A 72,089-nucleotide genomic window follows, 5' to 3' on the forward strand; every position below is an offset into this window, starting at 1 on the left:
CCCTTAATGTGCTAAAATAAAAATAAAATCTTCATTGAAAAGCCTGGGGTGATAACACTGCTTCACTTGGCATGGAAAAGCAAAATGTGCACCTGGTAAGTCTCTCTGGGGAGGACCTTCTACAACAGAGGAGCCACCACTGAAAAGGTCCTCTCTCCTGTGAACCCCACTCAAAGAAAAAGGGTGATCAAAGAAGGATGAATAGCGTCAGTAGCGTTAGGGGAGGACAGTTTAGTCTCCAGTCAGAGGTCCAAAGGCATAAAGCGTGTTCTCCCTGAAATGAGAGCACGTGTTGCAATGGGGTCTGCCAAGCCAACCCTCTGTTGCCAGGCAGGTAAAAGTGAGTTGGCCTGAGGCAACGATTGGATGGCCGGGTTGCTGGGGGCAAATTGCCTGTTGCAATGTGGTGGGTGGGACCAAAGGCTTTAAATATTGGGGCACTCAGCTTTTGCTTTCTCTTTCGCTGAGTGCATCGGATCACCCGCCCGCCCGCCCTGAGTTCCAGTTGACCTTGCTATGCCTGTCATGGGGTCGTCTGCCATTGGAGCAGGGGCCTAGTAGGAATTTTGTCCATTTGGCTGATTGGCTGGTGCCATTTGGTTTTAGCAATTCGTCACAACTTGTAAGGTTGCGGTTAGGCATTGGTTATAAAAAATTGGTGGAGGAGGGGTAAGGATAGGCTGGGCCTGCCCCTCCAATGGTGGAGTGGAAGGGAATTCCGCTAAAGGAATCCAGGGGCTTGCCACGATTTCGTCCAATCCCTGAAATGGGACCAGGGCCGGCAAGTCCTGGGGAGCAGGTTGGGTGAGTGGTGAGGGCCTGTGACTCAGCTCCATTGCTCCCCAATATTGCTTTCCCTTCACTGGCTTCCGAGGGAGTTTGGAAAGTCAGTTCTGTCCCAGGCAGAGGGACAGATAGTCTTAACCAATGCCTAAGCAACCACTCACAGATTATGTATTTTAATAAAGTTGTGGCCAAAATTATGCCAAAAACTTTAAACAAAATTATGTGTGAATTGTGAATTTATTTTGAGGGGTGGCTTGGGGACCTCGACACACAAAGTCTATATTGCTATCCAATCCATCTCTGCGGCTGGCCAAAAAATTATATACAAGACTGAAATGGCAGTTCACAGCTTCTACCTGTCATGAATTTAGAAAACTTCCCCCCTGCTCTTGAGAGTGAAACTGTGGGCACATTTCCACACCTTGATTACAATTTAGGAGGGCAACAAGGGGGGTGGGTAGATAAACTGCTTCAGGAACCACACATCTGAGGCAGCAAAAAGTTGGTGTTAACTCTGGGGTTCTGTACACTTCACATACGAGACTACATACTCTGTTTCCATTTTCACTTCCTTTGCCATTTTAACAGCTATTGGCCATAAATAGTTTCACTCGTCTGCAGCTATCTCACCCCTTCAATTCTTTTGCCACCTGTTAGACAGCTCATCTATATTTGATTTATGACTATCATAACCTTAAAAATGGGCGGAAAGAAGTGCAAATCTACCTGAAGAAAACAGATACTGAGTGTGTGTGTGAGAGAGAGAATCTAGGAGGGAAATACAAGAGTTGAGTGAACACAGAGAGAGAACGACAGGCAGGATTACAGCAGGAAAGGTCATGTGATCCAAGTACTTATTAACAAAATGGCCTCCTGACAAAAGCTGTGAACTTCTCTCCCAAAAGAAATTATCTCTGTCTGCCAAAGAAATTCCACTTGTCCTTCGACACTCTCTTAACTCCTGGCAGATTTCAAATGGGGGGGGGGGGGGGGTGTTCAACTGAACAAATTTTCAGAGAGGTCCCCTCTCTACTGAATACTTATTTTATTCCAGCAGCTGTTTTAACTGATATTAGATTTTATAGTTTTAACTGATTTGGGGGGGGGGGTATCTTTGTAATCTGCTTAGAGACTATTGTAGTCAAGCAGTATATAAATTGCTTAAATAAATAAACAACCGATTTTCATTGGCTTTCTTTTTTTTTTTTGCAATTTTAATCGGCAGCTTTTTATTCTGCCAATTGTATTTCGTGCTTTTATTGCATCTTAAAATGTTTGTAATGTCATCCACCTCGGGGATCTTTTATGAAAGGCAGGGGGGGAAACTTTGTCTCTGGCCCCACTCAGCACTGGCAGGTGGGAATGTAGTGCTTGCCTTGAAAAATTTCCCCACCCCATAACATTTATTTGCAAAATGAAAAAAAATGAAAAAATAAATAAAAAATGAGGGAAGCAATCAGCGTCAGCATGCAGTGGTTAAAGACACACAATGTCCCAAGGAAAATGCATTGCATGTTGCTGTTGTGTTAAACTCATCTTGGAAGGTTCCTGAAATTATATCTGCATCGAGCTATCCAAATGAGTAATATGGAGAACGGCTGGTTTGATTAAACACCATGGTGTCTTATGGCTGTAAAGTTCCAACTTGGAGTACAGCACAGAGGAGCTAGACTGGAATTAATCTCTCATATTTCTTCCCCCAAGATATTCTGGGGGCTGGGAGGGGGAAAAAGTATAAATCATCAATGCTGCTTGAAATTTCTGGCATTTGGAGCTCCCCCCCAAAAAAAAACAGTGAGAGGAAAAGTGTCTTACCTGGAAGTGGGAGAAAGAAGAGCATGAGGCTGAAATCCTGCACTCTGAAGACTGAAATTAGAGGAGACAAAGATACCCTTTAGATATCATAGGAGTGGAGTGGAAATCCTGTTTCTCATCTCAGAGTGCTACTCTTTTAGGGTTTAGCAGCAAGAATGGCGGGACTAGTTGCACAGCCACCTCCTGGGCAATTGGTGCTTCACTGGGTTTGGGGGCAATGATTTGGTTGGAAGTACCCACACACAAAGGCATGCACAGCACATTTTTTTAGCATGCACACCCAGGAAATGTGACCTTTGTAGAAGAGGGGGCAGGAGCGGTCAGAGGGAAATGACCTACGTTGTGCCCTTGAGGCCAAACTTGACTTTAACCTTAAGGAACCACCTCTTGGAGGGGCCTGTGGTGAGCTGACAGCGCAGGACCCCCACATGCACGTGCCATATAAGCAGCCCTTTAACCCCAATGATCTTTCTCCACAAAAGGTGGCATGTGCTAAGCTCCTTCCAACCCTTTTTTGGATGTATGCACCCAAGACGCTCATGGCTTGGGCAGAGGTGGGCACCTTTTGTGTCTGGAACGTGGGCCAAAATGGTGTCCGGCACGTTTCCTTGCTGCGTCACTGGCTGTCCGTGCCGGTCAAATACTTCTTCCAGCCTCCTTAGCTCTCTTAGCAGAGTTTACGCAGTGGGGAAAGCTGTTGCTTTGTGTGGGAATAAATCAGACTGCAAAGCAGGCTTTTCTCTTATCTCCAATAGTCTTAAATGAGTAGCATAACAACATAAATCAGCCCGGAGAGTTTGCGGCCATCCCTCCGCTTTCCCGTCAAAAGCGAAAGAAGAAAGACACACAGAGAAACACTCCCCTATGTGAATATAGCCACGCCTCAGAATGTGAGACGTCACTCAGAACCGCTTAACCCTGTAAGTTCTGATTCTCCTCACACCCCCTCTCAGCTCGCATCCTGAGGGAAACTGTGAGGACACATCTACAGACCTCTTTGAGTTCAACTCCTTTCCCATTGCCCTTGCCCCTTCCCGGCTTTTGTCTCAGGCAACTGTTGAACCTCCTCAAAACTTTCAGGTTCGCACTGTGCGAAACCAACCCACGCGCTGGTGACCTGAAACCTCTCAGGTGGTACCTCCTACCTCAATATTCTATATCAAGGGTTGCTAACCTTTTTGGACCAGTGGGCACATTTAGAATTTTGAGAAGGGTGCTGGTGGCACCCATCATAAAATAACTGTTATGGGAACGTGGCTAACACAAAATGAGAGAAAGCCAGCCAGTCCCAACAACCTTGTGTTCTGACGGTCCTGAGTGTGGAGATCACACATTCACGGTAGGCCTAAATCATTGGTTGGCTTCTGTACAAGACTTGCAGCCTCTTGCTCTGCAGTGTTCATTTAGCTTGCTTCATAGCCTGAAGCTTCCCAGAAGACCACTTGAGCTCCACAGTGCCAGACAGGACACTTGGCAGTGATGGTGTGAACTGCCATCTTCATCTTGCCATTCCATAATGAGACCAGGACTTCGAAAGGATCATCAGCTTTCTGAGCATTCAGGAACACATCAGTTCCCATCAGTCTGTGCAAGGACCATCTAAATGGGTTCACCACCTTCAAGGTGTGAATTGCTAATACCAAGCCAAATTCCATCAGGTAATGGTGTGACCATTACAAAACAATACATTTCACCTCCCCTACCTTTGGTCAATCCCTCCTATCAAGCCCTCACCCAGCCTTGTTCTTGTAGTGCAGCACATCTGTGTGGTAAAAGCTAAACTAGAGTTCAACTTTATGTTGAAACTGGAACTTAATATAACAAAGCAGAATGACTTTATACCACTATATTTTAAGTTGGGGAAATAACATATTGGTGAAATAACATAACACATACTGACTTGAGTGTAATCAAGTTTAAACACTATATGCTTCACTTTTAATTATCGGCACTCTAATTAAACAATTCTCTGAGGCCATCTACAGATGTTACTTTACATTTCTGTGGTTCCTGTTGGGTAAGAAATTACTTAGTTTTAATCAACTCCTTATCTACTGGTCCATTCACAACCATGGGGGTTATTCAATATGCAGTCCCATTTAAATCAATGGACCTAAGCAGGGAATTTATGATGTCACTGGGTATCACCCTACAAGAGGCAGTAGCACAAGACAGAACAACATTATGCTGACCAATGGCCTTCAAGGTGTTGTTGAACTTCAGCTCCCATCAGCTCCAACAAACATGGTCCATGGTCAGGGATGATTGGAGCAGTAGTCCAGCAACATCTGAAGGCCCACAGAATTCCTATCCTTGATATAGAGGAGTGTTGGAAAAGAGCTGTAGTGCAGCAATAGAACATAGCCTCCCAGGTATAGCTGGGAGCGACTCCAGTCTGCACTCTGCAGAGACACTGCCAGCCACCATAGACAATATTGAGGTAGATGAGCCCATGGTCTGACTCAATATGAAGCCACTGTCTGTGTTTCTTATATCTTTAGGATACTGAGAGTGTGACATGGAGCTGTGCTTGCTGGCTAATTATCTGGAGGTAGCTGCTCTGCAGCTACTTTTCCTGAGATAGGGATGCATGATTCCCATTTTGCTCCCTTCCAAAATTAATTGGACTTTTCGAGTGCTCCTGTCAAATGCAAGGTCTTTTATTTTTAAGCTTTAAAAAACCCCCACCATGCTTGAAAACCCAATTACTATTTTTTTCCTGTTGCTTTTTCCTTCCCTGCCAGACTTTCCCAAACCAACCAACTCCATTGCTTTTATTTTTGTGCACAGTACCATTTACTTCCAAGGAATTGTGGGGGTTGTGGTTTGCTAACTACAAGCGCATGATCTCTCGGGAAAGAAATTTTGTTCTGAACATCATTTGTGGCTTAGGATATGTATGCCAGGAAAGATATCTCCACCACATAATATCCTTTCAAACTAGCTGAATTTAAGAGTGGGTTTTTTTGGGGGGGGGGGGGTGTAGTGAAAATAATTAGGCTATCCACCCACATTCTGTTCCAGGATTCTCCATCCTGTTCATTTATATGCTGCTTCCCCAATAATGCTCCAAGTGGCTGATGAGAAGAGTAAGCAGATTAGTACATAGGTATACAAGGGAGTGTGTGGTGCTGTGGTCTAAGTCACTGAGCCTCTTGGGCTTGCTGATAGGAAGGTCGGCAGATCGAATCCATGTGACAGTGGTGAACTCTCGTTGCTCTGTCCCAGCTTCTGCCAACCTAGCAGTTCGAAAGCATACCAGTGCAAGTAGATAAATAGGTACCACTGAGTCAGGAAGGTAAATGGCATTTCTGAGCTCTCTGGCACTCATCATGGTGTCCCATTGCACCAGAGTCCTGCTGGCCACATGACGCGGAAAGCTGTCTGTGGACAAATCCCTTGGCCTGAAAAGCGAGATCAGCGCCACAACGCCGTAGTCACCTTTGACTGGACTTAACCATCCAAGGGTCCTTTACATTACCTTTTGCACAGGTACAACAAAAGCACAGTCAAATACAAAAGCAGGTCTCTGAGTGGGGTGGAACAACCATGCTAGCTTCAGAGCAGCTGGGTCACTCTTGCTTACCAGTAGGGAGACAGAAAGGAGCAGAAGATAATGGAAATGTAGCTGAAATTAAGAAGGTTATGAAACACAGTGACATAAGATCGGAAATGCATCTAATACATCATGCGGGGGGAAATAATTTATTAATTAACAATTAATGAATTAATACTAAAATGTATTAACTGGAAGGTGGCTGGCATTTGAATAACTGTACTAAATGGGGACTAATTGGTATTGTTATAATCTGGTTATTATTGGGGGAATATTGGAAAACTAATAAAGTTATTTACCAAAAAGAAAGAGGAGCAGCCGAGTCATTGCAGTGGTAAAAAACACAGCAATAGGAATGCATCTCTGCTGCCTCATCCATCTCCCTCTTGATAAACAGCAGCAACTCACTTGCCCAGCAGGCAAAGCTAACAAAGTGATTCTATTCCACCTGGTGAGCAGCTTCTGTTCAAACATATCAAACACATTTCATAATGTAACATTGAAATCCACATTAGCAAGCTAACAAAAAAGGAGTGCTTTTTATTTATTTTGTTTATTAAATTTCTATACCTCCCCTAATCCAAGGATACAGAGCAGTTTGCAATATATATTTTAAAAAAAACATCAAATAGTAAAAAAATAGTGGATTATTATTTTTTTTTTTAGCCAGAGTGAGATGGAGAGCAGTTCCAGCACCTCTAAGATGGGTGTCATTGCAGGCCAACGCTCCTCCTTTTTGCTTCTTGCTTTTATGTACACCTGGGAAGCCCCAAATGAACATTTCAAGTCAAAATGGAAACTGGCCAGTGTGTGCAAGCCTACACTTTTTTAGAACCATGATTCTACTTAGCTCCCAGCCACTCCTGGCTGCGATCGGTCAAGCTATGGGGCAGGGCCAATTTGTACTTCCTTTTCTTCAATCCATCTCCCATGTAGCAGCAACAGGCTTTAAGCTTTCCAGTCAGGCATCTACTATTTCAAACACACATGTTTGCGTGAGGGCCCTTCCAAGCTGCCCTAGCCATCTGCCTGAATCTCAGAGCAATGATTTGGAGCTGGGTTGTGAAAGCCATATATCTGCTTTCCCACATCATTTGCCCGGACCTGTGATGCCTGTGTGGGGAAGGTGGAAATAACTGGAGAAATGAAGAGACGGATTTCACATCTCTCTTCTGTGTAGCCATCTCATGAGACGGTGTGGCGACTGTATCTCCTCCATCCTTGGTTTCTTTAGCAACTGAAAGGGGCCTTTGATCCCGCAGCCATGCCTTTGTTTCTGCATTTTGATGATTTTATCATGAGTTAATGTTTAATTCATGTCAAATTGATGTGCTAAATGGCAACACTCAAAGATAGATACACTTTCCCCCCTGCAAAATCAAACCACATTCATTTTGAACTCCATATGAACCACTTCATCCCTTTGTAGCTGAAAAATATTAATGAGAATATTAATACTAAGAAAATGACACTCTTAGTCACATTCATTATCTCATGTGAAGCTTTAATAGGGGTAGGCAACCCTAATGAAACACTGACTGTGTTGTCAGGAAATGTTGCCTTGATATCAGACCTTGCCTAATTGTTTTGGTGTTTTCGATAGGGAAGCAAATGACTAATTGTTGTCTTGGGTTCAGATTTTCAATATTTGGTCTTTGCCTCCATCCTTTATTCACATTTTTCCTCTCTGGAAACAGACAGCTTTGATGCAGACTAATGCATGCATAACTAATTTTGTAATTAGACCAACATAGGCATAGAGAAGGGAAAAGAATCAGTAAATATGTTGGCTATTAGCCATGATAACTAAATGGAAGCCTTTGTGACTTGAGGCTGCATCCAGATGTGGGGTTTATAGAGCAGGGGTTGATGGTAAGCAACCCAGTAAGGTAAAAGGTAAAGGACCCCTGGACAGTTACGTCCCGTCAAAGGCGACTATGGGGTTGTGGCGCTCATCTCACTTTCAGGCCAAGGGAGCCAGTGTTTGTCCACAGACAGCTTTCCGGGTCATGTGGCTAGCATGGCTAAACTGCTTTTGGTGCAATGGGACACTGCGACAGAAACCAGAGTGCATGGAAATGCTGTTTACCTAGCTGCCACAGTGGTACCTATTTATCTACTTGCACTGGCGTGCTTTCGAACTTCTAGGTTGGCAGGAGCTGGGACAGAGCAACGGGAGCTCACCCCGTAGTGGGGATTCGAACCACCGACCTTCCGATCGGCAAGCCCAAGAGGATTCGAACCACTGACCTTCTGATCGGCAAGCCCAAGAGGCTCAGTGGTTTAGACCACAGCGCCACCTGTGTCCCTGCATCCCAATGCATTGGAATGATGAAGGGAGGCTGACCCAAGCCTAGTTCTCACAGCATATTGGTCCAAGTGAACCCAGGTATTGATGACCTCATTGACAATGAGGTTCACCCACTGGTGGGTGACCATACTGTCAAGAGCCTCGTTGGAACAGCTTTTAATGTGCATTTTATTTTATTTTATTATAATCTTTTTTTATTCAGTTTCACACTACACTACACTACAAATTTAAATGCAAACATTAAATGCAAATCATCAACATTTAGGATTCCCTGAACCCCAAGACTTCCCTCCACCCTTTCCATGGTTTCCATTTTCAAACTTTTTCAACTGTATCATATATTTTCTCTATTTTTCTTCAAATAATCCATTTTCACCTTAGCTTTTAGAACATTACAAGCATTACTCAAATCCTGCCAAAGTTTTTAGCTGTTTACAGTGTTCTCTTAGGTCAATTGTAAAAAAAACAAAAAAAAAACCCATTCCTTATTAAAGTCTCTCTTTTCCTGGTTTCTGATTTTCGCCATAGTTCATCATCTTCATCAGCCATTCGTCTCTGGTTGGGATTTTATCTTCTTTCCATCTTTGGGCCAGTAGTATCCTTGCTGCTGCCATCGCATACATAAATAATAGTTTCTGTCCCTTTGGTATCTCTGCACCTAGTAAAAAAGCTTCTGGTTTTTCCACAAATGTTATTTTAAACATTTTTTCCAACTCATTATATATCATTTCCCAGAATATTTTTGTTATCTTGCACATCCACCACAGCTTTTAAAGTGCATTTGATACAAGAATCAAGTAGAAACTTTTTTTTTTAAAAAAAGAAAGTTAACAATCCACCCCTCTTGCTGGCCTTGTTGTTGTTGTTTAGTCGTTTAGTTGTGTCCGACTCTTCGTGACCCCATGGACCAGAGCACGCCAGGCACTCCTGTCTTCCACTGCCTCCCGCAGTTTGGTCAGACTCATGTTTGTAGCTTCGAGAACACTGTCCAACCATCTTGTCCTCTGTCGTCCCCTTCTCCTTGTGCCCTCCATCTTTCCCAACATCAGGGTCTTTTCCAGGGAGTCTTCTCTTCTCATGAGGTGGCCAAAGTATTGAAGCCTCAGCTTCACGATCTGTCCTTCCAGTGAGCACTCAGGGCTGATTTCCTTAAGAATGGATACGTTTGATCTTCTTGCGGTCCATGGGACTCTCAAGAGTCTCCTCCAGCACCATAATTCAAAAGCATCAATTCTTCGGCGATCAGCCTTCTTTATGGTCCAGCTCTCACTTCCATACATCACTACTGGGAAAACCATGGCTTTAACTATACGGACCTTTGTTGGCAAGGTGATGTCTCTGCTTTTTAAGACGCTGTCTAGGTTTGCCATCGCCTTTCTCCCAAGGAGCAGGCGTCTTTTAATTTCGTGACTGCTGTCACCATCTGCAGTGATCATGGAGCCCAAGAAAGTAAAATCTCTCACTGCCTCCATTTCTTCCCCTTCTATTTGCCAGGAGGTGATGGGACCAGTGGCCATGATCTTCGTTTTTTTGATGTTGAGCTTCAGACCATATTTTGCGCTCTCCTCTTTCACCCTCATTAAAAGGTTCTTTAATTCCTCCTCACTTTCTGCCATCAAGGTTGTGTCATCTGCATATCTGAGGTTGTTGATATTTCTTCCGGCAATCTTAATTCCGGCTTGGGATTCATCCAGCCCTGCCTTTCGCATGATGAATTCTGCATATAAGTTAAATAAGCAGGGAGACAATATGCAGCCTTGCCGTACTCCTTTCCCAATTTTGAACCAATCAGTTGTTCCATATCCAGTTCTAACTGTAGCTTCTTGTCCCACATAGAGATTTCTCAGGAGACAGATGAGGTGATCAGGCACTCCCATTTCTTTAAGAACTTGCCATAGTTTGCTGTGGTCGACACAGTCAAAGGCTTTTGCATAGTCAATGAAGCAGAAGTAGATGTGTTTCTGGAACTCTCTAGCTTTCTCCATAATCCAGCGCATGTTTGCAATTTGGTCTCTGGTTCCTCTGCCCCTTCGAAATCCAGCTTGCACTTCTGGGAGTTCTCGGTCCACATACTGCTTAAGCCTGCCTTGTAGAATTTTAAGCATAACCTTGCTAGCGTGTGAAATGAGTGCAATTGTGCGGTAGTTGGAGCATTCTTTGGCACTGCCCTTCTTTGGGATTGGGATGTAGACTGACAGTGCCAAAATCCAATCCCTTCTACCTGGTGCCCATTGGCAGGCCTACCAATGGGCACCAGCTACTACTGGGTGGGGAACCTGTGGCTTTTGGGATGTTTTTGAACTACTTCTCCCATCATCCCTGACCATTGGGCATAGTGATTGAGACTATGGGAGTTGTAGTCCAACAGCACTGAAAGATAACAGGAAGCCCCTTCTTCTTCTTTGGCGATCATTCATAGCCGAGTAAGATTGTCTTCCATAAACATGGTTTTAACAATGAGTCTGTAAGTGACTGTGGAGGCCAATTCTGGATCCACACGTCCTTCCACAGTGGGGACATTGGTTTCTGGGCAGGAGTTGATCACAGCATGGATTTGCCAAGCGTGCCTTCCTCTTAGCACGTTTCTCCCTTGCGTCCTGACTTTGAGTGTCTTCAAAGCACATGACACCTTTGGTAAAGGCTGTTCTCCAATTTGAGTGCTCATAATCAAGTGTTTCCCAGTTGTTGGTGTTTATACTACATTTTTTTTAGATTTGCCTTGAGAGAGTCTTTAAACCTCTTTTGTTGACCACCAGCTTTACGCTTTCCATTTTTAAGTTCAGAATAGGGTGTTGCTTTGGAAGACGATAATCAGGCATTCTCACAACATGGCCAGTCCAACAAAGTTGATGTTGAAGAATCATTGCTTCAACACTGGTGATCTTTGCTTCTTCCAGTACACTGGTATTAGTTTGCCTGTCTTCCCACCAATGTCTAGACTGTCTGCCTTATTTTGTAGGAAGTCAGTAGATAATAGAGGATCCTTAAGTATTCCCAATCGAAAAGTAGTTGTTTCTTGTAGACTGCTGCAATCTCCTCCTTCTCATTGAGAGGTCAGAGCTGGGTAAATGCCGCATGGCAGGTTTCCAATGACAAAGAAGGATGGTGTTAAATGCCTCACAATAAAGCTATTTTTAAAAGCAAATTAAAAGGGGGTCCATCACACAGCAATTACAACTTAAAGAGAAGAAAATAATTGCGAGTATATAAGAGCTAAATTGGATTATATTTAAATATATGTAAATTTGATTGAACTTGAAATTTAATCTCCAGGACTGCATTTTAATTTAGTCACATACAGCCAATTCTCCTTTTCAGTCAAAAACAAATTAGTTATTTGGAGATTGCAGGTGATTGATCTTGTTTGAAATTTCAGGAGTGGGCTATAGAGTTTCGGGGTTTCTTTTTTTTAGCTCTCAAGAAAGAAAAAGGGCTGTGAGGAAGCTTTAGGCTGATCTTGTTGGCATAAATGCACAATTATTGCCTAGGAATAGCCTGGGCTGAAAACCACATTCCAGTTTCAAGAACCATGTTGTCAGAAAAGCCGTATTTAATGTCTGGTTGAAATATAAAGACTTATTGGAAAACAAGACCCCAAGGTGGTTATCACCAATGGAGGCTAAGGCCTTGAAAAAACTCAATATGGAGGCCAAATGGCCGAAATATTGGGAAATAATAGAAAAAGATGGAGATAACTGGAGGTTGCAGAGTATGGAGAAAATAAAAGATAAAGTGCGAGATTGGCTACATTATGCTCAGATTAAAGAAGTTTTTAAGTTGGACAAAAAGATAGGATTCCAGGTGGAAAAATCAAAGTTAGAAACAGAACTGTTAGAACCCAGCTCTAAGATACTTTCAAGAATGTATAATTTGCTGTTAAAATGGAATACACAGGATGAAACGGTCAAATCAGCCATGATAAAATGGGCACAGGACATAGGGTACAACATCATGTTTGCTGACTGGGAAAAGTTATGGACCACAGGTTTGAGATTTACGGCATGTAATGCCTTGAAAGAAAATATTATGAAAATGATATACAGGTGGTACATGACCCCAGTCAAGCTTGCAAAGATATACCATGTGTCTGATAATAAATGTTGGAAGTGTAAAGAAGCTGAAGGAACATTCTTTCACCTCTGGTGGACTTGCCCTAGAGTGAAGGTTTTCTGGGAAATGATTTATAATGAACTGAAAAAGGTATTTAAGTATACCTTCCTTAAGAAACCAGAGGCCTTTCTCTTGGGCATTGTTGGTCAGAGTGTGCAAAAGAAGGATCGAACCTTTTTTATGTACGCTACAACAGCAGCAAGGATACTCATCGCTAAAAGCTGGAAAACTCAAGAATTACCCACACTGGAAGAATGGCAGATGCAACTGATAGACTATATGGAATTGGCGGAGATGACGGGCAGAATCCGAGACCTGGGAGAAGAACTGGTGGAGGAAGATTGGAAGAAATTCAAGGACTATCTACAAAAATATTGTAAATTGTATGATTGTTAAGAAAGATGTAAGATTAGCAAAAACATGGCTTCAACAAACTAGTTATAAAGAATATAAATTTAAATTTAATTGGAAGATGAAAAGATAAATTTTGGATAAGTAATATTTTATAATTAAGTTTCAATAAGAGTATGTTAAATCTTAAAATTTGAGATATTAATATTGAAAAATTATATTATATGAATTAAACCAAGTTAATAATTTGCTGGTAAAATTTATGAGTTTAGAAAGCAGGAACAAGGGTTGTGAGGAAGTCCAAAGATGAATATGAAATGTGGATTTTGGAAAAGATTGTGTTATTATCTATGTATTTTATTGTTAAACTAAAATTTAATAAATATTATATATATAAAAAAAGAAAACCACATTCCAGGCGGGTCATTTGGGACCGGGTTCAAGCTTCTCCTGTTCCAGCTCCATGCATTTCATTTGGTGGGGATATCTACACAAATCATTTTTGTATGTGTGTGTGTGTGTGTGTATTAATGCAATGATTTTTTTAAAATATAAAAATAATCTAGATGATAATGATGATGATAATGATGGTGATGGTGATAATAATAATAATAATAATAATAATAATAATAATAATAATAATAATTGCCTTTATTCATTCATTCATTCATTCATTCTCTGCCCATCTGGCTGGGTTTCCCCAGCCACTCTGGGCAGCTCCCAACAGAATATTAAAAACACAATGAAACATCAGACTTTAAAAAAACCTCCCAGTACAGGGCTGCCTTCAGATGTCTTCTAAAAGTCAGATAGTTGCTTATTTCCTTGACATCTGATGGGAGGGCGTTCCACAGTGCGGGGCGGCACTACCGCTAATCTAACTGAAGCACTAAACCAGACCACCCCACCAAGCTCCTTGCGAAAAGTATCATCTCAGGTTGGGCACATTTTCTTGTTAGCATTGTGTAAGCCTTTTAATACGGTGGTTCTCCCCCATCATCATACGTATACTAGCCATGGACCAATATCTAACCACATGCAGCAGTCACACCATCCATATAAAACGCTGTGGTACCACTCTAAGCAGTCCTGGCTTCCCCCAAATAATTCTGGGAGCTGCAGTTTTTTAAGGGTGCTGGGAGTTGCTTGGAGAACCCTATTCCCCTCACAGAACTACCATTTGCAGAATTACCCAGGAAGTGATTGGCAACCCACTCTGGAAATGGTAGCCAACAACAGCAGCAACAACATGTTTTGGGACTTAGTTTTTATGAATGGTCTGCAATGTGGAAATTCTCATAGCTAAACTGCAAGTTTAGAGGAGTGCAAAACAAACCAGAGCAAACCAGAAGGACAATAAAGAGGCAGAATGGGAGAAACCATTGAATACCTTCCTTAATAAACAGTCTACATATCTAGGCTTCCAGTTCCCCCCACTAAATCAGTGCAACTTGTATCTATGTAGATGTGTTTGGGACTGGAGTGCAAGATGTAACCTGTTGGATCTGGAGCCTTTCATCTTAACTGGTATGCAGATTGTTAATCTATGCAAAATTGACTTTAAAAGATATTCCAGTTATTTTTCTGCATGCAAAGGCATGTTTCCGTAGTCCAAAGTACATTACTAATTGGCTGCCTGAGCTTGTTAAAATATAGGGTTTCTTTTTAAAAAATAACTTAAAAAATAAAATATTCTAGTTGCAGTTCCAGCCAAGCCCTCCCAATTAGATCAAACTGAACTGTTGATTGCTTGACCTAAGAATTACATCCGCTATCCTAGTTTAGGGCTTTTCAGTGCAACAGGCTGATCAGTGAATCATCCTCTAAACAGTTTTGAATCCCTCTTCCTTGCCCTCTGACCTCCTTTTCCTTGTAATATCTATGTGGGGCTCTGATCTCTCAATGCTTCTGGGTATCAGATGTCATTGGTCCTCTTCTCTTCTCAGCTTTAATACACACATATTGCAAATATGCAAGCATACAAACATACATTTTATACAATCCTTAAAAATGTTCAAACATACCTACACTCAATCCCACAGATAATTCCTTTTCCCATCACCATCCACCACTCCTCACCCTTTGTGTTAGACTTCCAATCTACTCAATTGCAATTTCTTTCCACTTCTATTACTTTCTTTCACACACCTTTAACCTACTTTCATGCTTCTTTTTCTATTATACATTGTTATCCATCTTATTTAGTATTTCAGTATTTAAAACGGAACTTGTTTCTGCTAATAGGAGTTCTAATAGTTCTGATTTTTCGATATGGTTTTGCAAGTATCCTTTAAACACCTTCCAGTCCCTGTCTATCTTCTCTTTTGAGATCCTTCCAATTTCTCCCATTGTTTTGGATATATTATAGTACTCCAATAATTTGGCAAGCCACTCTATTTTTCTTGGTATAATACCACTTTTCTAATTTTTCGCAATCAATAGCTTTGCGGCTACTGTTGCATATAAATATAATGTCTTGTCTTCTTCCTTTAGACTTCCTTTAGAATAGTACCAGGAAGTTCTCTTGTTGCCTTGTTTGTGATGCAACTTGACATGCCATACTGCCTTTTGCTTCCTTGGACTCAACAGCCATGATGTCACAGACAGGCTTGCTAGTCTAAAGGCAAGCACAACTGACCACATAGGGAAAACTGGGAAGCATCAAGATGTTCTTTTGCTAAAGCAAACAGCATCCCTTGGTATGTCTACGCTTTCACCTTAAATGGTGGGTGGGGGCAGGAGTGCACCTCTGCCATCAAGAATCTGAGGCATGTGGACTCCTATTTGCACCTTTGTGCACCAGTGCCAAGGTCTGAAGGTGGTTTCTGTTGAATGCTTACTGTAGCTATCTTTCCATGATAAGGGACCTTGATAAGGCTCCTGATTCCAGAGAGGATTCAGCATGTGGAAGTAAACGGCCTAAACGGCCTCGGTCCAATATACCTGAAGGAGCGTCTCCACCCCCATCATTGTGCCCGGACACTGAGGTCTAGTGCCGAGGGCCTTCTGGCGGTTCCCTCATTGCGAGAAGCAAAGCTACAGGGAACCAGGCAGAGGGCCTTCTCGGTGGTGGCGCCCGCCCTGTGGAACGCCCTCCCATTAGATGTCAAAGAGATAAACAACTACCTGACATTCAGAAGACATCTTAAGACAGCCCTGTTCAGGGAAGTTTTTAATGTATGACATATTAGTGTATTTTTGGTCTTTGTGGAAGCCGCCCAGAGTGGCTGGGGAAACCCAGCCAGATGGGCGGAGTACAAATAATAAATTATTATTATATATTATATAAACACACTAAAAAAACCCTTCATGCTTAGGACTCATCCCTGTGGATATTGCAGGTGACAATTGCATGGGAATTCCTGCCCTGTCCATGACCTGAACGTTCCTGCTATTGTATATACATCATGGGCTGTATGTATGTACGGTTCTGATAGTCTTGTAATCACTGAGTAAACTTGTGCATCAAATTAAGGTCTTGGAATCCTTGTTCATATGAAAGACTCATAAGATCAGAACTTTTAAACAAGAACTGGGGAGCCTTATGGGGGACGACAATGACCAAACAGTGAAGTACAGGAGTTATGGAAGAGGACACCTAATAGGAGGAAGAGCCCATTGGAAATGAGAAAGAGGACTTTGAGCCAGAGCCCATCCATCTGTGGATTCACCAGTTGTGTTTCCACATTGTGCCTTGGCCATTTCCAAACCCATGGCTGCCATTTTGTGATCCCCACTCCTTTTAAATGAGTGAGGTGGCTTACAGATAAAACAGAAACAGCTAAAAAAAACAACAACAGGGGAAAACCCATCATTAAAATTAATTAAACATTAATAGAATTTAAACTCTCTCTCTCCCCTCTACCCCCAGTCTAATTTTCTAGGAAGGGAATTCCAAAGTCTGGGAGCAGCCACCAAGAAGACCCTCTTCCATGTCCTTACAAAGCATGTCTGTGAGGGTGGCAAGATCAAGAGATGGGGCTCCTCCAAAAATATTATACCCCAGGCAGGTTCATATGAATCGTATTTTAGATATCCTGCATCTAAGCTGTAAAGGGCATTCTAGGTCATAACCAGCACTTTGAACAATGCCCAGAAACAAACTGGTAGCCAGTGCAGTTTTTGTTATCAAGGGAATTGTATGCTCCATATAACCAGCCCCAGTCAACAATCTGCAGCTCCCTGAGTCAGCTGAAGTTTCTGAGTACTTTTCAAAGGCAGCCCCATATAGAGCATGTTACAATAATCCAAATGGGAATGTAGATAAGGCATGTGCCACTGTGGTCACACAAAATAAGGAGTACATTGTGGAAATTTAAGAAAGTGATGCTTTATGTGTGTTAGGATATTAACAATACCTTTTAGAGTATGAGTATACACACACACACACACACACACACGAAGAAATAAGCTGCATTCCTTATTAGCTTGGAGGAATAAAGAAACACCTTCGTTGAAGTAAGGAACAGGTAGAAACTCAAATCATCTGCCTCCTCCAGATCAAGTGCTTTACCCAAAGGCCCCCAAATTCTGGAGCTGTCACTGATCCCCAGTTTTATCACCCTATCTGCACATAGGCAGACCAAGCCTTGATTAAAATCATTGAAATGTTCCAGTGATGCCCTAAGGTGGCTTCATACAGAACAGATCTATTTCTGGGTGGTTGTCACCCAATTCTCCTCTAGTTCTGTAAGCTACACATATATCACTGGTGAGGTGCCCTAATCCCCTCTCTGTCTGGAGGTAACCTATTTGATTTTCTGTCTCAATCCCATGCCTTATTTTTCTCCCATTTCCCATTTCCCCTTGCATTATGTTTTTCAAAGCCATGAAAGAAATGCAGTTCAATGACAGCCTCTGGTGATTTTGCTGATATACAAAATCCACATCTTTCTAAAACAGGTGTGTGTTTGTGTGTGTGTGCACAGATTTATGCATCTAGCTATCTTGTTTGTTTGTTTGGCCCCACATTGATTCAGAGAAATAATTATCAAGGTGACCAAGGATCAATTTAATTTTTTCCCCACTGCTTCCTGACATTTGATTCATTTTCTCCCAACTTCATGATGTCAACAATGTGCTAGTTTAATAGGATAACTGAGAAGGAAAACCTGCTCATTGTTGACATCATTATCCTGCCTGGATAATCGAGATGTGGTTTGTAGCCCTAGTACAGCTAAGGGCAAAAGCCTGGAGAGCATCTCTTGTTGCTCTTGATGGTTCTGCCTTGCTGGTGAATATGAGATCTGGTGTCTAGAGGAAACACTCAAACCATAAACATGATCAGGTTTTGCAGATGCAATAGTTAACTTCAGCCCTAACTGTTGCCTACGTTGATCATAGCACTTCAGCTCCAACTATTCTGAGTGAAGGCCTCTGAAGCAGTGGGGCTAACCAGGTACCTTGGACAGCTCCACGAATGACAGGCTGGAAACTCCATCAAACAGAAGTACCCAAACCTTTTGGACCTGGGACATATTTGGAAATCCAGAGAGCTGTCAGACACAGCAAAATATTTATTTCACAAGAGGAAACTGACAATGTTCAACCACTCCTCTAAATAGCCTATTTATCTACTTGCACTTTGAAGTGCTTTCGAACTGCTAGGTTGGCAGGAGCTGGGACCAAGCAATGTTGAACTGTAAAATAACAGACCAGGAGGTAGAAGGAGCCATTCAGAACATGCAATTAGGCAAATCCCCAGGGCCGGATGGTTTGACTTCAAGATATTATAGACCCTTGAAAGAATGGTTAGTACAGCCTTTAAAGGAAGTTTGTAATGAAATATTGGAAGGGAAAAAGGCACCAGAGTCATGGAAGGAAGCTTATATTACACTTATACTGAAAATAGAGTCTGAGAAGACACAGCTTAAGAACTAGCGCCCCATATCTTTGCTCAATGTGGATTACAATTTTTTTGCTGATATCATGTCTAAAAGATTAAAAAAGGTTTTAGTAGAAGAAATACATAAAGATCAAGCAGGCTTTCTCCCGGGTAGGCATTTGTCTGATAATACGAGGAATATAATTAACATTTTAGAAAAATTACAAGTGAATATTAACACTAAAGCAGTTTTGATATTTGTGGACGCGGAGAAGGCCTTTGACAATATTTCCTGGAGTTTCATGAAGAAAAATTTACAGGGCATGGGGGTAGGCCAAGGTTTTGAAAATGGTATAGGTGCAATTTATTCAGAACAAAAAGCAAAATTAATTGTGAACAATGTAGTTACAGAAGAGTTTAAGATTGAGAAAGGAACACGACAAGGTTGCCCAATCTCTCCATTGCTTTTTATATCGGTCCTGGAGGTTTTGCTAAAGATGATTAGAAAGGACCAATTGGTTAAAGGTATATAAGTCGGAGCTAAACAGTACAAATTGAAAGCATTTGCCGATGATCTGTTATTGACATTACAGGAGCCAGAATCTATTTTATTTTTTTTATAAAGATTTTTATTAATTTCCAATTTTTTAACAGAAACAAAAAACAACAAAAGAAACAGACAAACAAAAAACTCATATTTTCATAACCTTATTTTCATAACCCTCTTTTCCCGGACTTCCCCATACCTTTCCCTTTTTGCATCCTTGGTTTAGTACCATTATTCAGCAACCTATCTTGCCCAATTAAATATAAATTTATCCTCTTTCTCTATTCCACCCTTGATTTTAAACCCAATTATCGCTGCAATTCTACGTCTTCTTTTCCCTCAGCATTTTAACACTCCTCAGTTTTATAATAATTCTTAAGATACATCTTAAATTTCTTCCAATCTTCTTCCACAGTCTCTTTCTCTTGATCGCGGATTCTGCCGGTCATTTCTGCCAGTCCCATAAAGTCAATCACTTTCGCCTGCCATTCCTCCAGCGTGGGTAGCTCTTGTGTCTTCCAATACTTTGCTAGAAGAATCCTTGCTGCCGTAGTAGCGTACAAAAAGAAGTTTTTATCCTTCCTCGGCACCAGCTGGCCGACCATACCCAAGAGAAATGCCTCTGGTTTCTTGTTAAAGGTGCACTTAAGCACTTTCTTAATTTCATTATAAATCATTTCCCAGAAGGCCTTAATCTTTGGGCAGGTCCACCAGAGGTGGAAAAAGGTACCCTCCGTCTCTTTACATTTCCAGCATTTATTATTGGGCAAATGATAAATCTTCGCAAGCTTGACTGGGGTCATGTACCACCTATGAATCATTTTCATAATGTTTTCTCGTAAGGCATTGCATGCCGTGAATTTAATACCTGTGGTCCATAACTGCTCCCAGTCAGCAAACATAATGTCATGACCTATGTCCTGTGCCCATTTAACCATAGCAGACTTCACTGTCTCATCTATTGTATTCCACTTCAACAGCAAGTTGTACATTCTTGATAAATTCTTAGTATTGGGTTCTAACAATTCTGTTTCCAATTTTGATTTCTCCACCTGGAAGCCAATTTTCCTGTCTTGTTTGAAAGCCTCCATTATTTGAAAATAATGGAGCCAATCTCGTACCTTGGACTTTATTTTCTCATAACTTTGTAATTTAAATTCACCACCTTCTTGTTCTAAAATCTCAGAGTATTTCGGCCAATTGGTTGTCATATTGAGTTTCTTTACTTCCTTAGCCTCCATAGGTGAAAGCCACCTGGGAGTTCTGTTTTCCAGTAAATCTTTATACCGTATCCATACATTATATAGTGCTTTCCTGACAATATGATTTTTGAAACCCTTATACACTTTAACCTTGTCATACCAGATATATGCATGCCAACCAAAATTATTGTCAAATCCTTCCAAATCTAGAATGTCTGCATTTTCAAGAAGTAGCCAATCTTTTAACCAGCAGAAAGCTGCCGATTCATAGTAAAGTCTTAAGTCCGGCAGGGCAAACCCCCCTCTTTCTTTAGAGTCGGTAAGTATCTTAAACTTAATTCTGGGCTTTTTGCCCTGCCAGACAAATTTAGATATGTCTTTCTGCCACTTCTTGAAACAGTCCAGTTTATCAACAATTTGTAATGTCTGAAACAAAAATAACATTCTAGGCAATACATTCATTTTGATCACAGCAATTCGACCTAACAAGGAGAGCTTCAGGTTTGACCATATTTCTAAATCTTTCTTTATCTCAGTCCAGCACTTGTCATAATTGTCCTTAAATAAGTTCACATTCTTAGATGTCATGTTAATCCCCAGGTATTTTACACTCTTTGCCACCACTAACCCAGTTTCCTCTTGGAATCTTTCCCTTTCAACATTTGTTAAGTTCTTTTCCAATACCTTAGTTTTTTGTTTATTCAACTTAAATCCTGCGACCTGGCCAAATACTTGAATTAATTCCAAAGCTCTTTTGGTACTAGTGTCTGGCTCTTGCAAGGTCAGTACTAAGTCATCTGCAAAAGCCTTTAATTTGTAATGTCTGGCTCCGACCTGAATCCCTTTTACCAGCTGATCTCCCCTAATCATATTTAACAGGACCTCCAGGACCGATATAAAAAGTAATGGGGATATTGGGCACCCCTGACGTGTCCCTTTTTCTATAGGTAGTTCATCCATAACCACATTATTTACAATTAACTTCGCCTTTTGCTCAGAATAAATTGCACTTATACCATTTTCAAACCTTTGGCCTACCCCCATCCCATGGAGATTCTTTTTCATAAATTTCCAAGATATATTGTCAAAGGCTTTCTCCGCGTCCACAAAAATTAGAACTGCCTTCGTATTGATGTTCACTGTCAGCATTTCTATAATGTCAATTATATTCCTTACATTAGTAGATATATGCCTACCCGGGAGAAAGCCTGCCTGGTCTTTATGAATCTCCTCCACCAGCACATCCTTTAGTCTTTTTGCCAAAATGTCTGCAAAAATTTTGTAATCCACATTAAGTAGTGATATAGGGCGGTAGTTCTTGATCTGTTTTTTATCAACCTCAGTCTTTGGTATAAGTGTGATGAAGGCTTCTTTCCACGTCTCAGGTGCCCTTTTCCCCTCTAATATCTCGTTGCAAACCTCCTTAAGTGGCTGAATTATCCAGTCTTTCAAGGCTTTGTAATATCTGGAGGTTAGTCCATCTGGCCCTGGAGATTTCCCCAGTTGCATGTTTTGAATGGCACCCTCAATTTCTTGTTCAGTTATTTTCTCATTTAAAAACGCTATACTTTGTTGCGAAATTTTTTGTAATCCATATTTCTTAAGAAATTCTTCAATGTCTCTTTCGTTTTCCGGCCCTTGTGCATACAATCTTCTGAAATAGCTCTGAAAGCAGTTACTGATCTCATTTGGTTTCGAAATATTCTTTCCATCTACCTCCAAACTTGTAACTGTGTTCAATTTCAGTCTCTTCCTCAATTGCCATGACAGGAGTTTCCCACATTTATCTGCCGATTCAAATGTCTTTTGTCTCATTCGTTTAATTTTCCATTCAATCTCCTGGTTCATCAGTTCCATATATTGCTTCTGATACAATTTGATTTGTCTCAAGATCTCATGTGACTTTGGGTTGGATCTCAATTTCTTTTCACTGTCTTTTATCTTTTCCAAAATTTTATCTTTCTTCTCCTGTTGTTTCCTCCTTTTCAAGGAATTCTGCTGTATCAAGAAACCCCTCATCACGGCCTTGCTTGCGTCCCAGATCACTCGTTTCTCCACTTCTGTCCTTAGATTTATCTCAAAATAGTCCTTCAAAGTCTTTTGGGCCTTTTGGTACACCTCTGGATCTTTAAATAGGGTGTCATTCATTCTCCATCTAAAAGAGCCAGCTGTTGTTATTTTCATTTCCATCTTTACTGCATTGTGGTCGGAGCATGTCTTTGGGCAGATTTCCACTTTCTTTATCTTAGGAGCCATCCCACTAGTAATCCATATTTGATCTATTCTTGTCCAGGTCATCTGTGATTCTGAAAAGAATGTTCCCTCCCTCTCGAGGGGGTTTCTTATTCTCCAAATGTCGATCAGGTCCAAGTTGTCAGTCATTTCAAAAAAAGTCTTAGGTAGTCTCCCGTCCTTGGAGATCACCTGTCTTTGTGCTTTGTCCATATTTGTAGAGACAACCCCGTTCATATCGCCTAATAAAATCACCTTGTAATCCAGATAATTTGTTAATGTCTCATGTAATTTCTTATAAAATTCTGCCTTCCCTTCATTTGGTGCATAAATTCCAAATATCAAAATTTTTTCTCCTTGAATCTGTATCTCAATTGCCAAGATTCTGCCCTGTTCATCTTTGAAAATCTGTCTTGGAGCCAATTTTTCTTTTGCGTATATCACCACTCCTCTTTTCTTAACCTTATCTGATGAGATAAATTCTTGTCCCAATCTTTTATTTATAAGTAATCTTCTGTGTGCTCTTGTCACGTGGGTTTCTTGTAGACAAATCAGATCCAATTGTTCTTTCTTCAAAATGTGAAAAACCTCACGCCTTTTTCTGGGAAGGTTCAGTCCATTACAGTTCCAAGTTAAAATTCTCAGAGACATTGTTAGTTAGTTACCTCCAACTGCGCCCTGCAGCTGTTCTTCGTCCGTTGGTGATTGGAGTCCAAATGTCAAATTCCCCAAGTCTGTGTCTGCAGTTGAGTTGAGGACCCCTTTCACCAGGTCTTCTCCGTGTTTATGTAGGAACTGTTCTTTATCTTGTGCAGTTTTTATCTTGACTTTCTTTCCTCTAAAGTTGAAAGACAAACCCTGTGGAAACTCCCACCTGAAAGGTATGTTGTTCTTCTTCAGCAGGTCCACCAAAGTCTTAAACTGAGTTCTCACCTCCAAAATATATTTTGGGATATCCCTGTAGATTTGCACAGAGACGTTTTGAATCTGGAGCGTTTTCTGGTAATGCAAACTAAGTATCTTGTCTCTCTCCTCTTTCGACCTCAATGTAATCAGGCAGTCCCTTAGAATCTTCCTGCCTTGCCTTCTACCCAATCTGAAGGCGGTTGTAATCTCAAATTCTGTTCCCTCTAGGTTTTCCTGCCAGAAGTCTGAAATTTCTTTTGTGAGAAAGTCCACTAGGTTGTCCCCCTCACTCTCAGGAACCAACCTAAGTCTTAAATTCTTCTCCTTACGCTGCATGTCCCATAAAGAAAGGGTCGCCTCATGCTGGTCAAGCCTCCTACAAACAGGAACTAAATTTTCCTGTGTGGATTCCGCAGTAGATTTAGCCTCTTCTGCAATTTTCCTTATTGTGGCGTTCTCTACAGGAGCCAGAATCTAGCACTAAAAGAGTTTTGGAATTGATTCAAGAATTTGGTCAGGTAGCGGGATTTAAGTTGAATAAGATGAAAACTAAGGTTTTAGAGAAAAATCTAACAGTGATTGAGAGAGAGAGGTTTCAGAAGGAGACAGGATTAACATTGGTTAAGAAAGTGAAATACCTAGGGGTTAATATGACTGCTAAGAATGTGAATTTATTTAAAGATAATTATGAAAAATGTTGGACGGAAGTGAAAAAGGATTTAGAAACATGGTCAAATTTGAAGTTATCATTGCTAGGCCGAATTGCTGTGATAAAAATGAATGTATTGCCAAGGATGTTGTTTTTGTTTCAAACACTGCAAATTCTGGACAAAATGGGGAACCGGGTTCGTGTCTCCGCTCCTCCACATGCAGCTGCTGGGTGACCTTGGGGTAGTCACACTTCTTTGAAGTCTCTCAGTCCCACTCACTCCACAGAGTGTTTGTTGTGGGGGAGGAAGGGAAAGGAGAATGTTAGCCACTTTGGGACTCCTTCGGGTAGTGATAAAGCAGGATATCAAATCCAAACTCCTCCTCCTCCTCCTCCTCCTCCTCCTCCTCCTCCTCCTCCTCCTCTTCTTCTTCTTCTAGCTAAACTATAGCTAAACTATGGAATTTGCTTCCATAAGAGGTAAAGATAAAGATAAGGGACCCCCAGTTGTGGACGACTCTGGGGTTGCGGCACTCATCTCGCTCTACTGGCCAAGGGAGCTGGCATTTGTCCGCAGACAGTTTTTCCGGGTCATGTGGCCAGCATGACTAAGCCACTTCTGGTGAAACCAGAGCAGTGCACGGAAACGGCGTTTACCTTCCTGCCAGGTTTACCTTCCCGCCAGGTTTACCTTGCCCTTTGACGTGCTTTCGAACTGCTAGGTTGGCAGGAGCTGGGACCAAGCAATGGGAGCTCACCTCATCTCAGGGATTCAAACCGCGACCTTCCAAACAGCAAGCCCAAGGCTCAGTGGTTTAGACCACAGCGCCACCCGTGTCCCTGTCCTTAAGAGGTAGTGATGGTGATTAACTTGGATGGCTTGAAAAGAGGATTGCACAAATTTGTGGAGGGGAGAAGGCTACCCAAGGCTACTAGCCACAATGGCTGTGTTCCACCTCTGCCTTCTGAGGCTATATTCCTCTGGATATCAGTTGATGGGAATCATAAGTGGGGAGGGTGCTGGTCACCTGTGTCTCTACCTGTGCTTCCCAGCAGGTCGTATTCAGAAGCATCCTAATCTGGTTATGCTGAGATTAGCTTGCTATTTGGAACATTGGCAGTGATGGGGAATTGAGACTCTCTCTATCATTTCCTGCCACAGATGCATTCCGTGAAAGAGTTTTCAGGGTGGCCGGGAATGAGTTTAATGATCCCTGACATGGGAGTCATTTTCTCATAAGTAGATGTCATCAGCAATATACAGGTTCTCCAGTGTTACATTTCTTTCTTTATTTTTGTTTAAGAAATGTTTCTATCCTTCCTTATAATCCCAACAGAAATCCACAAGGCATCTATCAATAAGAGAAAACTATCAGTAGGAAATCAGCAAATGGAAGCAGTTGGTGAATCCAGTTCCACGGCACGCATCATATCCAGCAAAATGGCTAAATTTTGCATACTGTCTCTTAAAGGTAAAGGTACCCCTGCCCGTACGGGCCAGTCTTGACAGACTCTGGGGTTGTGAGCCCATCTCACTTAAGAGGCCAGGGGCCAGCGCTGTCCGGAGACACTTCCGGGTCACGTGGCCAGCGTGACATCGCTGCTCTGGCGAGCCAGAGCCGCACACGGAAATGCCGTTTACCTTCCCGCTGGTAAGCGGTCCCTATTTATCTACTTGCACCCGGAGGTGCTTTCGAACTGCTAGGTTGGCAGGCGCTGGGACCGAGCAGCGGGAGCGCACCCCGCCGCAGGGATTCGAACCGCCGACCTTTCGATCGGCAAGTCCTAGGCGCTGAGGCTTTATCTCTTAGCCCTTCCCCAATATTCTCTGACCTTTGATTCAAATTTCCATTGTAAGTAGTTCCCATTCCCATGTCATGTATGGCATATCCAATAAAGAATATAGATATATATTTAATTTGGTAAGGAAATTATATGAAAATCCACATTATTCCTCTGTTTTTCACAGAAGTCCTGGACAGTCAGGACAGCTCAAAAAAGAGCTGGGCAAAACCTCACAAAGGCTGTTTTTTAAGGGCTCAGTGAAGTATGAAATCCTTGAGCACTTGGGTGCACAAAGCATGGCGAGGAGCTCTGTGATTCTTGAGTTTTTCTGACCACGCTTAGGGAGTTCCTCTACGCAGATGAGCAAAGGCAGAGGCAGAGTGATAAACAAATGAATGGAAATAAACACATCAGTCTGTACTTCATTTGCAACGATGGTTTTTCGTAAACATGAGGGATATGAAAGGGGGAGGGGGGAGCCAAACAGGAAAGCTTTGTTCCAAAGTAAGTGTTCAGATAAAGTATTTTGGGGAGAATAAATTTTAAGGAAGCACGTTGAGGCCTGAAGCCTTATTTCCAATTTCTGTTACAGTTCTACTTTGAATTTTGAAAGTGTCTGCCCCCTCCCCCAGGAATCATGTGTGCTCAGCGATGTGAGAGTCATGATCTTTAATAAAATGGTAGAGTATCTCCTTTACATGCAGAAGGTGGTAGGTTCAATCTGTGGTCTCTCTAGAATCATAGAATCATAGAGTTGGAAGAGACCACAAGGGCCATTGAGTCCAACCCCCTGCCAATCAGGAAACACCATCAGAGCACTCCTGACATATGGTTGTCAAGCCTCTGCTTAAAGACCTCCAAAGAAGGAGACTCCACCACACTCCTCGGCAGCAAATTCCACTGTCGAACAGCTCTTACTGTCAGGAAGTTCTTCCTAATGTTTAGGTGGAATCTTCTTTCTTGTAGTTTGGATCCATTGCTCCGTGTCCGCTTCTGTGCTGTGCTCCTGTGGACAGGGAGATGCTTGCCAATGAAGAGGTTGATTGCAACCAACTATTCATATCTAGAAGGATTAGCCAAAAAGGATGCAGAAAAAGTTATAAGATATGGCACAAAAAAGGGATGAAAAGGAAAAAGGAAATTATCAACCTCAGATGCCCATTTTTAAAGTTGCAGTCACTATGGAACAGTTCTGGGAGATGACAAGTAGAGCTTGCCTGCTAGCAAAGACAATAAAATGACTGTTTCTCATCTCTCCCTCTACTGTGGCCGCATGCCAGTTAATGGGAGGAGGAGCCTGATGGAACTGATCTTCCAGCAGAGCTGATAGAAAGGCCCTGATCTCTCCCATGGCTTCAGCCTGATGGATATGTAATTCGTTCAAATGAGTATTCACAGAGTATTCACCCATTCACAGAAGTGTCAGGGGACCCAGTCAACTGACCTTACTCATGGTAGGTGCAGAACTATGTGAAGGTTATATCTATATATCTATATATACATTTCCCAAAGCAGACCCATTGGAATCAACAGACTTAGCTCACAGGTACCAAAACATGGTCTGAAGAAACACTCAGCCACCAGCTTAAACTCCACCAGTGGAGTTAAACAGATCTGGGTCTGGTCCACGTTTGGATGGGTAACTACCGGCAACTACATACACTATAACCTGCCTTGGGTTCCATGATGGATGGGAGGTTACATAGAAATGTAGTCGGATTAAATAAAGATATAATTTCAGTTGATCTGGGACCTAGTCCTGCACAGACATGGCCCAATTCTCCCAAGTGAGAGATAACATCTGGGAAAGATTTTCCAGTGGCAAAGCATCCTAAAAAATTCCTAGAAGTCTGACAATGTGCTATTTAACCCTGAACTGGAAACAGAGGCTGATTGGGCTGTAATTACCTTCAAGAAGTGAATTATATATTCCTGCATTTCGCCCGGTGTTTATCAAGATTTGGAGCTGGCTGTTTCCACCGATTGCCTCTATGATTGCGCTATCTCCCCAACCCCCAAGCCAGCCACCCCAATGAAAGACTCTCCAGTTCTCCTAGGAATATTCTCAGCTGTCTCCCCTTCACAAAGGCTGTGATTTGGGATCTATAAAATGAATTATTTCTTTTGTTAGCTATAGCACAGGCAATGGGGTTGGGGGTTGGGAGTTTGCCTTCCTTGGAAACCAGAGAAGTCTCCAAATAAGGTCAAGCACAGCTGTAGTGCCTCTAAGAAATGAAAGCAATCCAAGTACTTTACTAGCCCTACTGAGTATGATATATGAAAGCATAACCCTCTGTAGCATGGCAATCAATTGAGCCACTGGTATAATAGATGATTGCCCCAGCCAACATAATTGGCATCTATATAATAAAATAGCGAACACCGAGGGAACTGTTTCTTATTGTTATGAATCATTGCTATGCTTATTATAAAAGATTGGCATATGCTGGTAGAAAGGCAATTAGACGACTGAGTCCCCTGAGCTACTCTTACAGTGGCTTTGTTTAATCACCTCTTAAGTTATGTTAACCATTAACTAACACAAAAGAACTCCAGCTATCCACACCCCAATTATCCGAATCGCTCCGTTCACTCGGTGCTGAATTCCTATGCAGCATCCTCACATCTTTGTAACGAAATGAAGATTAGCACATTCTAGTGAGTTGGGAAGCAGCAATAATCATCCGCATGTAGAAAATGGCTGTATGAATAGCATTTTGTAGTTTTGTGTCTTCTCTTATACAGTGGTACCTCTGGATACGAACGGGATCCGTTCTGGAGCAAACGTATCTAGTGATGGCACATCTACGCACGCACGTGTCGCTTTTTGCGCTTCTGCGCATGCGCGTGATATCATTTTGAGCGTCTGCACATGTGCAAGCAGTGAAACCCGGAAGTAACACACTCCATTACTTCCGGGTTGCCACGGAGTGCAACTCGAATGCGCTCATCCTGAAGCGCATTCAACCCAAGGTATGACTGTATAATCTTTCCATGATTTAGTAGGTTCTGTGTGGTGACCAAAAGGCAAGGCAAATTTGGGGTGATTCGGGGCCTGGGCACCCCTCCCAAGTTGTAGCATAATGTTAATAACCATCCCTTGAGTCAGAACACAGCCCCCAAAGGCAAACAGAGGGTTCTGTCACTCTGTTCTTCTGTACAGAATAGCTGGATGTTTGTGTACAGCCTGGTGTTTCTCTAGGTCCACGGGCTTTGCCCAAAGTGAGGCTGTCTAAAATGTTGCCCGTGGAGAACTGACGGGATCTGGATTGGTTGCTGCTGCTGCTGCTGTAGTTGTAAAACACAGCAGCGGGTGATTTTTTAAAAAATAAATAAATAAGGAAGCTGAAAGCTTCATTTAAGCTGAAGAAGTAAAACCACAATCCTCCATTAACAAAAACAAATAAAGACAGAGTGTAGCACCCTGCTTGTGGTTAACGCTTAGCTGGAATGAAATATTCAACGCAGCAATAGAGAAATTAAAATAGTAATTTATTTGTCAGACAAATAAATATGAGGCACAGTGGTATATGGTTACCAAGCTCTGGCCTGGCCTCTTGCCATTCTGGCCAGCACTTATATTTCCTTAATCCAGCCCCCTTGCTCCTCCTGTGGCTGCCTCTGTCCAATCAGCCTGGTTGAAATTCCTATTGGCTATTTGCTAGAACCAATCACAAAAGATACACCCATTTCCTCTTGCCCTTTTATGGGAATCAAAAAGCTATATATTCTTCTATCTATAAATGACAAATAAGTAGTAATATATCTTACATGTGTCTCAACAAGGAATCTTAATTACCAGCTCACCTCTTGCCCTCCTTGCCCTATTGCCTTCCAAAACAGATGGTTAATCTTGAATTTTTATCTTAAACATATGTCAAGGATTTTGAGTTCACATCAACATTGAGAGATCTCCTTCATTTGAAGGTTTCTAAACAAAAGGCCTGACAACCATATATCAGGAGTGCTCGATGGCGTCTCCTGTCTGGCAGGTGGTTTGGCTGGTGGCTGACTTAATTTCAGGATAGTTACAACTCTTACAACTATATGAAATAAGAATCTAGCATTTCTTAAATCCTTTACATAATTATATTTAAACTAATATATTTAATACATAAATAACCTTTTAAAAGGAAAAGAAATCTTAAAAGGATCTTAGTTTAAGAAAGAAACAGCTTTAGAAAAGACTTCCCAAAAATGTTCTCTTTCTGCCAGCCAGACCAGTTGCTTTTTCACTGCTCTTGACCTTTTTAACCTTAGGAAGAAGATATGGCTCATTTTACTATTTATCCACCCTTAATTTGTAGGGTCAGTGTAACCTTGGCTCTCAGCCTGTAATTCCCTTTTTACGACTTTGAGAATTGTTTTCTGCTATAAATCAGGGGCCCCCCTTGTCTAGGAGAAAAACATTTTGCCAAGGTTCTTAGGCAGCTGGTCTTCTGCCTGGCATAAAACATTTGAAAATCTTTAAGCTCATTTTAAGATACAAGCCCTGATTAAACATATAAGCTTTAATAAAAATGCAGGCTTATGATTAGATGCCTCAAGAGCTCTTCAGAATGCCACAGGCGGTGTTCTAGAATTATTTATCGAAGGCTTGTGTGGTCTATCAGAGGGCACTGGAAATTAAGGCCAGGGTGAAGCGGCAAAGTTTGTAAACATATACAAGCTAGGTTGCATGCTAGCTCAGTAAGAAAGAGCAAGAGGCAAACCCCACTTCACCCCCCCCCAAAATGAAAGAGGCAACCACACCCCACACTTCCTGCCCAATAGGGGATTATGGAGGAAAGTGAACCCTGTTTACTTCCCCCATAAAAAGATCCCTGGCCTTCTTTTCCTTTCATTTGCAGGCTTAATCTTCTCTAGAGGGGCTCCCATTCCTGTTCATTTCAACCTCTTGGGGCAAAATGGGGAAAAAGTTTTAGCCATTTTAAGATTCCCCATTATGGAGACACTTTCATTTTATATAAAGCAGGTCAGGTGCTAAATTATATATTTTTAATAGTGGTGGTGATGATGATGATGAGGAGGAGGGTAGTGTTTCGTCCACTATGTCCCATTTTCTAATGAGTGTACATTAAAAATGCTTTGCAAAAATAGCATTTAAATATGTATTTCAAGGTACGCGGGTGGTGCTGTGGGTTAAACCAGAGAGCTAGGACTTGCCGATCAGAAGGTCAGCGGTTCAAATCCCTGCGACGGGATGAGCTCCTGTTGCTCGGTCCCTGCTCCTGCCAACCTAGCAGTTTGAAAGCACGTCAAAGTGCAAGTAGATAAATACCAGCGGGTATTTCACCTTCCAGCGGGAAGGTAAACGGCATTTCCATGCCCTGCTCTGGTTCGCCAGAAGTGGCTTAGTCATGCTGGCCACATGACCCGGAAGCTGTACGCTGGCTCCCTCGGCCAATAAAGCTAGATGAGTGCCGGTCATGACTGGACCTAATGGTCAGGGGTCCCTTTACCTTTATCTTTTATGTATTTCAAGAAGTATTATATATCTAGATGAACCTTGGGGTCCTAGCTGTATGATTCTATGTTCAAAATGCACATTTCTTGGGGGTACTTTTCATTTCTTGAGGGGGCACACCTCAACTCTTGCCACCTGACCCACTAATTGCAAAGACTGGTTCCATCTTTAACTGTGGGACATAAATGAAGGATATGATCGTTTACATATGTTCCAAAGTCAGAGTAGATCTCATGGTCCCCTCCAGAGCTTGAGATCTACAAACACCCATCATCTCTGACCATTAGTCATGCTGGCTGGGGTTTATACGTTTTGTAGTCTGCAACATCTGAAGGGGCCTATGCTCACCACCTCTGTTCTAAGCATGGTCAAAGACACATCTAAGAGATACCTGTACAATATGTGTGACTTAGCAGAATTGTTCTCGCTGTCTTATCTTAACCATGCATGATTATTGCCTTTCCATTGCTGAGTCTATACTAAGCTTAAAATGCCCTGTGGCTTGTGTTCCCCATCCCTGGGGACAGTCCAAATATAACTCCCAGTTTTATTACTGTTTCATCTTTATCTTCAATTTCTCTTACTTTTTTTCATGTGAAGGGTCAGCCTATGTCAAAGTTTTATGAGGTATCTATTTCACTATAAAAATTACCCCTCTGTGACTGACACCTGCTATCAATCACATTCATTTCCATTATGTTGTAGCTCTGCCTAGCAATTCAGGATTATGGGATAGTGCTTTGGTACGGATATAAGATTTCTTCCTCGCTTCCTGCTTGGGAGAATTCGAATCCTACAAGTTTGGCTTCGTTTACCATCTCTTCCTTCCCACCCCGCCCCACCTCCCGGATGTTAGTGATGTCAGATGAGTTCTCTACATTGAAAATTGAGATATAAAGGGATAGTTCAGTTATGTCAAGAACGGTGCTAAACAAAATGACAAGTGCATATGCATATATTGTGTGTGTCAATGTGCATATATATCTCAATTAGAGATGCTGGCGGACTGCCAGGTTTGAGTAGGGAAATGGTCCATGGGGGCTGGTTTGCCTCAAAGAAGAGATGGACATCATCCCTAATGTTTTTCCCCAACTGGGACAAAAATCTGAGTCAGAGGGGCATGCCTGCCCCCCAACTGCTCATTCCCAGCATCATCACCAGTGATTTCTACAAGCCCACCCTCCCCCCAAACAGCATTCTCCTCCTTTTCATTTATTTTCCAAGTACAGTGGTACCTCGGATTAAGTACTTAATTCATTCCGGAGGTCCATTCTTAACCTGAAACTGTTCTTAACCTGAAGCACCACTTTAGCTAATGGGGCCTCCTGCTGCTGCTGCGCCACTGGAGCACGATTTCTGTTCTCATCCTGAAGCAAAGTTCTCTCCCCCCCCTTTACTGTTTTATTAAATTTGCTTAGTAACATAACATTATTATATGTATTCTATAAAACAAAGAATACAAAACAAAATTCATTCATACTACAATGCATAACTGCATAACATTAGCTTCTGAAACTACATAACATATGGTTTCTGAAAAAAGGCTTACATAACAAAATCAATTCAAAATACCATCCGGTTTACTTTTTTTCTTTTCTTCCCCCTCCCTCCCCACTCCAGCCCTCCCCCCCCATCAGGCCTTCCTTATTCTGATCTTTATCCATATACACAGTCTGTTCATTCGAGCTTGTATGTTATGGTTGGCTTCCCCTCTTTCTATCCAGTTCCTGTAAAATGCCCATTTATTTGTGATTCTTTGGCATTTATTTTCCCATCTATCCTCTGCCACTATCTGTGTGAGTATTTCTGATTGTACGTATTCAAAAACATAATCATTCCATTTTTCCATATTCCATTCGGCCTTTTCTTTCCATCCCAAAGCAATAACTGCCATTCCAGCTAAAATCATAATCTTGTACAACTCTTAAGCATAGTTCTTAACCTGAAGCACTATTTCTGGGTTAGCGGAGTCTGTAACCTGAAGCGTATGTAACCTGAGGTACCACTGTATGGAAGCAATAGGAGCATCACTGCTTCCCACAACCTGGTGCGTTTTTAAAATACTACTCACATCATTACATGACCATTGATCATGTTGGCTGGGTGTTCTGCCAAAGGTTCTGGCAACCTAAAGCGATACTTCTTAGAATTCAGGTAGACTATGGAAACCACCAAAGTTTTAACAGATTTTATTTAAAGGATGAGGGAAATAAAGGGAGAAGAAATGGACGATGTCTTATAGTCCCATATGTTGCCAGAGAATCGCCTTCCTTCCTGGGCAGGCAATGGGTCAAACTTCTGACAGGTGAGAGGTACAGCACAGGTGGCAACAGCAAGGTCTGCACTGAGATTCCTGCTTGGTGGGCTTGATCTTTGATCTGGGAGTGCTGGCGACACTTGACCACTTGGGCTTAGGGTCACCTTCCCATGACCTTGTCTATATGTGGCAAGGTCAGGGGAGCAGTCATAGCAAGTGGTGGATTGCAAAGGGTGTGGTGGCTGAGATCTTCCCGTGCTGAGCCAGTGTCTTGTGGCTAACATGGGGACCCAGTTGTTCTTATCTCTAAAGGGCACATGACCCTTCATACCAACTGCACTGGCTCCCAGTTTTGACCTTTAAAGCCCTATGCGGCCTAGGACCCTCATACCTATGGGACCACCTCTCCTGGTATGCCCCACAGAGGGCCTTAAGGTCCACAAACAACAAAATTTTGGAGGTCCCAAGTCGCAAGCTGGTTAGATTGGTCTCAACTAGGGCTAGGGCCTTTTCAGTACTGGCCCCAACTTGGTGGAATCTCTGTCACAAGAGACCAGGGCCCTGAGGGATTTGACATCTTTCCGCACTGCCTGCAAGACAGTGCTGTTCCACCTGGCCTTTGGTTTGGACTCAGTCTGACCCTTATGTTTCCCTTATGTTTTGATCTATGGGCTACTATTAAAATGAGGCTGCATTTTAAATTGCATTTTAACCCGTATTTTAATAATTTTTTTTCCTCATCCCCCCCCCCCCATTATATTTTTATTGTAATTTTACTGGTATTAGCTGCACTGAGCCTGGCTCTGGCCGGGGAGGGCGGGGTATAAATAATAATTGTTGTTGTTGTTGTTGTTGTTGTTGTTGTAATTGTTGTTGTTGTTGTTGTTGTTGTTGTTGTTGTTGTTGTTGTTATATCACATTTCTCCATTCAGCTGGCCTTTCTATAAGAAGTGCTGATTCTAGCAAGCTGTCAGGAACTCCTACGAAGCTCTACTATCCAAGCTGACTGACTGCACCTCTCCAGGATTTCAGACAGATTTCAAATGTCATTGAGATGGCCTTACCATGTCATGGATAAATACAAGCGAATGGACTCAAAAATCAGCTTCAGAAAAAAAGTGCATGATTTATTATCTTGGATTTTAAAGATCAGATGCTAATTTCCAAAGATGATTACTAGACACTACATATTAAAATGTTTTTGGTTTTTTTTAAGTTGCACTTCAGCAGTTTAGGCAACTGACAGCAATCAAACAGCACATTAATTTGTACTGTTGGCTCTAGGGTGAGACGATGCCATTTGTTTGGGGCTTTTGGGCACAACACAACAGTCATTATTACTCTAGGAGCTAAGCTACTCAACACTTCTACACAGGGAGGAGAAGCGGCTTCCTTATCCTATCAAAGCAGCAGGGGATTCTAGGTACATTAGGCAGAATGCAATTACCCAACTTGGACTGAGGCCAGGGCACAGGAGATAATATCTTCCTTCTTTGGGAGAACCACACGGGACCCATAATGATGATGTTTTATCAAGATCATGGATTTGTGCTTTTTGTGCATGCAAAAGTCAGGACTTCACAGCTAAGGAAGTTTTCTCTCTCCAGATAAGAGGATCACTGTGCATAAGAAAAGGCATGTATTTCTTTTAATAAAGGAGAAATTAATTTGTTTGCATTGTGTTTCTGGTTGCATTGATGCCACCTATATGCTACAAAACCAGGCTTGCAAATGAGGCAGATGTTCAAGACACCCCATGCTCTTCAGAGATGAATAAATTGTTTCCCTAGCAACAGAAACTTATGCAAACTCTGGAAATATCTTTCCTCTGCTTCAGGTTCCCGTTTTTCATTTAATGCTTCATGTGCTTATTAGCCTCTTAGGTGGAACAGCCACAGAGCAAGATTCGAAAAGGGAAGCTCAACAGAACGGAATAAACAAAGCAGGTGTGTTTCTGGAACTTCAGTCTATCAACATCAATTATGTATTGAAAAAATTAACTCACTGGAAAGTATCTTTTCCTTTTCAAGAATTCTTCACAGTTCTGTCAAAACAGTGAAGCCGATGATTTAGCAAAGTGACTTTGTATGTTTATAAGCAAATGCATTTCATAGACTCATTGAATTGCAGAGGGCCATCTTCCTGGTGTTTGGTTGGAATCTCCTTTCTTATAACTTGAAGACATTGCTTTGGATCCTACTCTCTGGAGAAAAAGAAAACAAGCTTGCTCCATCCTCCATGTGATTCAAGATGGCTGTCATAACTCCTCTCAGTTTCCTCTTTACCAGACTAAACATACCCAACTCCTTCAACCATTCCTCATAAGGCTTGGTTTCCGGACCCTTAATCATCTTGGTTGCACTCCTCTTCACACATTTCAGTTTATCAATATCCTTGATAAATTGTGTTGCCCAGAACTGGACACAGTATTCCAGGTGTAGTCTGGCCAAGACAGAATATAGAGGTGCTATGACTTCCCTTGAACGGGACAGTAGACTTGCTAAGACCCCTAGATCCTTTTCACATGTACTGCTGGCAATCTGGATGTCTCCCATCTTATATTTCTGCAGCTATTCTTCCTGCCAAAGTGCAGAACCTTACATTTGTCCCCAATGAAATCTGTTTTGTTAGTTTTGGGCCAATTCTCCAATCTGTTAAGGTAATCTTGAATCCTGATTCTGTCTTCAGCCACATTAGCTAACCCTCCTAATTTGGTGTCATCTGCAAATTTGATAACCCCTCAATACTTTTATCCAAGTCATTTATAAAGACATTAACAACAACAGAACCCTGTGACGCACTACTTGTCACTTTTCCCCAGGATGATGAGTAATCATTAGTAAGCACTTTTGAGCCTTGCTCAGTCCACCAGCTACAAATCCAGATCAAGATACACTACATTCAAAGCATTCCTATGATCTACCAAGCTTGTAACTGTTAAAAAATGAGACTCATCTGGCATGACTTACTCATAAAGGGAGCATGTGTGTGTGTGTGTGTGTGTATACCTGAGAAGAGAGGGTAGGAGAAGCATTGTAGACAATTAAGGAGCACTCCAGCTTAATGGTGAGGCGATTGTGTTGAGCTTACAGCAGAATGGACATCTGTTGCATTCCAGCTTGAGAGGAACAAAGCAAGATGGTTAAGGAAAGCTGTTTCCAGCCATGCAAGTGTCATGATCCCTGATAGGATATGACATTTTTCAAGGACCATTTCCAGCTGCTGAAAGTGCTTACATGTCTCTCATGTGGGAGAAAGCGCTTGTCATGTCCATGGCGAGCTCCAATGCAAGGCTTCCCCCTCCCTTTTTTTCTTTTTGCAGGAGAGACTGGCAGGAAGACCTGGGTAGCTGCAGACAGAGGGGAGCAAATCCTGTTCTGAGTTGAGTCCAACCAAATCTCACACCTTCCCTGCCTATGACTGCCCCTTCAGACTTGCTCAACGCCCTCCATGGTGCAATCACAACATTCTGAATGGCCATGCATCCCCTTCTGCTTTGTCTCTGCAAACCCTGAGCTATTGTACAGAAGACAGTGGAACTGATATATTGGTTCTACTGTGTGGGGAATCCCAATAAAGCCCCAGTAAAGCAGGGGGCGTCTGGGAGAGTAAGAGCAAAGGTCTATTAATTGTACTAGCTATATTGCCATTTGGCACCCTTTTCTTTGTGATGCGGAAGACATTCCGGGATGACTTGGACAGGAGGCAGGAGAAAAGCTTCTAGCGAGGTACACCTTGAAGTTGATAATGCAGGAATCCATGGCCAAAACTTCCCATCTTTCTTCAGGCAAAGCTCCTATGGAGTAAGTGCGCAGTAATTGAATGAAAGCTGAATTCCTGCTGTACTGAACAGAGTTGATAGAGGACTTCCAGATTACACAGCTCAATTTTCGGCGTCTTTTTGCAAAGGCCCGCTGTGAAGCAATTAGTGGGGACCCTTCGGTGCTGTGGTGCAAAGGAGGAGCAATGTACATCTGGTCTCCCTCTAATCTGATCATGCTCTTTCCAGGGGTGTTGGAATAAAGCAATGCTGCTTTGTCACATTCCTTTCTATTTTGATATACAGTGGTACCTTGGGTTACAGACACTTCAGGTTACAGACTCCGCTAACCCAGAAATAGTACCTTGGGTTAAGAACTTTGCTTCAGGATGAGAACAGAAATTGTGCTCCGGCAGTGCGGCGGCGGCAGGAGGCTCCATTAGCTAAAGTGGTGCTTCAGGTTAAGAACAGTTTCAGGTTAAGTACGGACCTCCGGAACAAATTAAGTTCTTAACCAGAGGTACCACTGTATATGCTCAAAGTCGCTCAGGGGCAGATTTGCTGTCATCATCTCAAGCAGTCAACAAACCCAATATGTGCTTGAGGCAAGGTTTTCATGTGCCAGCCCCACACTCCCCACTTCACTCTGATCTTTATGCATTTAGTGCAGGTGAGGGGAACTGCATATAGCCAGTGAGCAGGATCCCGATCAACCACATGGGTCAGGCTCTACAAACGGGTGGAGATTGTCACTTGCCAATCACTTGACATCACAGGACCTGCTTTTGCCTCTTCGGTCCTGGGTGGAAAAGGCTGAAACTTTCAGCTAAATGGCCTTCGATGTCTTCTTGCCATTGGAAGTTCTTCATTTTCAGGGTTCCTATTGTTTGGGTGGCACTGTGGGTTAAACCACAGAGCCTAGGACTTGCCGATCAGAAGGTCGGAGGTTCGAATCCCTGTGACGGGGTGAGCTCCCGTTGCTCGGTCCCTGCTCCTGCCAACCAAGCAGTTCGAAAGCACGTCAAAGTGCAAGTAGATAAATAGGTACCACTCTGGCGGGAAGGTAAACGACGTTTCTGTGCGCTGCTCTGGTTCGCCAGAAGCGGCTTAGTCATGCTGGCCACATGACCCGGAAGCTGTACACTGGCTCCCTCGGCCAATAAAGCGAGATGAGCGCCGCAACCCCAGAGTCGGCCATGACTGGACCTAATGGTCAGGGGTCCCTTTACCTTTACTATTGTGCAGAGGCTTCTGAAGTTGTTCAGCTCAGGTGATGATGCAGGGGACATTTCATGCTGACCACCTGAAAAGAGCTCATAGCTCCAAGTGCAATGCTATACTTTCTGCCCACTGCCTCCTATTCCACAGGAGTAAATGGCAAATATTGTGAAGTGTCTCCCCCCAATCTGCCTCCCCTAATTTGCTGGCGGGTGAGTTTTCACCCCTAGATCTACCACTTAATTCTGATCTACCTTCTGACTACCACTGATGTATTAAAAAGCCGACAAGAGCAAAGTCCAGGCAAGTGGGTGGGTGCTGGTGGTAATGGGGATTGACTTCCATATCAGTCTTTGACCAGTGCTAACTCTGTCTTTGAGAAGCTTGTCACCGGCAATGTAACATGAACATGTGAGACTAAATTCAGATTGCCCCCAATGCGCAGCTTGTTCCGCCCCAAAAGGTGGATGATAACAAGAATGCTGCCTGCCTGATTAAACTGAGCAAACATGACATGGGAGTCATAACAGAGCCGTATCTATGCACCATCAAGCTGTCACTTTGATAAAATGACTTCTTCCCCAACACCTCCATGTGCCTGTGCACCATTATGATTAGCCGCACTAAATCTCTATCATGGTGCTTGTGCTGGTCTAAGTGCAGCATTTTCATATTTCCACAACTACGGCCCTTGCTTTTAACTTGGCCGTTAGGGGTGGTGGACCGTTCAAATCACAGAGAGCTCTAAAACCCATGGGAGTTTCTTATGTATCTGTCTGAAACCATAGGTTTTTGTTATTGTAGCATGGCAAAAAATAAAAATATTTTGATGCAACATCAGGCTCAGCCAGATGAAACTAAACCCTTTAGAGCAGCGGTCATCAACCTGTGGGTCCCCAGATGTTGTTGGACTAGAACTCCCATCATCCCTGAGCTCTGGCCTTGCTAGCTAGGGGTGATGGGAGTTGTAGTTCAACAACATCTAGGGACCCACAGGTTGAGAAAGGCTGCTTTAGAGCAAAGTCACAGTCTAGAACAAGCCACTTCCTGACCCATTATGAACTGGTACAGCAGCAAAGTCAGAGAGAAAGACATTTTTCAAATGATCTTCATTTACAAAGGAGCAAACAGCTATTTGGGTGTCATCAGAAGCCTTTGCACCAAGGGTCTTTTCATAAGGGATATTCCAAACCTCTTGATTGGTTGATTGGCTGTTTCCATGCACAGGAAATAAGGTGCTTTAGCCTTTTCCAAGACGATGCATATACACATCTGTGGGAGTCATAAAGCCAAGGCAGAGGCTTGTAAATACCGCAGGGTGCCCCCTGACCTCAGCTGACCAGCACTCTGTGCCTTACAATGTATTAGGATGTATTGACCTTAAATGGAGTTGTGTTTCCTCTGGGCAGTGTTTCCTTATATGGTGATGGGAGTGTAAAGCCATTACTAGGAGGTAACGTGAGACACTGGCAGACCGGCCATGCAGGCAGAGAGGGGAACAAAGGATAATAAAATCAGGAGAGGGCAGAGAAAGGAGCTGCTCTTACCATTCATGAAAATACTCGCTGCCTCTTGTGTCTTTTTTCTATGCTAAGCACCATCTAATGACGGCAGGACTCCGTCACACATCCTGGGGTGCGGTTGTAGTACAACAACATGTGGAGGTCACCAGGTTGGGGAAGGCCAAAGCAGATGCAGCATGGCGAACAAAACCCATCAAATTGGGTAGCTTTTGTGTGGAAATAATAATTTGTGTACATGCATGGATTCACATGTGTAAGAGAGAGCTTATCGCCACTTATCTAAAACAAAGTAAGAATTACATTCTGTACCTGGTGCTGCCCAGGAATTCTTAGAACCCCCTAAATGCTGAGATTATATACAGATAATGTGATTCGTTCCTAGGGCTGTGCAGACTGCAGGTATCACCTGCAGACTGCAGGTATCATTCTCTGCTCTCCACTTTGCTGGGAACAGGCTGTCACAGTCAAAGCACATCAAGGGGCTGTTTGAAAGCCCAGGTGGGGCAACAGATGTGACTCTTAGTTTTGTACAGCAAGCTACATCCCAATCCATGCAAGACAGCAGAAGTTTCTGCACTCTTTCTTCCTCTCCAATGATTCTGACTCAACATCAGGAAGAACTTTCTGGCACTAAGAGCTGTTTGATGTTGGAACAGTCTCCCTCAGAAGGCTGTGGACTCTCCTTCCCTGGAAGATTTTAAGCAAAGGTTGAGTGGCCATCTGTCATGGATGCTTTAGCTGAGATTCCTGAATCACAGGGAGTTGGACTAGATGTCCTTCAGAGTCATCTATTATGGATCTATTATTTCATTCATAGTCATCCTTCACTTCCAAGGGTTGAAGAGCTTCACAAACTGTGCACAGAATGGAAAGGATTTGGTTTAAAATACATGCCTTTTTGTAATTGATTAATGTTTTTTAAAATACAAATCACTGTTTTCATTAACTTCTTGTTATTAAAACCAATCGGCTGCATATTCCATTTTTATTTTTTGTTTTGGCAGAAATGAGTTATGGAACCTTATTTTTTTTCCCCTGTGCAGCAGCTGAAAAAAAAAAGCAGTTTTCTAAAAGCTGCAGTGATTAATTGTCATTCAATTATTTCCTGACTATGTGCAAATTAGAAAATAGGCCGGCTTAGATCAATGAGTATAAAATTCATCCAGCTATGTCTTCAAGCCAGGAACATTCCTGATGATGATAAAGAGGAGAAGATCAATGACATCAACTGGTCCATCTTCCTGCAACAGCAGCCTGTAGGCCAGAAGTGACCCGTGAAGCAATTTAATCTGTTCCCTCCCTGCAGCCCTATTACATTTAAATCTCTTTTAAGGAAAAGGATATCTTGCTGATATGAAGCACCAACTACTACAGAGTCTGGTGATATTTAATAGGAGATTGGCTATACAGCAGCATTCTCTTTTGGCCCATAGGCCACCGCTGATGAAGAGCGGAGGGGAACAGTTCTATAATTCAGACATGCTGTTGGTTTTGCTCCCCTTCAATTGTGGTAGGAAATCTGGATTTAAAATTTGCTGATTTGCTTTGAGCTGGTGAGAAATGAGATCTGCTGTTGTGATTCAGTCTATTCTCTTGTTATGGTGATTTGAAATAATATTTTGATGTCAAGTTTGAGTCTGCCTTTATATTTTTGGTCCTAGACTTCGGTATTAATTGGCGAGGAGGTCTCCATGGTGCAAACCCACCAGCAGAAGCTCTGGATTTGCTCCACTGGTAGCTTTGCACTGCACTGACATCCCGGCTGGCTTGCCCCTTCCTGTAAGCTACAACAACCCACATTCCAAGAAAATAGTGTAGTGGCTCCATCCCACCTGGTGTTCTACTTTGGATGCATCTGCTGTTGAAGGTGATGCTTTTCAAGTCTGTAGCCCAATGACACCATTGGGGATGTGATGTTCCACTTACTCAGTCTGAGTCCAGTTTGAAAGCAGATTAACTTCAAATGTCATTTTGGAAGTGTATGAATTCCAAATACCTGGGGGCGGGTTGCATCCTCCATCTCAATCTGTTTTAAATGAAACCATTCGGAACCAGATGTTCAAGTCTATTATTTCAGTAGCCATCATGTGCTGAGGACCTTTTCAGAGGACCTAATTCTTAGACAACCAGGCCTTCATTTGTCCATTGAAGGTCTGAGGTTTAAGCAGAAGGAGCTGGGTGAGCGTATGAGCAGGGCTCCTATTAGCGGTAATGATTGCTGTGATCAGCATCGGGTGGCAAATTTCCTAGGTAGGCTGGCATGAATATTCTAATTCCAGTTAATTGCCATCAGTCCTAATTGGGAAAGAAAATGGCTGTCTGAATCCCGTATTGAAAAATGATGTCAAGTGATGACTATGGAATGCATGGGAGGTAAACGAGATGAGCCATTTCAGGTGATGATAATTGAACAGAAACGAGCAACTGAAGATGAGTGACAGAGGATGATGTATGCTGAGTAGGCAGAAGAAGATAAATAATGTGCAGTGAACTTTGCTAATCAGCTGGGAATCAGAAAAGAAAACTATTCTAGGGCATATTTGTAGGGAGTGTATCTGCACTATGAATAACCCTGCCTGGGAAATACAATGATAGACAGATATATATTCCACAAGGGAAATGAATGTGCTATTCTCCTCTTGGTGACTATAGTCACTCTAAGGGACGAGGAAGGAGATTGTAGGAATCATTGGAGGCTTATGCAATGTGTGAACACTAGTGATTGGCTGAGCCTCCTAGACCAATCCATGCACTTTGGCTTATTTTACAGAAGAAATGGAAATAGGCCTGTATGTATGGGTTTGTGCGGGGCCGCAAAATTAGCGGTGTGCACCAAGCACAAGATTCAGATTGAACATGGGTTCAGCACCTTGAAACAGAGTCTGCCTCAAACCAGAGTGCTCTGTAAGATGCCCAAACTGGCAGGGGGTGCATCTGAGTCCCTCTTCCCCTCAGTCTCTTGGCTGTTACAGACTCCTCCAATTCACTGATCCCTTATTCCAAGTCATTCTCCAACCCTGCTTCTTCTAGTGCCCACTTATCAGTTGATCCAGCCACCACTCCTCAGTGTCCAGCCAGTCCCTGGCAGTAAGTAGGGGAGGTTGATGACTCTAGGTAATGGAACATGTTGGAACACAGCTATTCTTATGTACTGAAGTTCTCCCCTTGGGCCAGCAGGGGGATACTGTAGATTGTTTTCACTCAGGTCCACATATGCAAATAAAGGATTGAAAGTGACGTTCAGTGATTGGATAGTTACAGAAAGTGGTTACAGTTGCGTTGTAGTGAAGCTCTATATAAGCAGGCTGGCTGAACCCTTCAATTCAGTTCTGTTCTGGCCTGTGAATAAACAAGAACTGTTTGAAGAATTGCTGTGTTGTCTGATATGTTCCCCCACAACTTAACAGCTATAATCCTTATTATTCTTATTTATTTATTTCCTGCCCTTCACCTTAAGGTTCCAAGGTGGATTACAGCATTAAGCTGCAATATATTCTTCTTCTTCTCTTCTTCTTCTTCTTCTTCTTCTTCTTCTTCTTCTTCTTCTTCTTCTTCTTCTTCTTCATTCAATTTATACACTGCCCTATACCTGAAGGAGTGTCTCTACTCCCATCGTTCAGCCCAGACACTGGGGTCCAGCTCTGAGGGCCTTCTGGTGGTTCCCTCACTGAGAGAAGTGAGGTCACAGGGAACCAGGCAGAGGGCCTTCTTGGCAGTGGTGTCCGCCCTGTGGAACGCCCTCCCACCAGATGTCAAGGAAATAAATAACTATCTGACTTTTAGAAGACATCTGAAGGCAGCCCTATTTAGGAAAGTTTTTAATGTTTGATGTTTTGTTGTGTTTTTAATATCCTGTTGGAAGCCACCCAGAGTGGCTGGGGAGGCCTGGCCAGTTGGGTGGGGTATAAGTAATAAATAACAACAACAACAACAACAACAACAACAACAACAACAACAACAACAACAACATAACAAGCAGTTTAAAATAAGGCAGGTCCTAAAAACATACACATCAATTGTCAACGGCCAAGGTAAAGAGATATGTCTTCAGCCTTCTCCAAAAGCTATATAATGAAGGTTCCAGACACATATCTTTGCAGAGGCCGTTCCACAGTTTAGGGGCAGGCACAATGAATGCCCTCTTCCAGGTTGCCATGCCCCAAACCTCTGAGGGTGGAGTAACTACCAAGAGGGTCTTCTTCTGCCAATCTCAGTACCCAAGAGGACCTGTTGTGAAGGAGGTGACCTTTCACATATTTGGGGCCTGAGTCATTTGGACTTTAAACACCAATATGAGCACCTTCAATTAGGCCCAGAAACAAACAATGTGTGTAGCTGTTTTAAAACAGGGGTTATATGAGATCTAAATGGAACCTCCCAACCAACTGCTGGAGTTTGGACCAACTGAAGTTTCTGTGTCATCTTCAAGGGTAGCCTCACACAGGGGGGGAGGAAGGGTGTGTGGTAGGAGTGGTCCACCCTGGGTATCACCACTGAGAGGGGTAACAAAATGCCAGGTGGCACTTACCGTGGGGCCTGCAGTGCACCCGAGCCATGCGTTTCTCCTGGGAGTGACGTGGTGGCTTGGGCACCAACAGACTCCACGCTGCCCCCAATGGTCCGTCCACTGCCTCCCCTTCAACTGTAGGGCAGCTGAGTGGGAGGAGGCAGGCAGACTCCTCAGAGGCCCCACAGAGCGTCCTGCCCTGGCATGCCCCACCCCACGTGCGGCTGGCCCCTCCTCTGGGCGTGTGATGGCCTGTGATTCAGACTCGGATGCTGAACCTGAGGGATCCCAGCCTGCACAGGATTCCCCGCCTCCAGAACCAGCTGAGCTGGGGCTGGGGCATGAACCTGAAGGGTCCTCACCTGTGCTTTATCCTCAGGTGCAGGCATCAGCTGAGTCTGCTCTGGCCCCTGAGGTGATGGAGGACCCATTGCCTGCAGGTCCTCCATTCTCAGTCCTGTCAAAGGAAGCTGAGGTTGCTTCTGGGTCCTGTAACCCTCCAGCCTCTCCTGAGCTACAGAGACTCAGGGCAGAGAGGCGGAGGGAACTACCGGTAAGTTCCCGCAGGAGGAGTGCTAGCCTCCAGGCCAGGAGAAGCGAGTCACCAGAGGATTGGGGCCACCCTATGCCTCGGGGCAGATAAAAGCTGGCCAGCCCCAGTCCCAAGTTGCGGGTGCAATATTGTTGGTTGCTAATTCCTGCCTGAACCCTGCCCTGCTTTCCTGCCTGAGCTCCTGACTCGCCCTGGCTCCCTGCTTGCAAGCCTGTTCCTGACTTCACCTGACTCCCTGCCCTGCACCCAGCTTCAGCTACTATGGATTCCCTTCCTGTTGCACCTTTGTCCACAGACTGGACTTGGACCTCACCTGTCGGGTAACCCATGGGACCAGCACAGGGCACACACACCGCCCCAGGCACCTGATCAGCTTGCTCCGCTGCTGGCCCCACATAGAACACATTGCAGTAATCAAGTCTGGAAATACCAGAACAAGGAGTACAGTGGCCAAGTCATGTCTGACCCCAAAGGACTCATAGTTGGAGAACCAACTGGTAAAAAGGCACTGCTAGCCACCAGGCACCCCTGAGCTTCCAACGACAGGAACTACAAGGCCATTTTGCATTTCCAAGCTATATCCGTGGGTTGTGGAATGAGCGTTGAGGATGAAGCCTTAGGCACGCATATTACACAAATATGATGTAACAGCTTGAGGATTCCAGTGGCTCAGTTACTGTTGAGCATTGGCGGCAGCGCAGCTAATCAGGAAGTTTCACGATGTTGTCAGCCCAACCTTGTGATTGGTTGCCTATCCGCAGTTGGCGATGCAGCTGTAAAATACAATACGACTAAGCAAAGTGAAGTGATTAAAAAGTTTTGGGCATTAAATGAAAAGTAAAAACCTCAGCGCTTTGGCTTTGTGATTTGCTGCCTAAAAGGCGTGTTGGAAATGAATGCCTCTCTCACATTCTCTATGAAATTGACTGAAATGGAACATGATTCTAGTGAGTTCTGAAGTGATTAAAATGTTCTCTCTCATAGCGATTGATTAAATACAAAGTAAACCTCAGCTTTGTAATTTGCTGCATCTGTGTGCATCTCTGGCCCAGAAGAGATCAGCTAACAGCCCCTCACAGCCCACAGTGTGAGGCAGAGGCATTTGCATTAGAATCCGTGTTCCATTTCATATTCCTCTCTAGGAGAGATTGCAATAATTGGAATGCCATTGCACATCCCGGTGCTTGCTAGTTAATTAACATCCCCTGGGGCTTCCTTGCACTGCAAGCTCATTGCCACATAGCATCTCAGGGACTGCAGTATACTTCCTGCTGTGCATGCAGTGTGGTAGATACAGTGGTAACTCGGGGTTAAGTACTTAATTTGTTCCGGAGGTCCGCAAATGTGGTCCATTCTAGCTATTCGGGGACATTGTGGGGAATTTAAAATGGCAGCCAGTTATGGATGCCACTCATTGGGAGCCCAACGATGTACAGTGGTACCTCAGGTTAAGAACTTACGGTAATTTGTTCTGGAGGTCTGTTCTTAACCTGAAACTGTTCTTAACCTGAGGTACCACTTTAGCTAATGGGGCCTCCCACTGCTGCCACCATGCCGCCGCCACACAATTTCTGTTCTCATCCTAAAGCAAAGTTCTTAACCCGAGGTACTATTTCTGGGTTAGTGGAGTCTGTAACCTGAAACGTATGTAACCTGAAGCGTATGTAACCTGAGGTACTACTGTACAATGCAACGATGCCCATGAGTTCGCGGTGCTGGATCCATGTTTTGCGCTTTATAATGGCAGCTTAATAATAACAACAACAATAATTTATTATTTATACCCCGCCCATCTGGCTGGGTTTCCCCAGCCACTCTGGGCAGCTTCCAACAAAGTATGAAAATACCGCGGTCTGTTAAACATTAAAAGCTTCCCTGAACAGGGCTGCCTTCAGATGTCTTCTAAAAGTCTGGTAGTTGTTTTTCTCTGACATCTGGTGGGATGATGTTCCACAGGGCAGGTGCCACTTCCGAGAAGGCCCTCTGCCTGGTTCCCTGTAACTTGGCTTCTCGTAGCGAGGGAACCACCAGAAGGCCCTCTTTGCTGGACCTCAGTGTCTGGGCTGAACGATGGGAGTGGAGACGCTCCTTCAGGTATACTGGACCGAGGCCATTTAGGGCTTTAAAGGTCGGCACCAACACTTTGAATTGTGCTCGGAAACATACTGGGAGCCAATGTAGGTCTTTCAAGACCGGTGTTATGTGGTCTCAGCGGCCGCTCTGAGTCACCAGTCTAGCTACAGCATTCTGGATTAGTTGTAGTTTCTGGGTCACCTTCAAAGGTAGCCCCACATAGAGCTCATTGCAGTAATCCAAGTGAGAGATAACTAGAAGGAGGTTATACCATTGGTACACCTCACTCAATATTTTCTACACTGACTATCAGTGGTTCCCCAGGGAGACATGAAGAATTGTATCTAGGCATTTCTGCTTGCAAATCAGATACTCTACCACTCATCTGTGGCCTTTCCTAGTTTAGCAGAACAAAGGAGTGTGATAGTTTGGTGACTGTTCCTAGAGGAAGGTTCTAGGGAGGGCTGCCTACTGCATAACAATGGCAACACAGAAAGACCATGGATCACTAGTATAATCCATGCTCTGGATGAACAATTTTCATCCCAGTATGTTTCTGAGCACAATTCAAAGTGTTGGTGCTGACCTTTAAAGCCCTAAACGGCCTTGGTCCAGTATATCTGAAGGAGTGTCTCCACCCCCATCATTCTGCCCGGACACTGAGGTCCAGCGCCGAGGGCCTTCTGGTGGTTCCCTCACTGCGAGAAGCCAAGTTACAGGGAACCAGGCAGAGGGCCTTCTCGGTAGTGGTGCCCTCCCTGTGGAACACCCTCCCATCAGATGTCAAGGAAAAAAACAACTATCTGATGTTTAGAAGACATATGAAGGCAGCCCTGTTTAGGGAAGTTTTTAATGACTGATGTTTTAATGTATTTTTAATCTTCGTTAGAAGCTGCCCAGAGTGGCTGGGGAAACCCAGCCAGATGGGCAGGGTTTTAAATACATAGGTAAAGGTAAAGGTACCCCTGCCCGTACGGGCCAGTCTTGACAGACTCTGGGGTTGTGCGCCCATCTCACTCAAGAGGCCGGGGGCCAGCGCTGTCCGGAGACACTTCCGGGTCACGTGGCCAGCGTAACAAAGCTGCATCTGGCGAGCCAGAGCCGCACACGGAAACGCCGTTTACCTTCCCGCTGGCAAGCGGTCCCTATTTATCTACTTGCACCCGGGGGTGCTTTCGAACTGCTAGGTTGGCAGGCGCTGGGACCAAGCAGCGGGAGCGCACCCCGCCGTGGGGATTCGAACCGCCGACCTTTTGATCGGCAAGCCCTAGGCGCTGAGGCTTTTACCCACAGCGCCACCCGCGTCCCCCAATTACACACACATTTTTTGTGTGTGTGTGTGTGTTTAAATACATACATACATACATACATACATATATACATACATACATACATAAATGCACATGACTATTGTTGGAGTAAAGTTTTCCATATCAAATATACACTGTGCATCTTGAGACGTCTTTACCAGAGCTGAACTAAGAAAAAAAGTTCTCACTAACATCTCTGGCAGGATGGCCAAATGACCTCCCATGGCTAACTCATAATAAGATCCCATTAATGGAGCCCAGCATGGCGTTGGCATCCTTTGCAATGAGACCATAATGCTGACTCATATTCAGCTCTTCATCTGCTGTCTTGTTACCTCCAGACAGATGGCTGCAAATTGTGCCCAGTTCTTGTATGCATTTTCTCCTTTAGGTTTACCATCTTTCCAGCTTCCTGATTTTTTTCTCTCTGCCCCCCCCCCCCACTTTAACAGAGTGCATTTATTAGGCTGAACGGTTCAGCTATCTGCGGGGCTGTGATTAATTCTACCTTGTGGTTCACCTGGGGATGGAGCAGAAGGGAGGTTTTTAACAAAGCTCCTTGGTTTCCAGTGAAAGGCTAAATTCCACCACCACAAAAAAGCCTGACTTCGACAGATTTTCACCCCACTATGATTTCCCTTTGGATGGTTCCTTTCCTTTCCTTCAGATTACAAGACAGATCTGACAATATTTATCCCAGCACCATTTGTTTACAAAGATGGGTGCCTGGAGCTTATGATTTGCAGTCTCCTGACAGGTGCAAGAATGTGTGTGTGTGTGTGTGTGTGTGTGTGTGTGTGTGTGTGAATTTTTCTTTCTGGACCTCTGCAATTATTATTTTTATCTGAAGGCTCTTTTGCGGGAGAAATAAAACAGCTCACATCAAGCAACACATCTTTTAACTTTAGTCAGGTTATACCTAGGCATTTGGAGAACACTGGTGTCTGTCTGGGTTTTTGATGGAGTTTATCCTGCATGGTGTATATTTTGTGGTATTTTTTATGACATTTGTTTTGGACTCAGACTCTGAGGTGTCTATTTTTTTATTGATTTATTGAATTTCTTAGGTCTTTTGCTATTGTAACTCACTTTGGGAGATGGATGGTTGTGAATGTCCTTCAGTTGTGTGAAGTGATGTGTATAAGTACAGCTTAGTTTAAGAACAACTTGGATTAAGAATGCTGCAATCCCGGAAGTAGGTGTTTTGGTTTGTGAACTTTGCCTTGGAAGCAGAACATGTTCTGCTTTCTGTTGAGTGTGTTCCATTTGTAAATTGAGTCCCCCGCTGCTATGGGAAAGCATGCCTTGGTTTAAGAACACTTTGGTTTAAGAATGGACTTCCAGAACAGATTAAGTTCATAAACCAAGGTACCACTGTATATTATAACCCAAGGCAAGGTTAGATAAGAGACTGCTCTGTCCCACACACCCCTGGCCATCACCTTGAAGGAGATGTCATGAAATATTCCATATGATGCAGTGGTACACCTTACATGACCTAGAAACTGAGCCTTGAGTGAAGGGCTTAAGTTCAGTGGTTAGAGCATCTGCTTTATAGGCATAGATTTCTCCAGGACTTTAAACAGTAACATGAGCACCTTTAAAAACTCTTATTGGCATATATTTATTTCTAACATAATAAAGTATAATAACGGATGCCAAATAAAGTAAACTAAATTAAAAGTAGAAAGGGAGAGCTAGAACTAAAAATACAGGATGAAATTTTTGTACCAAAATTGAACATAATTCAGTGGTACCTCGGGTTAAGAACTTAATTCGTTCTGGAGATCTGTTCTTAACCTGAAGCTGTTCTTAACCTGAAGCACCACTTTAGCTAATGGGGCCTCCTGCTGCTGCAGCACCGCCAGAGCACGATTTCTGTTCTCATCCTGAAGCAAAGTTCTTAACCTGGGGTACTATTTCTGGGTTAGTGGAGTCTGTAACCTGAAGCATCTGTAACCTGAAGCATATGTAATCTGAGGTACCACTGTAAATTAACATCACAAGATTCCAAGTAAACACAGGCACAAGGTTAAAATCATCTTGTACCTTATTACTCCTGTAAGACATAATGTCTTTATCGAGAAATGATGAGCACATTTAATTGGGCCCTGAAATTAAATTGATGCCCAATTCAGCTGTTTTAGAAAAAGGGGTTATAATAGTTCTAAAGGCAACCGCAGATGCATTTTGGACCAGTTGAAGTTTCCAATGTCAGGTAATGATACATGTTTTCTAGTTCATGAGATTTGAAGCTCTGCGCTCCACCCTGGCGCTTCCAAAGCACTGCGCGTTACACTGTGCAATCTAAATTAAGAGTTCAGAGCATGCTCAGAAACACCATTTCAAGTTCTGAAATAGGTTGGGACCACACAACTGTAGCAGTGAGTACAGTGGTACCTCGGGTTAAGTACTTAATTCGTTCTGGAGGTCCGTTCTTAACCTGAAACTGTTGTTAACCTGAAGCACCACTTTAGCTAATGGGGCCTCCTGCTGCCGCCCCGCTGCCGCAGCACGATTTCTGTTCTCATGCTGAAGCAAAGTTCTTAGCCCGAGGTACTATTTCTGGGTTAGCGGAGTCTGTAACCTGAAGCGTTTGTAACTTGAAGCGCCTGTAACCTGAAGTGTATGTAACCCGAGGTACCACTGTATTTGTTAACAGATATAACAGATATAAAAAGTGCTATGGAAAAAAACATTATGGGGGTGGGGGAAGCCCCCAAGGCAATCTGCCATTAATTTCTGAGGCCCTCCTTTGTGTGCCTCCTCCTTGAGAGGCCCAAAGGGTGGCAACACGAGAACAGGCCTTCTCTGCAGTCGCTCCCCGTCTATGGAATGCCAGGGAAGTTCGCTTGGCGCCTTCATTACACACCTTTAGGCACCAGTCAAAAACCTTCCGTTTTAACCAGGCCTTTGGTTGATCTTATTGACATCCAAAACCCTTTTAGAATGTGGCTTTGTGTGTGTGGGGGGGGGTATTGGGTTACTGCTTTTGGTTTGATTTTACAGTGGTGCCCTGCAAGACGAACGCCTCGCAAGACGGAAAACCCGCTAGACGAAAGGGTTTTCCGTTTTGGAGGCGCTTCGCAAAACGAATTTCCCTATGGGCTTGCTTTGCAAGACGAAAATGTTTTGCGAGTTCCTGCGGGGTTTTTTTCCTCCCCCCCCTTTTCTAAGCCGCTAAGCCGCTTATCAGCTGATCCGCTAAGCCGCTAAAAGCTGCTAAGCCGCTAATAGCGCTAATCCGCTAAGCCGTCAATGGGCTTGCTTCGCAAGACGAAAAAACCGCTAGACGAAGAGAATCGCGGAACGGATTCTTTTCGTCTTGCGAGGCACCACTGTATATGTTGTGGTCTTGTTGTGAACCACCCTGAGACCTCTGGGTGTAGGGCGGTGTATAAGTTGAATAAATAAATAAATTTTGGATTCTGCTATACAGAGCCATCTGCTGCCACATTTTTATAACACATTTTTAACGTTATAAATTGACCTGTGTAGCTGAGTTCTTCCGCTTTCTCCTTTTCCCAATCTGAAGTTCAGTTCTCTACATCCCCACATCCATTTGCGATTATTAGTCTTATAATTTAGTTCCCATAAAAAAAAAATCTTTTTTTGGGGGGGGGCATGGATTACTTTGCTGGAAAACTGTATTGTAATATCGAGAGGGTTGGCTGTGTTTCAGTTTGCATGTTGCTTGGGGAAGTGCAAATTATGTTGGTCCTCCTTGAATACCAACTGAGCCAAATCTCGGTGTTTGAAGCAAGCCACACTCATCTGCATGAGCTGGGCCAGCTGGCACAAAACTACTGAAAATTGCAGTGAACAGGAAGCCATTTCCAACACACATGATAAGGAACAGAAAACAATGTTTTCTCCATTTCTGGCTCAAGCCTGCACAAGACCAGTGTTCTGGGGAGAAGCTGAGACATAGAAAATGCCAAGCACATGGTGACTGGCATAGAGTAGAAATTTTATAGCACCCTAGGAGGATTATTTTTCATTTTGGCAACTAGCCTTCATTGGGTTAGATTGCCCCTCTTGGCTGTCATTCTGAGGATATGATAGCTAATTAGGAAGGAAATAGACAGTGTCTCCTCTGCTGCTGCTTTTTCTACTTCATATTTTGAAAAGTTGTTTGTCAGTTTGCTATACATTAAAATAGCTATACATTAAAATAGCTCCCAGTATGTTTCCGAGCACAATTCAAAGTGTTGGTGTTGACCTTTAAAGCCCTAAACGGCCTTGGCCCAGTATACCTGAAGGAGCGTTTCCACCCCCATCGTTCAGCCCGGACACTGAGGTCCAGCTCCAAGGGCCTTCTGGCGGTTCCCTCGCTGTGAGCAGTGAGGTTACAGGGAACCAGGCAGAGGGCCTTCTCGGTGGTGGCGCCCGCCCTGTGGAACGCCCTCCCATCAGATGTCAAAGAGAAAAACAACTACCTGACAATTAGAAGACATCTGAAGGCAGCCCTGTTCAGGGAAGTTTTTAATGTGTGACATTTTAACGTATTTTTAATCTTTGTTGGAAGCCGCCAAAGGCGGGGTACAAATAATATATTGCTGTTGTTGTTGTTGTTGTTGTTGTTGTTGTTACTTTTGATGATGGCTCCTGGGATCAAGGAGCAAGTATTCATCTGCATTTGGTTGCAATTGGACACCATTTTGAATCAAGATCACAGACGGAACCTTTCAAAACTGTGTTAATTTCAACCAAAATTTGCATAATTGATCCTGAAATAAAGGAGCAGGTTGTATCTACATTTGGATGCAATTGGATGCCATTTTGAATCAAGATGGTGGGGTTTTGGCCTTTCAGAATTGTTTCACCCACTGATTACAACAGTGATGATTTTTGTTTCTTTGTTTCTTCGCGCTCCTGAGCAATAAGACTGCTACTATATCATGGAATAAGAAGTGAGGGTTTGTTGTATTGCAGATGCTCCTGATTCTACTGGCAGCATGGTTCTTAGGATCAAGAGCAGGCCCTGGTATAATAATAATAATAATAATAATAATAATAATAATAATAATTTATTATTTATACCCCGCCCATCTGGCTGGGCCTCCCCAGCCACTCTGGGCGGCTTCCATAGAAACCAAAAATACAGTAAAATATCACACGTTAAAAACTTCCCTGAACAGGGCTGCCTTAAGAAGACAAGAAGACAATATTGTGACAAGTATCATTCACAAATCCTTGCTGGACCTGATCTATCACTATTGCTCACCTCTAACTCAAGCAATGCAGACTGTCACTGCGTATTGTTGGCCACATGAGCAGGGCTATGCAGGTCGAGAATTATTATTATTTATTGAATTTATATACTGCCCTATACCTGGGGGACTCAGGGCGGTTCACAGAATAAAATCAAGATATAAAACCACAAAATATGTCGTAAAAATAAAAACAAAAACCCAATAGCCGAAACCCCTGAAAACACAAGGGCATAGAATGTAGATCAGATCAACCAAAGGCCTAGTTAAAAAGAAATGTTTTTGCCTGGCAGCTAAAGGTATATAATGAAGGCACCAGGAGAACTTCCCTGGGGAGAGCATTCCACAGACTGGGAGCCACTGCAGAGAAGACCCTGTTCTCATGTTGCCTCCCTCTTGAGGAGGAAGCACATGAAGAAGGGCCTCAGAATGTGATCTCAAGGTCTAGATAGGTTCATATGGAAAGATGTGGTCTTTGAGGTATTGTGGTTCTGAGCCATTTAAGGCTTTATAAGTCAAAACCAGCACTTTGAATAGTATACCTGTATACCTGTATATCTGAAGGAGTGTCTCCACCCCCATCGTTCAGCCCGGACACTGAGATCCAGCACCGAGGGCCTTCTGGCGGTTCCCTCATTGCGAGAAGTGAGGTTACAGGGAACCAGAGAGAGGGCCTTCTCGGTAGTGGCGCCCGCCCTGTGGAACACCCTCCCTTCAGATGTCAAGGAAATAAGCAGCTATCTTCTCTTTAAAAGACATCTGAAGGCAGCCCTGTTTAGGAAAGTTTTTAGTATTTAATGCTGTATTGTTTTTAACACTTGAGTGGAAGCCGCCCAGAGTGGCTGGGGAAACTCAGTCAGATGGGCGGGGTATAAATAATAAATTATTATTATTATTATTATTATTTGAATTGGGCCCAGAAACTAATTGGTAGCCAGTGACGTCGGACCAGGATCAGTGTAATATGCTCAAGCGGTCTTGCTCCGGTGAGCAACCTGGCCTCTGAATTCTGCACCAGCTGAAGTTTCTGAACTGTCTTCAGAGGCAATCCTTCATATAACACATCGCAGTAATCTAGCCTTGAGGTTACCAGAGCATAGACAACAGTAGTTTGGCTATCCCTGTCCAGATAGGGACATAGCTGGGCCACCAGCTGAAGCTGATGGAAGGCACTCTGGGCCACTCAGAATAAAGGCTATTGCCCTGTCCAGAGGCACCAACTTATGAGGGAGAAGGTGGGGTTATAATTATAATTATTCCCATCAGAACACTGTGCTGGGCTATCTGTGTTTAAACATCTCTGCCCACCCTGTTCAGCGCCCTCTTAATTTTTGCTACTGTGTTTGGTGGGGCCTTGGAGTGGGCAGAAAATTTTGCTGGGTGGGTTGAGGGTTACCCATCCTGGTTTTATGGCACCAGCACCAAGCCAACTGTATATCTCCCCAGTCCCTCTGTTTTGCATAATGTCTAGTCTGATGAAGAGTCTTGGAAGTGTGAAAGCTTGCTGACATCTTTGTGACATTTTGGTTCATCCTAACAGAGGACTCACTGTATCTTGAGTATCTTGCATTCGTTGTCGAGCCCTGGCCAATGAATACAGATACACAGTTCTGAATATGAACTCTTATTTTCTTATGTTCATTGGAAGTACTTGCTCAGCTACAAGTGCATTGATTGTATGGTTCTCCAGCAGGCAATTAGCAGTACTTTAATTACAAAGATGCAATGTATTTGAAGTTGGCAATCTTATTTTTTGCACTTTGTTCTCTCCTCTAGTAGTCTACCCACCCCCAGTTAATGAGTTTCTCGAAACCTTCCCTTAATAAGTTCCTGTTTAGTTTGCCCTCAGAGATCCGACACTAATTTCGACTTTTCAAAATGCAAAAATTGTCATGTCTGTTCCTTGCAAGCTAACTGACCTGCTGATTACAGATGAAAAGAAATGTGGACCCAGTGCATTCATCACCTTAATTAATTTAATTGCTTCATTAAGATGGCCTGCGCCAGCATACTGGATGGAAAGACACACCACTTGCGGCAGAACGTCTTGCCGAAATCATAACACAGCCATTGTATATTAATTTATGAACTTCCAAATTAAAATGAATGATTAGACAAATACAAATATTATTATGCGGAGAGCTTCAGGGCTCTCTGAATTCTGAGAGAATTTGGGGACTCTAATAATTGGATCATTATAAAGTGGCTGCAATTCAGTGCACAAACACAGCTCATGGGCTGACCAGAATAGGAAACTCCATCGATCCCATCCCTTATTCTTGGAACTGGGCTCTGATGCTGTTGAAGCTGCAAGTGAGGACAAACTCCACTTATACAGTGGTACCTCGGGTTACATACGCTTCAGGTTACATACGCTTCAGGTTACAGACTCCGCTAACCCAGAAATATTACTTTGCGTTAAGAACTTTGCTTCAGGATGAGAACAGAAATCGCACGGTGGCGGCGCAGTGGCAGCAGGAGGCCCCATTAGTTAAAGTGGTGCTTCAGGTTAAGAACAGTTTCAGGTTAAGAACAGACCTCCAGAACGAATTAAGTTCTTAACCTGAGGTACCACTGTACATCGTTGGGCTCCCAATGGGTGGCATCCATAACCAGCTGCCATTTTAAATTCCCCACAATGTCCCAGAATACCTGGAATGGACCACATTTGCACCATACATTTCATTATCCTCACCATTTTATTTGGATGCCACCTTTCCATATTTTAAATCACGCTCAAGGAGGCTTACAACATGAAAGGATTTGCATGATTACAAAAGCAACCATAAACAATAATTACATATAAAAGGTTTTTTTTAATCATAAACCATAAGCTCTGAAAATGAAGAGACAGAAATTAATATCAGTAACAGCAGCAAAATAACCCATCAAAATTTCACAGCCCAAGAGTCTGTTCAGCAGTCTCAGCTTTCGTAGCTGGAGTCAGTCCTACCCATTCAAAGCATGACGATACTACTTCAAGCAGTCATGGCTTCCCTCAAAGAATTATGGGAACTGTAGCATGTTAAGTGTGCTAAGAGTTGTTAGGAGACCCCACTTTCCTCCCATAGAGCTACAATTTCTAGAGTCCTTTGGGAAGAGGGATTGCTTGCTTTGTCAATATAAAAGAAAAAGAAAGAAAAAAGAGGGATTGCCACTCTGGGAATTGTAGCTCTGTGAGGGTGATACAGGCCTCCTAATATCCATGTCTTGTTCTGGGGTTTTTCTTCCCCCTTCCCCCCATGAATTTCCAAGGTTGCAGAATGAACACAATATTATACTAGCAGATGTCCTTTGTTTGGACTTCAGCTCGTGGACGTAGTTAGCTGAATCCTTCCCCATCTTTTTTCCTCATGGTATATATAGGCTTGCCATATATCAGGAAAATTCCCGACATGTCTTGGTTGTTGGGTGTAAAAATGGCGTGCGGGGGGATTTTTCTAAATTGGCAAAATGTCAGGGAAAACCCAGGTGTATGGCAAGACGATGAGAAGAGCAGTGGAACCAGCTCAAAATGCTTAAAACCACTATTTTAGGGTTAGGTTCCCCCCCCCCAATAGCTCAACAATTTGGGTTTGTTCCCCAAAACAGCTCAACTTCGTGGGTGTCAGGAATTTTGCTTTTTGAAATCTGGCACCACTAGATGTATGTGAATTTGTTATTTTGTTTTGTTTTGATACTGTTTGTCGATTTGCTTTGTTTATAGTTGGCATTTTTAATTACTGCTTTTTTTAAAAAAGGAAGAAGTTGTGCTTTTTATCTTTGCATACTGATTCACGAAAAGCTCTCCACTTTGCACACCTCTAAATTCAACCTACCAATCAGCCCTCAGTCTCCAGCATTGCAAATTACTACTCACTTTTGTCATATAATGGTATCATTTTCTCACTGGATACTAGAAGCGCTTGAAATGATGGCATGTTTCCAAAAATGGTGGGAGGGGAGGATTTGTATTATTTTTTTAAAAAAAAAAGAGAGAAGAAATTTGAATGTCTTTGGCAAAGAAAGAGAAGACTGTAATTTTACTTTCTACCTCAGCAGAATACTCGTGAAGCAGTCTCAGGAAATTTCACTATCCTTCTCTATAAAGTTCTATTATCTAAAGAATAATAATCAGAGGCAATGAGAAATATATGCACGGAAGAGCCCTGAAAATTCACATGGACTGGCATCAGGAAATTACTGATGGAAGATTTTCTTCCTGGCAGAGCAGCACACTATGGCCAAACTTCAGCGGGGCCAAAAGAAGTTCACTAATTGCTAAACAACAACAAAAAACCTTATGTGAGTTTGGATGGTCATCTGTTATGGAGGCTTTCTGTTGAGATTCCTTCCTTGGACTACATGACCCTCGGAGTCCCTTCCACCTCCACAATTCTATGATCCCATAAATCTATGAACATCTATAAACTGAGGCCCTAAGCTTCTGAATGGGGCCCTTTATATGTCCAGCTGTCCTTCATCAACAAAAAATTGCCGCTGGTTTTTTGTGTTGAAATCAGCTCTGAGTGCTCACTGGAAGGACAGATCCTGAAGCTTATGAAGGCGTGGCGTAGCTAATTGGATTGGACCCCAATTAGCCGTAGCTTAATCGAACTGCAGCCCGGCACGCTTCCCTCTCGCTGCTTCGATCCTCCGTCCGCTACACTTGCAGAGTAATAACACAGCGTGCTGTTGGTCCCCGGTGTTTAGAAGATCAAACACACTCAGACATTAGTGTGTCTATATCTCAGTCTTTATTAATGCAGTAAAACAATAAAAGAGAACTTTCCTGGATTTCCCTGGACTCAGCACTCATGTTGCTTCCGTCTCTTTCGGAAGCAGAGACAAAACAGGCAGTGGAATCAAGCCACTCCCTCTAGTCACGCCTCAGGAATGGAGAGACGTCACCCAGAACTCCTTAACCCTGTGAGTTCTGAAACTATCCACAAAGCTGAGGCTCCAATACTTTGACCACCTCATGAGAAGAGAAGACTCCCTGGAAAAGACCCTGATGTTGGGAAAGATGGAGGGCACAAGGAGAAGGGGACGACAGAGGACGGGATGGTTGGACAGTGTTCTCAAAGATACTAACATGAGTTTGACCAAACTGTGGGAGGCAGTGGAAGACAGGAGTGCCTGGCGTGCTCTGGTTCATGGAGTCATGAAGAGTTGGACACGACTAAACAACTAAACAACTAAACAACATATGCTATATGGTAATTTATGGACCTAACTGTCGCGCACCGGTAAATGAATCAAAGCAGAGTCTTCTTCATAAACAGAATAAAACTTTTACTTGAGAAAAATAAAGTTGTTCATAAACAGCATAGTTAAAGAGCATACACAGAGTGCTTATAGCAGCTATCTGACTCTTCACAGAGGCACAGTCATAGTTACAGTTGTATGTCCCTTTGCATCCGGGATCCGTTCCGGAGCCCCGGACGCTCGACGAAAGGGACACTTGAGAAAGCACCGCTCTGTGCATGCAGAAGCGCAATTTACCGCATCTGCGCATGCGTGAGCAGCAAACCTGGAAGTAACCCATTCTGGTACTTCCGGGTTTGCCGCGGACGTTGAATGAAATGGACCCTAAACGGGGCGGATGCAAAAGGAGGTACGACTGTACTGATTAACTGGAGTCTGGGAGCCACTCTGCAACAACACAGCACACACACGGGGCTGGCTACTCTTATAGGGAGAATGAGTCATCACCCAAGATGTGTCATGAGTCACAAGTCACAGTGACTTAGCAGTTTGCTGTTAACAGTTAGCACTTAGCAGGCTTAGGCTTGAATGATTGTGTAGGCCTTGTCGGCCTTACTGCTGCTTCTGCTCTCAGGAACCTTTGTCTCATGACACTAATAGGTATTTAAAGCCATAATGGGATCAAAATAAATAAATTATGTATTACATGGACTCAATCAGTAGGCATTGTCAGGAGTTCAGCCTACACTCGAGTGGGACCCTGGCAGAGATACATGCCTGACTGGCATGTTCTCTCCCTCCTGGTCTTTCGTTCGGGAGCTTCAAAAGCTTTCTTCAGCCTGAACATCACAACGACCTATGCCAACCGACACCGGCACACTTAGGGATCCGCAGAGTTTGTGCATCATGCGTAACAGAACTCAGCAACTCAGCATTTTGGCTAATCTACTTTATTTACATATAAACACACACGGAGCACTCCAACATGGCTCCCTCTCTCTCTAGCATCAGACAGCAAAAAGAAAAAACAAACAAAGGACAATAGTCCCACCTCACGGAACACAGTAACGCAAACATCCTGTTTCCGTCACTTCCCACTCTGTAGAGTCAAAACATATACCGTCATGTGATAGACAGCAATCCCATGACTGCAATCATGGAACAGGAATTCTAACAGGGATCATCTATGCTGCCTGATCACCAGTCTACAAGCACTCTTTAATATTAGGTAACAGGTACAACAGCTTGACCTACATTCAACTGTGCTGCACTGCAGTCTGCAGCTGCATGCTACATGTTGCCCTGCAACCAGTCCATGCAGAATGTAGGCACCCTATATATAGAAATGAGCAAACCAGTGATATTTTAGGGAGCAGGCTAGCAGGTGGGGCCCATGACTTACATCATAGGAGCCTGCACAACACAAAACACTGTTTTCGTATTTAGGTTTTATTTATTTGTTTTTATCTTATATTCTGGAAATGTACATCCAGGGTTTTTTCCCCACCTTTAATTTTTTTTTGGGGGGGGGATAAGCTATAGCTTGTGGCGCTGTGGGTTAAACCACAGAGCCTAGGACTTGCCGATCAGAAGGTTGGCAGTTCGAATCCCCGCGATGGGATGAGCTCCCGTTGTTCGGTCCCTGCTCCTGCCAACCTAGCAGTTCGAAAGCACATCAAAGTACAAGTAGATAAATAGGTACCGCTTCGGCAGGAAGGTAAACAGCATTTTCGTGCGCTGCTCTGGTTCACCAGAAGCGGCTTAGTCATGCTGGCCACATGACCTGGAAAAACTGCCTGTGGACAAACATCGGCTCCTTCGGACTGTAGAGCAAGATGAGCGCCGCAACCCCAGAGTTATCCGTGACTGGACCTAACGGTCAGGGGTCCCTTTACCTTTATAGCTTGTTTAGCTTATACATAAATCCTGCACTGATTCAGGCGCATACTGTCTCTGACAGTGGAGGCAGAACATAGCCATTGTGGGTGGTAGCTGTTGATAGCTGAGGCATGCCCCCTCTTCCTACTGGCTAATTATTATTATCTGTTTGCTTTAAAGAAACCTCTAGCACTTGGAGACGTAGGAAAGTTAACCAAGGAAAAATATATGGGAACAGTTCTGGAATAGGGATATAAAATATAAAGCATGTTATGGTTTAAGAGAAAATGATATGAAAATGATATATCGTAAGTATCTAGCACCAAGTAAACTGGCAAAAATGTATAAATTTAAATCAAACACATGTTGGAAATGTAAAGAGAAAGAATCTTTTTATCATATGTGATGGTCTTGTAGTAAGGCTTACTGGGGAATGATATATAATGAATTGAAAAGAATGTTTAAAATAACCTTTGTAAAACAAACAAACAAACAAACAAACAAACAAACAAACAAACAAACAAACCAGCAGCTTTTCTTTTGGGAAATATAGGGACAGAACTTACCTAAATTGTATAGGAATTTATTTTTGTATGCAACTACAGCAGCAAGAATTCTACTCACCCCAAAATGGAAAGAAGCAGAAGTCCCAGCAAAGGAAGAATGGATACAAAAACTTATGGAATATGCAGAAATGGCGAAACTTACTGGAAGAATAAGAAATCAAGATAACTTTTTATAAAAGAATGGAAATGGTTTATTGAATATTTACAGATAAATTGCAAACAGGTAAAAACATTGACAGGATTATTGTAATAACCTGCAGCTTCATAAGAGCAAAATTTGTAAAAAAAAGAGAAAAAGATGTGTTGGGCGATAAATATATGAATATGTCTGTATGCCACAGGCTTCTAAACAAGATGGTAAATGCACAGCTTATTTTCACTTCAGTTCCTTAAACTAGTTGCAGCGGTGCTACAACTTAGGTCTTAAAACTTTGGTTGTGAAACAAGGTGGTACTTTCAGCTTCTCAACTTTCTATACATCTCACTCCTGAGGCTCCTCTACTGATCTACCAGGCCAGGGGATCACCACATCTCTCTCTGACTGGTTTGGGATTATTCTTCTCTCTTCAGAAGAACAATCCAAATCGAGACCCAAGTAGAGAGTTCCCTCACAACTCTACTTCTTTCTCAACTTCAGCTTCCCAGGTCTGGCTTGTCTGTGCACTCTCAAAATACACTAACCACTGTCTTTCGATCGAAGTTCAGAGACTTCTTTCTCTGGCTGTTCTGGATGGGTTTCCTCAGGGCAAATTTTGCACACACAGCTCAGAGGCTATCCTATCCAGCAGAATGCCAGGAACTCAAGTTCTCAACTTTCCCTACCAAAGTGCTGTCTCCACCCTGCTCTGGCTAGTTGTAAGGTAAAGGTAAAGGACCATTAGGTCCAGCCATGGCCGACTCTGGGGTTGCGGTGCTCATCTCGCTTTATTGGCCGAGGGAGCTGGCGTACAGCTTCCAGGTCATGTGGCCAGCATGACTACGCCGCTTCTAGCGAACCAGAGCAGCGCACGGAAACGCCGTTTACCTTCCCGCTGGAGAGGGAAGGTTAATCTACTTGCACTTTGACGTGATTTCAAACTGCTAGGTGGGCAGGAGCTGGGACAGAGCAATGGGAGCTCACCCCGTCGTGGGGATTTGAACTGCCAACCTTCTGATCAGAAAGTCCTAGGCTCTGTGGTTTAACCCACAGCGTCACCCGCATCCCCTGGCTAGCTGTACCTATGGCCAAAAAAGAGTGAGCCTCCAGCCCAGCACTCTAGTGGAAATCCATGGCACAGCATTACCAAACTTCTGATCACAATAGCCTTTTCCTCCACTAATTTGTCTACAGTGGTACCTCGGGTTACATACACTTCAGGTTACATACGCTTCAGGTTACAGACTCTGCTAATCCATAAATATTACTTCAGGTTAAGAACTTTGCTTCAGGATGAGAACAGAAATCATGCTCCGGCGGTGCGGTGGCAGCAGGAGGCCCCATTAGCTAAAGTGGTGCTTCAGGTTAAGAACAGTTTCAGGTTAAGAATGGACCTCCGGAACGTATTAAGTACTTAACCTGAGGTACCACTGTAATCCTGTTTTAAAACCTTCCAGGTCGGCAGCAAGTTGGGGGATCAAATGCCATTGTTTAACTCTGCACTTTGCAAAGAAGAACTTTGTTTTGTCTGTCCGGAATCTCTCAGCATTCAGATTCATGTCCATGAAGTTCTAGTGTTATGAGAGAGGGTGAAAAACCTATCTTTGTCCAATTTATCGGCGCCATGCCTAATTTTATACACCTGTATTATGTTTCCTCTTGCTCCTCTTTTTCCTTCTAAAAAAACCTAGATCTTGTAACCTTTCCTCATAGAGGAGTTGCCTCATCCCATTTTCCACACAGCAGGCAAAAGTGATTTAACACACATTGTTCATGCTTATATGAATCATTTATACAGGGATGAAACATTAGCTGTGATATTTCCCTGCAATTCACGCGCACGCACACACACACACACACACACACACAGACATTTTTCACTACAATCTTTTTAAAGATTCCTTTGTCTCCTTAAGGGCTTCAGCAGGTGCAACATCTCCAGAATATTCTAAAGGGAGGGGGCGGGAATGGCAGAGGGTTGGAAGGACTTTGTAAACCTTGCCTGGATAGTAGTGAGAGAGTTTTGCTAAATTGTACAGTCATCCCAGCCAGATGACAGGTGCTGTTATTTTAAACGCTTCTCTGGCTCTGCGGTGCATTAAGTAGTTCTGCCTGTTCATGCAAGGTATGAAAAGGATGGGTTTTTCTCTCCACGCCTTCCCCAGTAGTGTCTCATTAGCAAAAATCATTGGAGTGCAATGTGAATTTGGGACAAATTTTCCCAGCATTTTTCTATCCGGCAAAATCAGGCAAAACTGTGGAACAATAGTCAACGTGCACAAGCAGCCTCTTGCTCTTGCCTTGGTAGGGGAAATCAGCATGTTACAGATGTGAAAAAAGCTGCAACAGTTGTTGTTTCCCTGGTCCTGAATGGGGTAACTGTGCCCCTGAAGGACCAGGTGCACAGCCTGGGAGTCATTTTGGACTCACAGCTGTCCATGGAGCCGCAGGTCAATTCTGTGTCCAGGGCAGCTGTCTACCAGCTCCTTCTGGTATGCAGGCTGAGACCCTACCTGCCTGCAGACTGTCTCCTCAGAATGGTACATGCTCTAGTTATCTCCCGCTTGAACTACTGCAATTCACTCTATGTGGGGCTACCTTTGAAGGTGACTCGGAAACTGCAATTAATCCAGAATGCGGCAGCTAGACTGGTGACTGGGAGCGGCCGCTGAGACCACATAACACCGGTCTTGAAAGACCTACATTGGCTCCCAGTATGTTTCCAAGCACAATTCAAAGTGTTGGTGCTGACCTTTAAATCCCTAAACGGCCTCGGCCCAGTATACCTGAAGGAGCGTCTCCACCCCCATCGTTCAGCCCGGAAACAGAGGTCCAGCACTGAGAGTCTCCTGGCAGTTCCCTCACTGCGAGAAGTGAGGTTACAGAGAACAAGGCAGAGAGCCTTCTCGGTAGCGGCACCCGCTCTGTGGAATGCCCTCCCATCACATGTCAAAGAAATAAACAACTATCTGATGTTTAGAAGACATCTGAAGGCAGCCCTGTTTAGGGAAGTTTTTAATGATATTTTTTATCTTTTGTTGGAAGCTGCCCAGAGTGCCTGGGAAAACCCAGAAAGATGGGCGGGGTAATAATAATAATAATAATAATAATAATAATAATAATATAGTGGACATTTGGGTTGCGAACATGATCCATGTGGGAGGCATGTTCACAACCCGCAGCACCGCGCCTGCACACGCACGGGTCGCAATTGGTGTTTCTGCGCATGTGCAAAGTGCAATTTAGAGTTTCTGTGCATGCGCGAGCGCCGAAACCCGGAACTAACCCGTTCCGGTACTTCCAGGTTTCGGCGCATCCATAACCCAAAAATGTGCAGGCTGAAGCGTCTGTAACCCGAGGTATGACTGTATTCTCTCCTTACTCCTCAAGTAGCCTGAAGCAGCAATAATCAGAATGCTATTAAACATAATAACATCTAGAGTTGGAAGAGACCCCAAGAGCCATTTTGTCCAACCCAGTGCAAGGCAACAATTGCAACTAAAGAATCCCTGGCAGATGGCTTTAAAGTCCTCCAAGGAAGCTCTTCCCACCCCTTCCAAGGTAGTCCGTTCCACTGTCAAACAGCTCTTACCATCAGGAAGTGCTTCCTAATGTTGAATCGGACTCTCCTTTCTTGTAATTTGAATCCATTGCTTCACTTCCTACCCTCCGGAGCCAGAGAAAAGAAGCTTCCTCCACCTTCCACGTGACAGCCCTTAAGATATTTAAAGATGGTTATCATACCTCCTCTCTGTCTCATCTTTTCCAGGCTAAACATGCCCAACTCCATCAACTGTTCCTCATAAGGCTGGGTTTCCAGATAGATGAAACATAGATGACAACCTGCCCCTTGATCTCAGGAACCACAATGCAAAATTTTTTATGCTATCTTAAGAGGTGTCCAAGTGCATACCAAAAAGACAAACTTTTAAAATACAGTGGTACCTCGAGTTAAGAACTTAATTCGTTCCGGAGGTCCATTCTTAACCTGAAACTGTTCTTAACCTGAAGCACCACTTTAGCTAATGGGGCCTCCTGCTGCCACTGTGCCGCCGCTGCACGATTTCTGTTCTCATCCTGAAGCAAAGTTCTAAACCTGAGGTACTATTTCTGGGTTAGAGGAGTCTGTAACCTGAAGCGTCTGTAACCTGAAGCGTCTGTAACCTGAGGTACCATTGTATATAGAAGAAAACAACAAGAACTTCCCACCACCCGATCATTGGCCATATTGGCTGGGGCTGATGGGAACTGGAGTATAGCAAATGCCACTCAATTTATACTGCTGTGAACTATGTGAAGAAGTATGAATTCTAGTAGCTAGGCTCATTCTACTGCTCACATTAATATGAGAGGTGCAGGGCATACCATATGGGACTTGGCAAACATCAAAATTCCTCAAGCATCCCCCATTGCAAAATTGTATCAGTCGCCCCCATTGTGGTTATCTACCCTGGATCAAGCTTCTTAATCCCTTTCCTCCAAGAATGGGAGCCGAGCTGCGAAGTGATGAGAAGCAAATCTGTGAGAGCCATTGTATGAAAAAGGAAAATACAGCGATATTATTTTAAGATCTCTGTCATCTTGTGCTTTTTTGGTGTGGTGTGGGGGGAAGAGCAGGAGTCGTTTTCAAGTGCCACAGAAGAATGAAGATTCAGAGCTGCCTCGGTGCTGAGAACCGTGACTCTTTCCACCCTCTTTCCTGAAACTGTACATTCAATTCTAGCCGGAGTGCATTGACCCTATGGCTTGTCATTCAACAAGCTGATTCATAGTTTGCCTGAGTGGTGTGGTTATATATGAATTTGGTATGATGAGGGTCAAAAATGAGCTGACCTTGTCTCTATGGGAAGTCCTGACTCACATTTCAAGTGCCTTGGCTAGAGAGTGTTTCCATCAAGCCCTGCTGTGAATGTTCTGTTTCCTCGTCTCAGAATAAGCCTGCGCATCTGAACTCCAGCTCACTTTAGCTGAGTCATGTTCAGCTTTCCCTCTGCTATTATGTTGAAGTCCTCCCGCCCCTTTTTTTCTGCTGTGTGGCTGCCTATCATGTTATTACCCCCTGCTTTCCTACCTGTGATTCACTCCTTCCCCCTCTGTGTCTCATCATTTCTTGTGTCTAATCTCATGTTCTGAGCAGAAAAAATCAGGAGACATTGTTCAGTGCAGACTTAGCAGGTGAAAGTTTAGTTGCCGTTTCTTGGGGGAAGCCGTGCAAGCTTATAGGATGAACGAGGGAACCATTGTTCCAAAAACACAAAAGCTACCAGAAATAAAAGTACTATATACTCAAATTAAAAACAACAACTATGTTATAGAAGCAGGGAGTTTCCAGTCCCCTCTGCTTAGGAATACACCCTCCCCTTCATTTTGGTAATTGTTTCATAGGTCAGAATAGGTATGGAGTGAGATTTCACTTTTACAATTATTGTTCTAGTTTGTTGGTAAAGAAAGAAAATTGTATGTATGTTTATTGTTGGAATGATATACCCTTGCTTGCTTTGGTGTTCATCTTTTTAATAATAAATAAATAAATAAATAAATAAATAAATAAATAAATATTTTTTTATTTATATCCCACCCTCCCCAGCCAAAGCCGGGCTCAGAGCAGCTAACAACAGTAAAAGTAGCACAGTTTACATAAAATCACAGTCAATTAATTGAAATACATTCTAAAATCAGTTCAGAATCAAATTAATGGCAACCATTGGGCTAGAGTTCTATAAGGATTACCAAAGGAGGGGGTCAGACTGCACTTTGGCCAAAGGTCTGGTGGAACAGCTCTGTCTTGCAGGCCCTGTGGAAAGATGTCAAGTCCCGCAGGGCCCTAGTCTCTTGTGACAGAGTGTTCCACCAGATCGGGGCCACGCCTGAAAAAGCCCTGGCTCTGGTTGAGGCCAGCCTAACTTCTCTGTGGACCGGGACCTCCAAGGTATTTTTGTTTGAAGACCGTAAGGTCCTCCATGGGACATACCAGGAGGTTTGAGGGTCCTAGGGCATATAATAAGGTGGGGCAGGACCTGCCCTTTAATGGTATTGCGGGATGAGCACCTTTAGTAAATAAGTAAATAATGATGTATTTTTTTGATGTTGTCTTCAATCTTTGCATTTGTGTGTTGTTGTTGTTTACACTTTGAGACGTTTTATGTAGTAAGTGATATGGCTGGCTTCCATATGTCTTGGGAGGCAATGGAAGAGAGAACCTTTGGGGGTGAAGTCAAACAGTTAGTGAGCTACAGCGACTGCTATGGCTGGAGAGAGCTGTTTTGTTGAGGCTGGGGCAGATGAAGGCATCTTGTTGTGCTGATGTAGATGCACCACAACATCTCTCCTGTTGCCTGCCTTCATTTCACATTTTAAGACATCTTTGTAACACAGAGTTGGTCTACCAATGGTCCTGGTGCCGGAAGACATCCTTGTTGTTGTTGTTTTTTAAGAATATTTATTAAAATTTTACAAAATCAGAAATACCAAAAATACATAATAAAACAAAAAAGGAAGGAATACAAAATACAAAAAAACAACACGAAAAAAAATGAACAAAAAAGAGAAGTTAAAACAAATACATTTTTTGTAACTTTAAACTCATAAGCTTATTTCTTTGACCTCCTCACACCTCCCGTTTTTGTATTCCCATTAATATAATCAAATCAGCAAATCCTTACCCTCTTTCATTTATCTTAACTCTATATCTTAAAACTCTATGTTTTCACCCGTTATCAGTTCACTTTTGCATACTCTTTTTAACTTTGTTGCTAATACCACTTATTTTCAATCCAACATCATTTTAACATTCATTAATTTTACAATGTTTCTGCAGGTAGTCTTTAAATTTCTTCCAATCTTCTTCCACCAACTCTTCGCCCAGGTCTCGGATTCTGCCAGTCATTTCCGCTAATTCCATATAGTCCATCACCTTCATCTGCCACTCTTCCAGGGTGGGTAGATCTTGTGTCTTCCAATACTTTGCAATAAGTATTCTTGCTGCCGTTGTTGCATACATAAAGAAAGTTCTATCCTTCTTTGGCACCAATTGGCCGACCATGCCCAGAAGAAAGGCCTCTGGTTTCTTCAGGAAGGTATATTTAAATACCTTTTTCATTTCATTATAGATCATCTCCCAGAAAGCCTTAATCTTTGGACACGTCCACCAAAGGTGAAAGACTGTACCTTCATGCTCTTTACATTTCCAACATTTATTATCGGGCAAATGATAGATTTTTGCAAGCTTCACTGGTGTCATGTACCACCTATATATCATTTTCATTATATTCTCTTTTAAGGTATTGCATGCCGTGAATTTCATACCAGTGGTCCACAACTGTTCCCAGTCAGCAAACATAATATTATGACCAATATCTTGTGCCCACGGAAGACATCCTTGTTGATCCTGCCATCTTCTGTTCTGTGGACATGACCAAGTCAGCGTAGACGTTGCTGAAACAGGAGTGCGAGCATGCTGGGAATGGGGAGCATGGGAGAGCACATCTTTGTTAGAAACGCTGTCCTGCCCAAAATCTTCCTGACACAGCGCATGTAAAAGGCATTGAGGCATTGCTTCTGGAGGGTGTAAGTTGCTCACGTCTCTGCCCTTGGCATTTCTCCTGCAGCTGACACAGTGAGAAAATCATGTCAACTGTTGACCTCTGAGCTCTAAAACCATGTTGACCCTGTCAGCGAGTGGCTGTAATATGTCAAGACTTAAGCGAGCAAAGGCTTTCCCCATGGTGCTCAGCAGGGAAATTCTACGGAAGTTGTTACAGTTGTTAAGTGATATAGTAAACACTATTACTACTAATTTATTAGTCTTATTGATTGCCTTATACAAATGGCCTCAAGGTGATTTACATAATGTACTTTACAAAATCAGAGGTTAAAACCAGCACATGTAAAACCAAATCCAGTGAAGAATTGGCTGGATGCCTGGATTCTAAAAAGAGGGCTAAACTCACTCTACAACCAAACAAAGCAGAGTTTAAACTCACAAGTCAAGCAGTAATATAATATTATGAATATAGGTTCTTAGATTGTTTTATTCCATTTAGTCCGCTTGCAAACAGTGCTCCTTTCTTGCTACCCCTCTTGAAATGAACAGACCGCACACTGTTAAGTAAGTTTAAAATGCTTTACTTACAAAACATTCCAAAGGTCAGATTCAAGCATTTATCTAAGCAGTATCAAGGAGAACACAGGCAGAATATTATTGGGTAGAGAATACAGAAAAATAGTGGGACTTCCGGGTTGGTGCCTCCGACAATGGTCGAATTCCTCTGATTGGGAGGAATTTGCTCCGTGGAAATCAGGGTCTGGCCGCCACGGTGAAGGTGGAGACCCACTAAAAATCACAGGCGGGAGAAGCCTGTGAATGTGGGATTCGGCTGGCACCTTTTGCGCCTCCCCTACTCGCAGGGAGACCCGGTTTCGGGGATCCGGAGCGACGTGGGGTGAGTGGCACAGTGCTTCGAATTGACTGCTTCTTTCACGGAGTGAAGCCGCACTGCTGTTGCCAGAGAGCGTTGACTTTTTCCTGTGGACAATTTGATCCTAAACAACTACCCGTGAGTAGAACAGAAATTGGATTTTTAAACGTCTTAATTTGGCACCAAAATGGGGAGGTTTCAAACAGGAAGTCCGCCTTCCCCTTTTGTAAATAGATTGAAGCAAAGAGCTTGCAAGCTAAAGTCTTGGAAAGTCCTCTGTAAAGGATTAAACTTCCATCGGCTAAAATCATTAACCCCCCCCCCTTGGAAGCAGGAGAAAAGGGGGGAGGAATTTGGGATCGCGTAAGCCTGCAGGAGAGAGTGAAGAAAGTTAAATTACCACCGCTCTGAACCTGGAAACGGGCTGCTAGTAAGACTGACGTTTTGGGAAAGTTCATTGACTGTGAATAAAACGTATCTTGACAGCTAGTTAAATAAGAGAAATACATTGTTTCCATTGTCTCCTTCTGCGTTTAAAAAGGAGTAAAAGTAACTGAAAATTGAAACTAATTTTATTGCTTGAACTGTGCGTAAAAGGATTGATACAAATAGAATTTGTTTCCCTCTAGAGGGAGCCTTTGAAACTGTTACAAGAGTTGAGCTGGTGGAATCTCCAGCTGCAAGATAAAAAACTGTGAGAACCAGGGATTGACCTTGGATAGGTTAAGAATGTCGACAGAAGAAGCCTTAGTGATTGCATTATGTAAGATAAGTGATTCATTGGAACAGCTCCACAAGAAGACGGATCTGATGACTATCAAAATTGATAACTTGGGACAAAAAGTGACTAATTTGGGACAAAAAGTGAACATCTATACAGAAACCATTCAGGAATCGATACAGGAATCTACTTTCACATGGCAAACTGTGGAGAAGGCGAGGGAGAAAGTTGTTGTTGTTGAACCTAAAGTAATACAAGTGGAGAGGGAGAGAGCCCCAGCCTTACAGAGGCAATTTGATGACTATAAGTTGTTGCCTTCTATGATTGAATTCAAAGAAAGTCAGATTTTGAGGATTGGAGCCCTGCTTGGACTGGAGAAGGAAAGTTGGATGGATCACCTCATGCAGGGATTTACTAACCTTTGGGACCTGGACCTGGGTCAAGAGGAGATTGGAGTTGTGGGGACTTTCAGATTTGGAGGGATTTTGAAACACGTCCTGAAATATCTTTTGGATTTTAGTTTTAATTACGGAGATTTGGCTGACCTGTCAAGAAGGAATAAAAACTTTGCTAGGTCGGAGCTTCCCCGAGATCTACTCTTCAGCATCAAAGGAAAGAAATTAAGAACAAGATCAGCAGAAGACAAAGTAAAGTTCATGTATAAATATGAAGAAGACCTGCAGAAGGGACTTGGAAAAGAGTTAAGAGCCTCGGACAGAAGATAACCAGGTTGATGGACTATATGGAATTGACGGAAATGACTGGCAGAATCCGAGACCAGGGAGAAGTGACGGTGGAAGAAGATTGGAAAAAGTTTAAAGTTTATTTATAGAAATACTGTAAAATTAATGAGTGTCAGAAAAATGTTGGAATGAAATTATATGGCTTTAGTAGAAATGTTATAAGGAGTTAAGCATAAATAAGTATTATAGTATTAATGGAAAATAAGGTTAAAATAACTTAAGATAATTATATGACAGAAAATATAGAAAGATGGAAAGGAATTGCTGAAACAATTAATAGAAGTGGAATACAAAAAGGGAGGTGAGAGGAGGTTGATGAAACAAGGGAATGAAATATAAGGCATTGAAATGGTATGATGTATGTTTTTAAATTGTTTTTGCTTTGTTTTGTTTAGTCTAATGTGTTAATGTTGCGTTGTGTACTATTTATATATTGTATTGTATTGTTTTTTCTTTCTTTTGCTTCTTTTTTCTTTTCTTTTTCTT

At 43.1% G+C, this 72,089-nt stretch overlaps 1 long non-coding RNA gene across 1 annotated transcript; it reads left to right on the forward strand.

The window, feature by feature from the left end:
- Positions 1 to 33,703: 33,703 nt before the first annotated feature.
- LOC307212009 lies at positions 33,704 to 37,404 on the forward strand. Its single transcript, XR_013836719.1, has 3 exons — positions 33,704 to 33,846; positions 35,674 to 35,744; positions 37,121 to 37,404. It is a non-coding gene; the product is annotated as an uncharacterized lncRNA (long non-coding RNA).
- The last annotated feature ends 34,685 nt before the right edge of the window (positions 37,405 to 72,089 follow it).

Source organism: Podarcis cretensis (assembly GCF_951804945.1).
Source record: "Podarcis cretensis genome assembly, chromosome: 3".
In the NCBI taxonomy this organism is placed as follows: domain Eukaryota; kingdom Metazoa; phylum Chordata; class Lepidosauria; order Squamata; family Lacertidae; genus Podarcis; species Podarcis cretensis.